Consider the following 72,089-nt stretch of genomic DNA (forward strand, 5'->3'; position numbering starts at 1 on the left):
AGTGAATACAGAAGTACCGGTATTCAGATATTAACTGTGGACTTTTGAAAGTGTCGTGTGCCGCTAGTTGCGAATCTGGACGTAGAGCGAGTGCATATCGGCATTTGCGAACTATTTAGATACCTCCAAGCTAGGAAGCTTTTAAATAGACCATCATCCATCACCATCTTAATCCTTGAATATAGAGTGAAAGTAAAATACAAGAGTGTTGTACTTATTTTATTACCTAGTACTAATCAGTGAAGGTTTTACGGAACTAAAGCTATTCGGCAGTAAGTCAACACCATCTAGCAGAAAGCGTACGCATTAACTAACACGCTAACTCAGGGCCGGCCAGAAATTCTGCACGCGTGCGGTGCTCCTGCACATGTGCAACTTCCGGGTCACAGCGTGCACGCCGCAGCCGTCAGCGTTCATGTAGTGCATGTTTCTACCCACAGATGTCGCTTTATCCATTTGCTGGGATACTCTGTACCGGCGCAATCTAGTCCTCTTTCCACAGCTTGCAATGGGAAGGTATTTCGCGTATTAAACATTTAAAATACTGTCACAGTCTACTTATTGAGACATATACTTTTATGTTAACAGTTTAACCCAGTAAGACATGTAATACAATCAACAACCGTGGGTTTTTATTAAGGAAGCTTGACTGACGGCAGGTAAATACGCGTAATGTTTTTGAGCTAGTATTTAAGAAAGAGGGCAATTAGCGACTTTTAACGAACCTTGTTCATGATTTCAAATAACATTAAACTAATGCAAGGTTTCCTATAACGAATTCTCGGAGCCTTCAGTTACACCCACATAATATCTGTCTCACTGACCTATGAACAGAATGATAACTGCAGACCTCTCGATGATCACCTGTACCATTATTGCTATATCAGTCATCAGTTCCGTCTGAAATCTGCATAATAATCGACAGTTAGATGAATGTTATATTTTATCGACTTCAGCCGAGCGTAGCCCTTCACACATTTAAAAAAAACGTAAATGAAATCGTCGACCTGGAGTACCTAAAAAGGGAACCACAAGAGAGTTGGGGATGCTTCAAGTAACACAGATATAGTGCAGCTACATGCTTCAGTTTACAGGGGCTCGACAAAAGCTACGGAAACACCAAGAACGTAACACATTGCCGTGTCCGACAGGTGTAAGAAAGCCGTTGGCATTCAAAACAACTTCCAGCAGTCTCGGAATTGATGATTGCAGTTACTGTATGGTTTTCCAGTGAATAACATCATTCTTCCTGAAAATAGAGGCAAGATCAGGTAACGATGATAGAGGTGGAAGCGATCACGCAGTTTTCTCTCCACAGTAGACCAGAAAGACTCAATAATATTCGGAACTGGTGTTTGTGCTGGGCAGGGGAAATGAGGCATTTCATTCTACTGCTCTCACAACCTCTTCTGGACGATGCGAGCTGTGAGAGTAGGGGCCGTGTCGTATTGGAACACACCATCACCATTGGGGAACAAACATCGTATCATGGGACTGACCTCGTCAGCCAAAATGGTCACTTATTCCTTGGCAGTAATGCGACCTCGCGAAGTAGCTATGGGACCCATGGATACAACATTGTGGCTGCCCACATCATCAACGAACCACTGCCATGTTTCATTCTTGGAATGTAAAATCGACTAGAAGTTGAACCAGTGTCAAACAAGACTTAACTGACCATAATGACTTTCTGCTATTCCTCCGCAGTACGCGTTTTATGGCTTTTCCTGTTATGAACATTTGCATCACTGATGAGTGGTTTTGGAATTCCAGGAAACACTTCACGGCATTCGCTTCAGAACTGCTACAGATTCGTCAGGCAATAGACCTCGCCGCTCGAACTGTCAACACAACTGGCACTGCTAAGAGTATCCTACGACTTCCACATCGCTGGCAACGGGATACACACAACACTGATGACTACTTTTAAGGTCAGTAAAACTTTGAAATACGTATCTATTTTGTACGATCTGTAAATAAATTGTTGCCACTATTTAAGTTCCAACCCTCGTATTACATAAATGAAATTCGCTTCCGTTCTTTTTTTTTTAAGTAACAGTCCTATGGAGGCATTTGCAATGAGAGCATGTTTGTACAAACTTGTGTCTAAATCCTTCTACCGACTGCAGGAAAATTATATCAATTAAAATGGATTAACCCAATTTGCTACCATATATAGAACACGCACGGGGAAGAAAGATGAAACACTGCTGTCACAAACTGCGAAGTCAGATCAAACAAAATTTCGTTAGAAAGTGCCTCAGTCAGCAAATCCGTTTACTTATTTTCAAGGCGTTCCTTTGCGGCCAGCTCTTTTCACAACTTTTCAAATAAACAAGCCCGAAATGTGTCATCAGTTCAGCAACTGTTTCAAAAGTCTTAATTTAATTTGAGACTGGCATCTCAATTTATTCATAATGACCCAGCTTAGGATCTTCTGATACGTTTGTCGCAGGAGCCAACTCATTAACTTTTTAGGTAATTCGTTTCGACTTCTGTGGCGCACGACACAGACGAGGCCAGTCACCGCCTTTCATGTCAACGTTTGTAATTACCTTAATGGACAGCGCCAAGCACACTTCTTTATTTATTTTCTTGTTACAGTTACATTCAGTCACCCTACTGAAGTTGGGATTAAGTGGTGCTGCTTATTATTCTCAGAGATCCAAGATATTCCCTGGAAGTTAGAGCTCCTTATAAATTGTAACACAGAGAGCTTCATTGTTTACATTGTCGCTAGTAAAAGGGTTTACGTTATTGGAACGAGTACGTATCATGGTAAATTTAATAAAAGTACGTTCCCTGAGGAATAACGGAGATGGACGCTAATAATTGGGGCAGTGGCTTAGAAAGAAATATTTATAAGATGGATGGGTAGTATTCAGATCCTAGTTATTCCTAAGCAGAATTACTGTGACTCTTGTAGATAGACGGTAGGCCATTTCGTCAACGTTTCAGTATCACTGGGCACCTATGAGACACCATGCCAAAATTAACAACCACTAAAACCATGACATGGAATGAATCCGGAAACTCAGTTCTCAAGATCAACATCAGAGAACTTTGCCTCAGCGGTGTATGGCCGCTGACAGAGTGGAAGCTCTTTCGCGCTTACAGTGTCTTAATCTGGATTCTGGGCCTGGAGAATATCGTGGAAGCTATGGTGGGGATTTACCTGAGCCATGGGAACTTGGAAGAGATAACACTGGTGCTGCCCAACACGTTCACCACTGCCGGCGGCGTCTTCAAAATGGCGTTCTTCCTCAGGGACCCCTACAGTTACAACGCCCTGGTCCGCCTCATGGACGAAGTCCTGTCAGACTCCAGCCAGTTTAGCAGGGACAACCAGCAGATGATGTCCATCGCGAAGGAGGCGCGCCGGACCGCACAACGCCTGTCAGCCTTCATTTATGCTTTCGTCAGTACGCAGATAATCATTTGGTTTCCCATGCCACTGATCGCGTATGCTGGAGAAGGGAAGCTGCCATTCATACAGCACCCGTGGATCAACTCGACGACGTTTCCGGCCTACGACACAATGTACGCACTGCAGTGCCTGTCTTCTGGGTTCCACATCTTCATTAGTCTCGGAATGGACTGCTTCTTCGCCGTGGTGATGATCCATACAACAGCCTGCCTGAGAATACTGTCTTTGCGAATTACTGCCCTGCGGTCCGACATCGTCCCAAGTAGCGAGGGCTCGGCCACGGGCATCTGTTATGGGAGTGGAGAGCCTGTGGCACGTGATGAGATGTACAAGAAATTGCGAGCCTGTATATGCAGCCACCAGAAGATTATTGGGTGAGTGGCGTCTCCTGTGATGTTAACAAACTCGGGTATCTTCAGAAACAATGTTTGTGCTGCGCAAGCGAGAAGACAGTGAGTGGGAGATAACAACCGTTTAATTCCTTACAGTTTCACTTCTAGTGGTTGCCACTAGAGCAGCTTTTAGTGTGTCATCTCTGTAAGCCACCAACCAGATGAATGCGAAAAGAAGTACTAAGTTGTATTGGAACATAGACTGCCGGAATTCAACGAGCAGGAGTTACCCACAATGCATAACACTTTACAAATGTCACTTCCACTCGAGTTGCTTATAGATTTCTAAGACAATTTGCGCTGATTCACTTAATAAATCCGTAACGAATCTGCGGCTTGGTGAGAGCAGATCGAGGAAAACTGTTCAGCAAATGCACAAACAAGAATTTTTTTTCGGGAAACTCTTTCAAGTATTAATTTCGTACACAAACGACTATATTGTTTTTGATCTCCGTTTGCTACTCAAAAGATGTTGTGTACTTTAGTCTGTTTACGACTGTTAAATTTTATGTCACATATGCGGTTTCTTCCGTCACATCGTGTTAGGTTGAAAAACAGTTTAATTGTATTTTTGCCGCCTCCTGGCGGTAATTTCAAGCTCCCCGCCACACTTTGCCTTCCTTGTATTTTTATTGCGTCTTCAGACTTAATCAATGTTTTTCACAATGTCATTCATTCATACGTTTTATTTTCACGTATCTTACTTAGTCATATGCGTTTTTGCCGTGAATATGTCTGTAAGGGAACCAGGTATCATGGCAGCCGCGGGGTGAGTACCAAGCTTGCAGGAGAGGCGAATCGGGTTCTCACATTACTTCCACAGCCCACATCCTGCGCTTTGTACAGACTGCTTGCTGTGCTCTAAATGCATGCTTATCTTATATTACAGATTTTTTCTTGGGAATTTCTCTATGACTTCTTTGAAATCTCAGCATTCAACCAGCTCATGTTTAGTTAACACCGTTGCCAGCCCGCACAGTCGCACTTGGCGGATTGTTGGCCTCAGGGACGTTTTAAACACTTTCAGCTTCGAAAAACTACTTTCTCCACTTGCCACTGTCCCCGGTTGTACTAGCAGAATTGTTAAGGCTACATTTGCCTCGAACACAAAATCATACCCTTGTGTGAGTTTCAGAGTTTTAGTTGGGATGCTACCAGGCTTTACCAGCGTTGAGACCAATCTAATTTCTTCATTAAAATGGAAATCTTTGGTGTCCTTAACCTGTCCATGCCTAACACTGTCACGCAGTTTGGGAAACTTGTCACTGAGAACGTCAGGGGACCAGTCTTTAATTTGACCAATGTCGTTCAAAAAATGATGACTTTTCAATTGTTGACATGTCTGCCTGAGAGCACATAGTATAACTTCCGTTACTTTAAAGAAAAAATCTATTTTTACTGCGTTTCCGTATCTTCAATTTTGCGCCCCCCTACTGGAATAATTTCTTCTTTCGTCTCTTTGTACCTGTATTATAACACTTATGATCAGGTTTCTATATCGTTTTGGGTTGGCAGCTATATTCGAATTTGAGTCCTTCCTGAAGTTTGTGAAATACTCTGTTGTCTTTTCGAGTAAGTCGAAAGCGTTCGATATATCTTTGGCAATAATTCGAGGTATTTTGCCGACAACCTTAGTATAGAGTAATATATCACACTATACCGCAACTGTGTAAACGGACGTAAAATCAGACATATGAATTGCCAAATGGCAAGCCCCATATTCAACAATTTTGTCTGTATTTTTGCCACCGCTTATTTCAAAAATCGCTCAAATGGCTCTGAGCACTATGGGACTTAACATCTAAGGTCATCAGTCCCCTAGATGTAGAACTACTTACATCTAACCAACCTAAGGACATCACACACATACAAGCCTGCGGCAGGATTCGAACCTGCGACCGCAGCAGCTACGTGTTTCCGGGTGTGCCAGGTGCTCGGTTACGGACTGCAGCGCCTAGAAACGCTCGGTCACAGGGACCGGCTTTACTTCTTTCAACTAGTGCATCATAGACCTCTCTACGTCATACTTAACAGGAGCAATTCCATCGGCCTGCAAGGGTGGCCGAGCTGTTCTAGACGCTACAGTCTGGAACCGCGCGACCGCTATGGTGGCAGGTTCGATCCTGCCTCTGGCATGGATGTGTGTGATGTCCTTACGTTAGTGAGGTTTAAGTAAATCTAAGTTCTAGGGGACTGATGACCTCAGAAGTTAAGTCCCATAGTGCTCAGAGCCATTTGAACCAATTCCGTCAGTTGTACTCTTCCATCTTGTTGTACTCACTGGCTTCAGTGGGTTAGGACAAATACAGGACCATTAAAGATCGCCTAGCGTCGCGAAGACACAGAGCATAAATCATAATTTTTTCACAACAGACAAAAGTTAGCAAGTGATTATTCTGATGCAATTGGAGGATCATTTACAAGCAGATTTAGCGAGTAACTACGACAAGGATATAAAATACAGAAAAAGAGGATAAGCACCATGAATGAATTATCCGAATCGAAAATCCGTAAATATGATGTACACGTGTCTACAAATGATTACAGTTTCAGAAAAACTGGATGATAACACTTTGGCCCACCTCAGGCCCTTATTCAACCAGTTATTCGGCTTGGAAGTGATTGATGGAGCTTTTGTATGTCCTTCTGAGGGATATCGTGCTAAATTATGTCCAAATGGCACCTTAGATCGTCAGTCTCACAAGCTGGTTGGAGGGCCCTACCTGTAATGCCCCAAAAGCTATCGTCTGGGAGAGATCCGGCGGCCTTGGTTGTCAAGATAGGATTAGGCAGACGAGAGGACAAGCAGTAAAAACTCTCGCAATGTGTGGATGGAGATTATGTTGCTGAAATGTAAGCCCAGGATCGCTTGCCGTGAAGGGCAACAAAAATCGAGGAGCAGAATATCATCGACGTAGCGGTATGCTGTAAGGGTGCAGTAGATGATATCCAAAGAGGTCCTGCTATCAAACGAAAATATAGCACCCCAGAGTCAGTTTGCCGTCTGGGCTTCTCCAGCAGGCTTCTTTGCAGGTCATTGGGGTTTATTTCGAGGCGGAACTTACCACTGTACACAATTCTACTACGTTCAAAGAGATTCCAGGCCAAATGTGCCCGACACCACTGCAAATGAGTTTGTTGATGTCGGAGGTCAATGGCAGTAGGCGGAAGAGGCGCTGTGAGGTCACGGCCGTTTCTATGAGCCGCCTGTTAATAGCCCTCGTGATTAACGAAGCACCAGTTGCCCCGGTTTGGACGACGATGATGATGAATCAGGGATTCCGGGTGCCTCTCTGATGATTTCTCGGTCCTCATGTTCTGTCGTCTCTTGACGCTGTTTTCGGCGATGGTTCAGCCACTCCTTCCAACTTCGTCGAATAGTGGCATTGCTCCTATCCAGATGTCGAGCTATTCGCCGATTACTCCAATCTGCTTCTTTGAGCCCAAATACACTACCTCTCTCAAGTGCTGACACCCACGTATGTTATTGATGACCCTGCTGTCTGCGAGGCTTTGTTACTACCCATTTCACGAAGATTATATATGCTGGTATCGACATGTCCTTTGTTTAATATTCTTGATAGCTGCATGGTGAAACTGCACTGCATCGTGATACATTCCTCCATCGGCAGCCAAAGTTTACAGTTTTGCATATTCCATCGATATCTTTATGAATATCAATTTGCAACCAATTTGATAAACTCCTTCATGACGCGTTTTCTTTCTGTCTTAGAGTGCTTTTTTGTATTGAAAAATGCGCTTCTGAACTCCCATGCTCTTGTTTTCCACATTAGAACCGTTATCACAGTCTTGCTCCGTCATGTCGTCTAAAATTATTTTCATTTCCTCTGTAAGTCCCAAACCACATTATCTGTTACAGCCACAAAATCAGTAAAAAAGAAGTGTATAAATCACCAGTGCCTGTTTAGTGTATTTGTAGCACATAAAGGAAAAGTGATATCTTTTGATATCGAGAATATGTGCTTTCCGACATACCGCGATCAACAGTGATGGTTCGAAAATTAGCACTTTTGAAAGTACTTTCATTTACGGTAGCGAAAAGGTATAGTTAAATACTCAGTAAGGGAAAACTAAAAACAAAAACTTGAGACATAGCCAAGAAAAATAATTTAGTAGAGCGTGACTAGAAGAAGGGTAGTGTAAGTGACATGAATGGCAGAACCAAAGGGGAGGGAGTAGTGGATGCACGCATCTTACCACTTGTAAACGCTGCATAATCAGTGTTTGGATTCAGAAGACCATTGCATGTGACGGGAAGCTCACATTTCACTTACTCTTTGTTTATTATTACGAAATGTTTTTCTCAGTGACAGTGCTATATAAGCTGAAGATTCCCCTTGAGCGACCGTTAGGCCTTCATATGCTGACATTTATTTTTATTTCTCCTTTATAAAGTTTTTCGTTTCTGTCGAGGCACAGGTATCTTTCAAGTTAGTGTCGGCGCTGTAATTAAATGGAGTTGGCAACACTGCCACCATCACGCTTTTCTATTTTTAAAGACGCAAGCCAGGTCACCAAGTCCAGCGCTTCATTTCTCATCTGCTTCAATATACCGTAGATAATTTCCAGTAAGATACCATATCTTATGACTGCTTTGCATTTCTTTCTAACACTTCTTCGTTTATACACAACTTTCATTGCCTTGTTTGATTCGTCCTTTTGCAATTATCTTAAAATTTGACATTTTGCCACCCCCAAAACCCTGCTGCCCTATCCTGTGGCACGGCTCATCCCCCTATGCTCTGCCCTGTTTATTCCACTAATACTTGTTTATTTTAAACCGGTTTTGGGCTTATTGAGTCACTGGCAGGAAAACAATTGTCTAGCATCAATAAGGGACACTGTTGTTGTTGTGGTCTTCAGCTTCAGTCCTGAGTCTGGTTTGATGCAGCTCTCCATGCTACTCTCTCCAGTACAAGCCTCTTCATCTCCCAGTACCTATCGCAACCTACATCCTTCTGAAAAGGGACACTAGTGTGTAGGAAATCGAACATTTAAAACACACAGTCATTCGTCGTGACATTAGGTCAGAAATATCAAATCGAAAGCTCTGCACTCACCTCAAGCAACAAGCAGGTTAAATTCCAGCGTTAAATTACACTTTACATTATCGACAGTATCGAACACAGTAACTAAATACATCACACGACATTGAAGTATACAAGTTGTGTCATTATAACACCAAAGATTGTGAGGAGAAACAAAAAATAAGATGTATGACAATTGTATTGTGCTACAACTATATGAAGATGAATGTGATAATTAGGACTGAGGTTTAGTCATGGGGATCGAGGTTGGTCGTTTTGGGCTAAATACTGATTTACTTCTAGAGATTGTAATAGATTAAGGTTTTTCCCTGTGATGCCTTTGAATCAGCGAACTTCCTTATGCACATGTTCAGTATAAATGAAATGTAATTTATGTTATCTTCAGCTATGTTCATAGCTGTCACTCTAACTACTCTAGCCCCTCCTGTTTGATCGGTATGTAGTTTGTTGCACTCAGTATCAGAGACTTCTTCAAAAGCTTTATTACTTAAAAAATTTATCTTATCCTCACTGTTGTGTAAGATATAATTTGTGATGCGCCCTTACATTAATGAAATTTTACAGCTGCAAAATGTGAGAGTCTTGGCTACTTTTCTAAATATGGGATACTATACTAGTGGATTTTAGTTATGATTGTTGCTGTAGAGGGGACATAAATATACGGCAAGGTCTTCATTTCTCTACTTTGACAACCAGCTGACATTGTTTTCAACAAGTGTTGAGCACTGGGTAAAAACGTTTTGAGTACTTCACAACCTATTAGATAAGGGTGTCACTTCTGCAATAGGCGTCAGACGGCTTCAGATATTGTCTGTCAGATCATTTACACAAGGGATTATTTTTCTTCAACCTAAGATCGGTCGCAAAATTGAAGCCAAAGCGAAAATCCAGTGAAGCTGTGGTACACAGTGTTTCTAGTGTCCCCATCTATCACGTCATGTGGCACTTTCCGCTTCTGAGCGCGCAGTCAGCACGGACAGGTACCTGGAAAATAGGATCTCCCGCCAAATGCGAAGCCTTGCCCGCTGGTTTCTCCTGCTTTCATTCAGCCCACATAATGTAACTGCTTTGCGTTCCTTTCTTCACGACAATACTCCACCGCACACCGCAGGTGCAACGAAGACGCTCCTGCAGCGTTTTCAATGGAATGTGTTTAATTACACACCGCTCAGCGCGGACTTGGCTCTCTTCGCTCACACGAACCGTTGGTTGTTAGGACATCATTTTGGCTCATAAAAATGGAGACCAGCTTTGGAAACAGGACCCAGTCACACCCTCTATGATGATAGTATTAGAAATTTGGTACCACGCTATGACAAATGTCAAAGTCAAAGTGGCGATTATGTAGTGAAGTAAATGGAAATTATAGCTAATTGTTGCAATCTTTTTTTTTTTTTTTACTTTGGTGTCTACTTCCCGACAGAATGGTTGTTGAAAAGAGAGAAACAACCCTGGTATATACCGTGGAAACTAACGCTATTATCATACTTATGTGAGGTGTACTGTTTACTACATTTACCTTTAATGATATCTCCACGATAAAAAACGACACAATGGATTCTGTTTATTAGTAAGTGTGCAATCCAATCGCAATTCCATTCTGATACTCCGTGAGATGTGGCGGCTCGTGTTTGATCTATAGAAAATACCGCGTATAATACAGCGTGAATTCATTGTCCCAGGAAGGGGAAACTTTATTGACACATTCCTGGGGTCAGATATGTCACATGATCACACTGACAGAACCACAAGCACATAGACACAGGCAACAGAGCATGCACAATGTCGGCACTAGTACAGTGTATATCCACCTTTCGCAGCAATGCAGGCTGCTATTCTCTCATGGAGACGATCGTAGAGATGCTGCATGTAGTCCTGTGGAACGGCTTGCCATGCCATTTCCACCTGGCTCCTCAGTTGGACCAGCGTTCGTGCTTGACGTGCAGACCGCGTGAAACGACGCTTCATCCAGTCCCAAACATGCTCAATGGGGGACAGACCCGGAGATCTTGCTGGCCAGGGTAGTTGACTTACACCTTCTAGAGCATGTTGGGTGGCACGGGATACATGCGGACGTGCATTGTCCTGTTGGAACACCAAGTTCCCTTGCCGGTCTAGGAATGGTAGAACGATGGGTTCGATGACGCTTTGGATGTACCATGCACTATTCAGTGTCCCCTCAACGATCACCAGAGGTGTACGGCCAGTGTAGGAGATCGCTCCCCACACCATGATGCCGGGTGTTGGCCCTGTGTGCCTCGGTCGAATGCAGTCCTGCACGGCGCCAAACACGCATACGACCATCATTGGCACCAAGGCAGAAGCGACTCTCATCGCTGAAGACGACACGTCTCCATTCGTCCCTCCATTCACGCCTGTCGCGACACCACTGGAGGCGGGCTGCACGATGTTGGGGAGTGAGCGGAAGACGGCCTACCGGTGTGCGTGACCGTAGCCCAGCTTCATGGAGACGGTTGCGAATGGTCCTCGCCGATACCCCAGGAGCAACAGTGTCCCTAATTTGCTGGGAAGTGGCGGTGCGGTCCCCTACGGCACTGCGTAGGATCCTACGGTCTTGGCGTGCATCCGTGCGTCGCTGCGGTCCAGTCCCAGGTCGACGGGCACGTGCACCTTCCGCCGACCACTGGCGACAACATCGATGTACTGTGGAGACCTCACACCCCATGTGTTGAGCAATTCGGCGGTACGTCCACCCAGCCTCCCGCATGCCCACTATACGCCCTCGCTCAAAGTCCGTCAACTGCACATACGGTTCACGTCCATGCTGTCGCGGCATGCTACCAGTGTTAAAGACTGCGATGGAGCTCCGTATGCCACGGCAAACTGGCTGACACTGACGGCGGCGGTGCACAAATGCTGCGCAGCTAGCGCCATTCGACGGCCAACACCGCGGTTCCTGGTGTGTCCGCTGTGCCGTGCGTGTGATTATTGCTTGTACAGCCCTCTCGCAGTGTCCGGAGCAAGTATGGTGGGTCTGACACACCGGTGTCAATGTGTTCTATTTTCCATTTCCAGGAGTGTATTATCGCTGTATCGCGGAGGAAAGAGGGAAGTGGCGCCCCCTCGTGGGGGAAGTCGGCGAGGCACCTGTGAAAGTCGAGTAGTTGGATTTTGGAGGGCGAGCAGAAACAGTGAAGCCGTGTCTGCCGACGCCGTGTGTGGTGGCAAGAGGAAAGTTTGGCATGTTACCTGATTGTGTTTGGGCGTTTGCGGCGGGTGTGGTGGGTAGAGGCGCCGATGATGTCAGGAACATGCTGCTTCCTTGTTCCTGATGGATCTACTGTTTGCTTCTAGTGACTACATTCTCGTCTCTATGGCTCTGTGACTGATGTGATGCCATTGCGAGCACAGTTGGTTTGGATATAAGCAGCATTTTGTTCTCAGTGTCCATCGTTCTGGCGATTACTGAGTGTGCTTGCCGTTGTGGTGTATTTATTGAGCAGTGTTTATCCTGTGAGGACTTGTGTTCTGCATTTAAAAACTTAGTTGTTGTCAGTCGCTGAATTGCTCAAATGCATTCATACTTCTCTGCTGAAGTGTTATTGTTTTACGCACCTCTTTAATGGGAAAATCATATAGGGCCTTACTATTACTGACCTTCTTGTGTGCCACTGTCTTTTGTTCTTCAGCCACGTAATTTGTGCGTTTATTGTAACGAACCGATGTCTGTTTCTGATTAATGTTTCCCTGTGACATTGAGTGTTAATCTTGTAACGAACACTGTTTTAGATATTTTAATCAGTGTGTTGTAGGACATATCCTACTTGTGCCTCGCAAGTGGAGAGCGGAGGCGGTTTATTGGCCATGATGATGTGTTGGTAGTTCCATATCACGAGTCGAGGCCAGTCATCCGGAGATTTAGAAGTTGCATGTTGTATTAATACTCCTTATTTTAAGCGTAGTGCGCTCATGCTGACAGTTTATGTGGTTTTGCGTAGATTGCGCGGTATGTTTAGGTGACTCTGAACTCACTGGTGTCCTCTGACGTGCTGGAAGTAGTGGATAGACAGCTGTTTTGCACACGTATATGGAAATAATTTATGTCCTTATGACGTTGGTGAGTTGCGTGCCCTTCGTGTCGCAGGTGGTGCTAATTTCATTAATTTCGCCACTGGTTTTCGCAGAGGCTGTGGGAGGAACCGACTCACTGTGACAAGCAGTTACGTAGTCGCGCCTGTCCACTGTAGCGGGCGTTGTTTACTAGCCCGACGCCTTTCTGTACTTGGTGGCGGGAGCGTGGTGACAGGTTTCTTACGGCTTGCACTCGGGGAAACCGTGCCTTTGGTGTACACATGGAAGACTTATGTTTTGCTTCCAGTACCTCGGAGTGGCTCTATGTGGGTAATGAGAACGACTTACGTTGTTGGTGGCTCAGGTCGAAAGTGGTTCATTTGCCAAACAGAAGGTGTATTCCATTTCTATCCCATAATTCTGTAAACATGTTTAGGTGGTTGTGTTCTTTTTTAAGTCAATTGAATTGTTGTTCAGAGGTTACTATGTATGGCCATTAACTTATGCAGACATTTAATAGCAAGGAAGTGTATTGAAGTCTGGTTTCGAGTTGTGTTGATTATGTGGGTAATTGCCTTGAACAGACGTTTAATCAATTAGTAAACAACTGAGTGCTATTTATGAGTTGAACTTTATTGTGTTCCTAAACATATTAACGATTATTTTTAGTAGTTTACTTATGCAGTTAGGCGATTTACAAGGCCTGTTGTGTTGTTTCCTTTTAAAAGTATTATCAATGTTATTAATAAAGAAATGTGTTGTAAGAAAAATAAACAGTGAATGAAGTGCCCCTAATCCCTTTGGTCCATACCTTCTGTCATTCACCCTTGGGTGGTATTAACAAACCGTGAAAGCCCATTTCACTCCGTAAGTATGCTGCCGAAACAAATCCGCATCGCAGGCTTCGTTGAAGCCAAGACATTGCACCAACTGGTACATTATTGATTTCTTAAGGTTATGAAACTTATAAAATCGCTCTCGGGCGACCGCCTTTTCCTACGACAGGGAAACCATCTGTTGTTTCTTTCATTTTATCCTGTAGTAGAGCTTACTCATAGGACATAGCAGGAAATTTAGGTAGTACCGTCATTGATATTAGTACCTTCCATTCAATGCTAATTGCCTAGGGATATTTATGAGAGACATACGGAATAGATGAGGGTAGTGATGTGGAACACACTGGTCCTGGCACCACACATTAAAGCAAGTTCTGCCCTCGTATTCTGGCTGAAGAACGTCTAAAATAGTGTGAGCTAGACAAAAAAGGCAAAGTATTTGGTCACATAAATTACAGCCTAAATGTTTATTGTGAAAGTTCCTGTGTCGCCGCAGTGCTGCAGCAGGGCGAAACAGCAATTTCCAAGTGTGGCAGTCACTAGGATGAAATCGTTTTCCCTAATGAGTTAAGAGTATTTTCATTTAACTAATTATGTGCTGCATAAATTAAACTCACGATAAACATCTTGATGAAGGTCGTCTCAACAGAATGAAATTGAATACTCTTTTAAAACAGTATAAGCATGCTGATCCCTTATAAAGAATTCTTCTTCGGTATGCAAGGAGGTATCACGGGGGAACAAATTTAATGGGCATTGCAAAATACTTCATCGGTATGACAGATATTGTATTTCCAAGGTTGGATCATCGAAGGGATCTGTAACACGGTACTCACTCACTTCTCTTCTAATATACGACTATTTGAAACTTATAGGAGATTATTTCTTCCTAGTGCAGTATTTATGAATATCTCTGATGTTTTCAAAGTCTCGCTGAGTCTTGTCCAAAAATTGCATCGCTGACGCTGTGGTTCACATTTGTTACTGTTTTCATATACGCCCGCTGTGTATCCCTCACATACATCCTATTTATTTTCTTGTGGAATGCATACTTATGCACGAGTGAAGAGCTTCCGCTAAAAGTAATCCTGTTGGACATCAAGGGACGCAACAATAAAAAATATATTTTAGCTCATCGATTTCTTTATCCCAAAATTTGGCCGTAATTATCATAGCAAAACCTCTTAAACTTAAGCATTCGATTTGAGGTATATTATATCTTTTTTGCAGTTTATGTTTTCACCAATATGCACTCCTGAGCATGTGACATGCTCATCCTATGTGGCATTTCTTGTTGGTAATCCACAGTCATTTATTTTCACAATACAGAACTAGATGATCAGTGTTTCTTTTCTATTAAAGCAAGCAGTCTTTTCTCTGTACCAATTATTAGTGAATATGAAGGCAGTTTCTCTTTTTTCTGTTTTGATGCTTATTACCTGGAGAGGATATCTTTTGAATCTTCTGTAGAAAAGACTAAACCTGTACCGTGATTTAAGTATAACACATCAGTTATCTTAAATACGCTTGCAAAATGAATGAACTGTTGCAGAAGTTTTTTGCTGATTCACAATAGGGCTGTTCCCGCTGCCTGAAGAACGCTCAAGTGGTAGAGTTACGAAAGTTCTCCGAAGCGTTCTCAACATGACAAATACCTTTCATGTTAAAGAGAGAAACTATAACAATCTCTAACGCAAAACTTCGTTTGTAATTCTTATTAGATGTTACTAGGCTATGCTCAAAGAATTTAGGAGCATGTATCTATTTATAGGAATAAAATAGTCCGATGTGGGCACAGCCAAGAACGCTATGAAATTCATTAAACCCAAATCTAATTGTGTTAATGGTTATAGAGGATAAATGCATTACTATAACAGTATTCATAGTAAAGAAGAGAAAGTATTTCTATAAATGGGGTACAATTAACTTCTCAAGGAAATTTATTGTCCTGGTGCGAATATTCCAATTAAGGTCGTATATATTTCAGTTTCGGTTGCGTATGCAATGATTAGGTATAAATGTTTCCAGCAATTAAGGAAATATATATGTCGCTATAACATAAAATCAATATTATAATTATTTCTTACAGTCTTTCAGCTCTTTGGTTATCGTAAGTGTTTCTGTTTCAGATTTATCTCCTACTTGGAAACTGTTATGAATCCAATAGCGATGACGCAGTTCGCTTTCAGCGTTTTGGTAGCCTGCGTGGCGCTGTACCAAGCCACATATGTAAGACATAATTTCTTTGATTTGCGTTATCTACTATTAACTTGGATTTCTGTCATGTGCTGATTTTTTATCGTTACGTGTTAACTTCATAACACGTCATCAATTATCTTGCATAGATATGACAGTTTATTTCTTCTCCCGTACTTTTTCCAAACTATAACTTGTTCAGTTACGAAATTAATTACACCGATGTGTATTAGGACATTTCGTCACTCTGTCTCGTCTACTAACATGGACATTTGTCCCCACATATTTTATTATAAATTTTGTTCCTTCATCCGTTAATCGTACGTCTGATTTGTAATATTATTCTCTGACTCTAATTAAAAGGCATGTAAGATAGGGTCACAGTCTTTTGCCCCTATTATTCAATGTCTACATCAACGTTGACGAGGAAAAGACAGGTTCAGGATTGAAATTCATGGTGATTTCAATAATGAGATTTGAGGGAGACATTGATATCCTCAGTGAAAGTGAAAAATAATTACAGGACATGGTGAATGGACTAAACAATCTAATAGGTACAGAATATGGTACAAATAATTACAAGACATGGTGAATGGACTAAACAATCTAATAGGTACAGAATATGGTTCAGGGGTAAATTTGAAAACAATGCAAGTAATAAGGAGTAAGAATTATGAGATTAGCAGTAAATTGAACATCAGAATTGGTGATGACGTTTGAGTAAAAAAATAAGGACTTTATAAAATTTAAAAAATCCTGCTACTAGCAAAGTATCACAAAAGGGACGAAGCAACGAGGACATATAAAGCAGCCTGACACAGGCAACGAGGACACTCCTGTTCAGAAGAGGTCCGTTAGTATCAAACAGAGACCTTAATTTGAGGCAGAAAACACGGAGAATGTATGTTTGGAGCACAACATTGAAGGGCAGTGGAAAACAGGAAAATAATAGAATTGATGTGTTGGAGATGAGGTGCAATAGAAAGATGTTGAAAATAAGGTGGACTGATAAGATAAGAAATGAGATGATCCTTCTCAGAGTTATCGAAGAAAGGAGCATATGGAAAGCATTGAGAAAAAGAAGGGGCACAACGGTAGAACATATTTTAGGACATCAAGGAATAACTTCTGCGGTATTACAGGAGGCTATAGAAGGCGAAAACCTTGGGAGAAACGGGGTTTGGAATAAATGGAACAATTAATTGAGAACGTAGGGTGCAGTGCAACTCTGAGATGAAGAGGTTGGCACAAGAACTGAGTTTTTTGGCGGGCCACTTCAGAAGACTCATGGCTCATGAGGAAAATAACTGGAATCACTGATTTTTAAATGTTTCAGTTTCTGCTTTTCTGTTATCATAATATTTACATGTTACTTTTATACAATACATTTAGTGTGTAGCATCCGCACAGTTAGAAAATCTTCGTCCTCTACCTTATTCCACTGTTTAATGCTGTTTTTTTTCTGAAAAATGTTCCCTTCGTTTGTGCTGGCTTTTTCCTCTTTTTTTGAATATGGTCGAACTCGAGAGAGATGCGTTTCTTCCGTGTCTTTCACAGGATGGAAGCTTAACCGGAAAGAAAGCAAGGTGGAGCCTAACATCTAATTGACGACGATGTCATTACGGACAGATCACAAGCTCGCACAGGACAAGAGTGAGAATAAACCGTATTCTTTTCACAGAAACCATCCTATTATCCATATTAATGGACTAAAAAACCAGGAAAATCATCAATGTGAATGGTTAAACGGGAAAATTAAAACCGTATTTCCATAATGTGGGTTCAGGCCTTAACCAGTGTGCCACCTAACCTAATAGAAGCTTAACATCAGATTTACTTTATCTGCGATATCTCCCTGCGTTTTGCTTATTAGTAAACTAAAATATACTCCGTCCGAACAGTCGCCTGAAGGTCCATCGGTACCGACCGACCACCGTGTCATCCTGAGCGATAGGCATCACTGGATGCGTATATGGAGGGCCACATGGTGAGCAGACCGCTCACCCGGCTGTTGACGGTTTTCGTGACCGAAACCGTTGCTTCTCAAGCAAGTAGCTCCTCCCAACTGAGTGCACCCCGCTTGCCAAGAGTGCTTCGCAGATCTGAACGGTCACCCATCCAGCCCGACAGAGCTTACCTTCGGTAATCTGACGGCAACCTGTGTTACCAGAGCGGCAAGGCCGACATTATGCTTTTACCTATCTCAAATTACGTGAAAATTTGTACCTAAGCTTCGTTTCTTAAACCCGACGAACCTCACCTTACTTTCGTAAGAAGGGAAAGTTCATTTCTATCATGTAATCACCAAACATTTTCATTGCGTGTTTACTGAGAGTCGTAACTAGTGTGTCATCCCTTCATTATCTCCTACATATGTATGTGTTACAGCAGTGATCATAAACGTAAAGCGATTTCTGGTTGGGAAGCACGCCGCGTAGTGTTTCATTTCATCTACATCTAAATTTCCGCAAGCCACTGTATTGCGTGTGGCAGAAATTACCATGCGTGACCCGGTCACTTGGCTCACCCTTCTCTTACAGTCGCGAATGGTCTGCGGGAAGATAGATTGCTGGTAACGCTCTGTGTGAGCTCGAATCTAATTCTACCTCCATGGTGTTTTCGCGAGATATACCTTGGAGGATAAAAAATTTGGTTGTCTCTTCTATGAACTTACGCCCTCATAATTTTACTAGGATACCACACCGTGATGCACGATGTCTCTGTTGTAACTTCTGACATTACAGTTTGCTGTCAATCTCCCTGACACATTCGCACTTATTAAATGAACCTGTAACGAAAGCGCTCCTCCAAGGACCTTCTCTATTTCATCCATCAATCCTATCTGGTAGAATTACAGGTTGATGTTGATGGCTGTGCCGAGGTGGGTACGTCGCTTCTCGATACCATCGGGTGTGGCCAGTACTTGGATGAATGTCCGTCCGGGTGGGCCGGCTGCTGTTGACAGCTTTCCCTTTAAGGCAGAAGGGAAAAGAGAGGTGGTGGCACAAAATCCCCGATCACCTATGTTGGATTGAATTCCAAGTTTCTCCACAGTGCCTCACGAATTGAGCAGATGCAGCACTGCTGATGATGATCCGTCTGTCGGATGTAAACATTTTCGGTGGGCCTCTTGGTGCTCCTAGAGAAGTGGGTTATATGCCGGCACAGAGTCCCAACCTGTCCCTTCTGTCATCTCCAATGCGAACATGGCATTACGTACAACCACATTTATTACAGTCGCGTAAACATGACAGGTACACTACAAAACATAACTCTCCTACTTCGTGACGTAAAGGTGCCTGAGGACGCAAAAGATAGGAAAAGCCTTGCCAATTGTGCGGGAGAACCTGCCTTTCGGAGCAATTCATACAACATGACACCTTACTTTACTCTTACAGAGTGAAGAGGAATATTTAGCTATTGATCGAGGAGGGCTTTGTAAGCTACAGCCTTTGTTTCCAGAATTGAACTTTTACTCTGCAGCGGAGTGTGCTATAATATGAAACTTTCTGGCAGATTAAAACTGTGTGACGGACCGAGACTCGAACTCGGGACCTTCTCTTTTCGATGGGCAAAATATCCTGACGATTATGCCAATGAATCTGTTTGGTACTGTCCGCCCGCGGTAGCTGCGTGGTCAGCGCGACAGACTGCCAATCCTAAGGGCCCGGGATCGATATCCGGCTGGGTCGGAGATTTTCTCCGCTCAGGGACTGGGTGTTGAGTTGTCCTAATCATCATCATTTCATCCCCATCGACGCACAAGTCGCCGAAGTGGCGTTAAATCGAAAGACTTGCACAGGCGGGCGGTCTACCTGACGGGAGGCCCTTGTCACACGCCGTTAACTAAGTTTGGTACTTGCCTTACTTGCAGTTTATTCTATATAATCATTCCACATTAAATCGCTCCGTACACATATCTTAGATATTTTATGGATGTGGCTGTTAGTAGTGATTGTTCTGCAATCGTGCGGCCGCGGTGGTCTCGCGGTTCTAGGCGCGCAGGTTCGAATCCTGCCTCGGACATGGCTGTGTGTGATGTCCTTAGGTTAGTTAGGTTTAAGTAGTTCTAAGTTCTAGGGGACTAATGACCACAGCAGTTGAGTCCCATAGTGTTTAGAGCCATTTGAACCATTTGAACCAATCGTGCGACGTACAAGACTGTGTCCTGCCTATCTACATGATACATCTGTTTCCGCTCATCTTTAATTGCCACTCTCTGTACCAAGCGTCGTTCCTCTGCCGGTTTTCCTCCGTTTCGCCAAATTATCTACCGTTGTAATTTCTGTGTGTACATCAGAAGCAGTGTCATGGAACTAACAGCGTTATCTGCTATGTAACCGCCGGCCGGCAACCACTACGGTCGCAGGTTCGAATCCTGCCTCGGACATGGATGTGTGTGATGTCCTTAGGTTGGTTAGGTTTAAGTAGTTCTAGGGACTGATGACCTCAGCAGCTGTCCCATAGTGCTCAGAGCCATGTGAACCATACTATGTAACCTACATAAATATTGTGTAAAGTAATGATCCTCTAAGGCTACCTTGGGGATATTTTTACGTCTGAAGCTATTTCTCCTTTAAAAAAGACATATTGTTTTCTGTTTGCTAGAAACTCTTCAGTCGAATCACACATCTCGTTTGGATATTCCGTGCGCTAGCATCGCCGTGCGGGGTTGCCGCACGGTCACCGGCACCTCGTCACGGTTCGTGCGGCTCCCCCCTCCCCCCCCCCCCCCCCGTCGGAGGTTCGAGTCCTCCCTAGGGCATGGGTGTGTGTGTGTGTGTGTGTGTGTGTGTGTGTGAGTTGTCTATAGCGTAGGTTATTTTCAGTTGGATTAAGTACTATGCAGGATTAGGGACCGATGAACTCAGCAATTTAGTCCCGTAAGACCTTACCACAAATTTCGAAAAGCATTTGGATCATTAGGTGGACGTATTGAACGCCTTCCGAAAGTCAAGGAGCGTGACATCTGTATTCTGATGTCTGGGTATCCTGGACGAACACAGCGAGTTGGGTTTCCACGATCGTTGTTTGCCGAGTCCATGTTGGTTCCAACCGAGGAGATTTTCAGTCCCAAGAAATATAACACGCGAGTACAATACAAGTTCTAAAATTCTACCACACACTGACGTCAGCCGTATGTAACTATAGTTTTATGCGTCTGTTCGACGACCCTTGTTGAGAACGTGAATGGCAGGTGCTTTTTCCAAATCACTATGAACTTTCGCTCCTCCGTCGACATACAGTTTTATACTATGATGCTATACAGGCCTTGAATCGCATATCGATCCTGTCAGGTCCGGTATACTTTCCTCTGTTGTACGATTTGAATTGAGTTTGTATATTGTGGTCATTTATTTCGATATGTATCATCCTGATGTTCGTGTGGAATTTTTACATGGAACCACAGTACGATATTTCTCGGCGAAATAGTTTCGGAAAAATGTGTTTAGTACTTCGGCCATCTTTCTATTGTCCTCCGTTGCGATGCTATTACTGTCATAGAGTGTATGAAAAGCTAGTTTTGACTGTTTAATAAGATTTGACGTGAGACGAAAACTTCTTAGGATCTTCTATCATATCGGTAGATAAAATTTTACTTTTGAATCCGTTGAACCCTCAATGAAAGGATTTCCTCACATTAATTTTGGTTTCATTCACTTTTTGTTCGTCTATGACGCTTTGACTACGTTAAAACAGCAGTGAACCTGTCTTTCTTTACTTTCGGGGCATCTTTCTAACGTAGCCGTCGAGCCATGGTGGTTCTTTCCCATCCCTCATAACATCGCTCGACACATTTCTGTCTTAAGATGTCTTGTATAGTAGTTGTGAACATTGTAAAATTTGTGGTTCAGTCCTGATGATGAATGTTTCATATTGACCGCTCAAGGAATCCGAACTCTAAACCTATGACGTGTATATACTGATTGAAGCGAGGATTGAAAATTTGTACCAAGCTGGGATTCGAAGACGGATATCCTGCTGTGATGCGCTAACCACAACGCCACCCTGGCACAATAGCTTTGCACAAACGCACAGACTACCCTAGCACACCCATCTCCTGAATCCAAATTCTCACTCACACCTCAGCCCACTAGCTATTCACCCTAAACTCAAACAGCCATTCCAAACGATCTCCAACTGTATTGGAATAGCACATCAGCGTCGAACGAATCGTGACATTATAGCTGAAACCCCGGCATAGGTGCTGTAGTCAAATGAAACTATATGGTTCTAGTGACCTTCTCAATTCTCAAACACTTATGGTGTATGTATCCAGGCTGCAGCGTCGAATGAAACGAGACGTGAATAGGAATTTGAAGATGCAGGGGTCGTAGGGTGGTCCGTGGAGCTGTGCAAATCTACTATGCCAGGGTGGCGTAGTGGTTAGCGAATCTGCCTTAGTGAACAGGAGACTCGGCTTCGAATCCCGCCCTTGGTAAACATGTTCATTACTCGATTCAGTGTGCATAAATAAATCTGAAATCCGTTCCTTATCGCACATTCTAGTCAGAAATCTTTTGTTACCTCACTATTTGGAGCCATGTTTAACGATGCTGTAACACCTTTATGATCACTGTTTCCAAATATAGATTCGAAGAGTTAGGGCCTCTAATGAGGTTCAAATGGCTCTGAGCACTATGAGACTTAACATATTAGGTCATCAGTCCCCTAGAACTTAGAAGTACTTGAACCTAACTAACCTAAGGAGATCATACACATCCATGCTCGAGGCAGGATTCGAACCTGTGACCGTAGCGATCGCGCGATTCCAGACTAGTGCCTAGAAACGCTCTGCCACCCCGGCCGGCCTCTAACGAGGAAATCTAAGATATTTCTGATTAAGTGCTCATGGTAATTTCGGATAATGGGTTTAGAACGATATCAAATTTGTTACTACCTGCCCTAATCGCTACATTTATAATATAAGGAATGTATATGACGTGCTCCTTCCTACTTTGTGTAGTTACATTGAAATTATAGTCCTTTACTAGTGGCCTTCAGTAACCATTGCAACACATTAGGTTTCTGTTAAAAAATTCGCAACTAGTTGTAGAACGCCATGAAATATTCTTTCTTCAACTTTTATACTTTCATAAAGTTCCGGTACATGTAGCCTTCAAAATGGTGTCTGTAACGGAGGTCCGAACCAAGCAAAGAACTGTCATTGATTTTCACGGAAACAAAGAGCACAGCAGATGTTCATAGGCGCTTGCAGAAAATGTACTGAGACCTGGCAGTGAACAAAAACACGGTGAGTCGTTGCGCCCCCCCCCCCCCCCCCCCCCGTCTGTCATAATCGCAACTAAGAAACGCAAACCTATGCGATCTCCCACGTGTCCAGATGTGACTCCTGCACTGTTGGAACGTGCGACACTCTCATTCCGGCTGACAGACGGAACACAATTAAACAACTCGCTTCTCAAATGGACGTCTCTGTTGGTAGTACTGACAGACTCGCTCAGCACTTCGGGTTCTTCGACGCCCAATAGTAGCCCATGAAGAACAACGGCGGAATTGCTTGTGCTTTACGAGACTGATCGTGAAAACATTTTGTTGAACATCATCACAGACGATGAATCATGGCTTCATCTCTTCTAACCGGAAACAAAACGGGAATCCATAGAGTGGCGCCACACTACCTCACCTACCAAGAAAAAAGTTCAAACCGGTGCCCTGAGCCATGGCGACCGTCTTCTGGAACTATGAACGGGTTGAAGTGATGGGGTGCAATGGTGACCTATGAAGTTTATTGTGCCATCCTCAGGAAACTGAAGAAACGGCTCCAGCGCTTTAGTCGCCACAAGAATGCAAAAGAACTCCTTCTTCATGGCAACGCAAGGTCCCGAGAGGAGCTCACAGAATTCAATTGGACGATTCTTGCTCGTACACCCTACAGCTCTGATATCGCACCTTCCAACTTCCACCCGTTTGGTCTGTGAAGCACGCACTCCGTGGGAAGCAGTACGTGGATAATGGATAGGTTATTCATGCAGCAAGGCGTTGACTCCGCCGTCAACAAACGAAGTGATAGCAGGCGGTCATACAGGCCCTCTCAGTAAGATGGGGTAAGTCCATTGTATTGAAAGCAGATTATATTCAAATGATGGACTTTGTAGCCAAAAGAGTGGGGAATAATATAGTGTATTGGGCCAATGGAATAGCTGCGCGGCTTAAGGCGCTTTGCCACGGTTCATGCGGCTCCCATCGTCGGGACTTCGAGTCCTCCCTCGGGCATGAGTGAGTGGGTTCTCCTTAGCGTAAATTAGTGTAAGTTAGATTAAGTAGTGTGCAAGCCTAGGTACCGCTTACCTCAGCAGTTTGACCCCAAGGAACTTACCACAAATTTCCAAAATAGTGTATTAGAATACTGAATAGAACCAACCTGCTTTCAGAAGATATGTGTGTTGCATTACTTACTAATCGCTCCCCGTACATATACAAGCACTACTTCATTTCATGTTAATTTGACGTTTGTTGCATGCCGACTTTGTCGTGTTCAAGTTTTAATGGTCAGTAACATTACATATTCCTTGAAGATTACTAACAATTTGATACCATCAGAGAATAAAATATCTTTTACGTAAGATCTGGCTGCTGTGTACGTGCTGTATCTGATGCCTGCCTCTGTCTTTCGTCACAGAGCGAGGACATCAGCGCCGCCTGCAGATGCGCGATCTTCCTGCCAACGCCGGGGGCGCAGGTGTTCCTCTACTGCTGGGCGGCGCACAACGTTATGGAGCAGGTGAGCCAACGACAATCAAGACAGGCACAGAATACCTCAAGTTTTGCTTCTCTGTTTGTTAGTACACGCTGTATGTAACTAGATGAGAAAGTTAGCGTTCTGACTCATTATTTGCGTAACCATGTACAGTGCTACAAAGTAGGCTTAATGTGGAAGCACAGTTGGTGTTCTGTGCTGTAATGAAGTAGCGTCATATTTATTTCTTCGAAGTATGGGGAACAGTGACAAACGCTGGCAGGCTCTCTATGGCGTAATGAAGTAGCATTATATTTTTTTGAGTTCAGTTTTACAAGTCTACGAATCATGGAGTACGGTGGAGAAGGCCTGCTGGCGGTCTGTGCTGTAATGAAGTAGCAATACATTCCTTCGAATAAAGTCTTACAGTTCAGCGAATCATGGAGTACAGTGGCGGAGATATGTTACTCGTCTGTGCTGTAATGAAGAAGCGTTACATTCCTTCGAGTTAAGTCTTGGAATGTCACGAAGCATGGAGTACAGTGGTGATGGCCAGTTGGCGCTCTGTTCTGTAATGACGTAGAGTCACATTAAATAGTGTTAAGAGCTATTGTTCCACGAAACTGGTTGTGAAGGCCAATTGGTGCTCTGTGCCATAGTAAATCAGCCTTAGATTTGTTAGGGGTTATGTGTTATAATTCCCCTAAACATGGAATGCAGTGGCGAAGGCCAATTGACGCTCTGTGGTCTAAGGAAGCAGCGTTAGATTTCATCGAATTAAGTGTTACCATTCCACAACGTATGGAGTACAGTGGCGACGGCTAGTTGGTGCTCTGTGCTGTAACGAAGTACCATTACATTATTTCGAGTTAAGTGTTACAGTTCCGTGAAGCATGCAATACGGCGGTGAAAGCCAATAGGCGCTCTCTGCTGTAATGAAGGAGCATTACATTTAGTTAGATGTTACAATTCTGCGAGGCATGGAGTACGATGGTGAATCGCCAGCCTTCGGTCGGAGATTTAAAGAAGACCTGTTAGTTCAGACTTCTCAATCGTACGAGGTGAAGCAATGGCTTCCGGGATGTGCCATATCATTTGGAATACTGGTACTCTGGCTGTTTGTCTGACTCCCTATGTAGCTCTCTGGCTTGAGTTGACATTGTGATGGCTGGAGAAAATTTTTCATTTGCCAATGATGTCTTTCTGTGGTGCAACACCTCAGAGCACGAGGACCATCCATACTTTTCGAGTTTTCTTTATTTTTTTCTCCATTGATGTAGTATCATATAGCAGTTGCCACAATGTATAGATTAATATCTCGTAGCTGATGTTCACAGACGCGTAAAATTTTGTAAATAACATCATGGTCACCGTTGAGTGTAAAGTTATTTATTTTTACAACCCACTATTGCAATTTTGATCATGTGGCTATTATCAAGTGATACAACTGCGCTTCAGCACATGTCAAAACCTAAAAATGTTTGACACGATTGCAGATCGTCATAACATCTCTGTCTTGGCTCTTTAATATTACCGTTGTTAATATCTTTTGCATAGATCACAAACTGGTGTGCATTGTTTTGCAAGTTGTATTGTCAATAGACTCCAAGTGCATTTGAAAACGACTTAAACATCACGTTTTAATTTAAGTTGAAAGTGTTCGTTAGGGCACAAAAACTTCAGGTATCTGAAGTCTTAGTGTGATCATTCAATTATACATGTTCCTTAGTTATCCCAAATACAATTAAGTGAATATCATGAGAGATACACCCAATTTCGTTTCGTGGCATTATCAGAAACTGTGCGCCATTTCGTATGACTTCGTTGTAGGCAGGGTGTTCAACCACAGACTTTCTTCAGATATATTCGCTTGTGTCAGTGACATACCATAAACAGTTTTTCTCGTTATATACAGTATGCAATGGGTGTAAGTGCAGATATTTCTGTTGATAACTGAAGACGGTGTACTGAACAACATTACATCAATATTTAGTTCAATTGCAGACTAATAATTATCGCCACTATTGTACCAATTGCAGTCCTGTAAATAAGCTTAGAAACTGACACTGTTTACAACATTGCCTAAAGAAAAAATGAAATCACGATGTAGTGCAACATTAATCTAAAAAATAATCGTAATGGCAGACGTTATTGGTCACGACTGTTATTTTGGATAATTTCCTGTTCCTTCAGAGGTATCCGCATGCCACTCTCATTGACGTGTGTATCTGTCGTTCGTGGGAAGAGAATAGCAAATTGTCTTCCAGTCGCAAGGTATGATGTTTCCCATGGTTTTTCGAAATGAGAGCAGTTCTGGGGTGTTGCCTCTGCAAGTTTTTTCCAGTATAACTAGTGTTAAGCATTTAATTTTATTGACGACGCCAACTCATTGACCTCTAACTGAATGATTTCTTCCGTCTCCTGTTGGAGTTTTCGTGGCGTTGAGCTTAGTCCCACTTGCGGCCGTGGCGACAATCAGTACACTCTTTAGCGATTGCAGGATTGAGTTAAAGTACTTGCTCTTCGTATACCGGATGCCCACAATTAAAGTTTAGCTATTCACGGAGGCCTAGTGTGGGCTGTTATTAGTACTTGAACTTGGAATATATGCTAAAGCATTAATGACGAACTGATTTACACTGGAAAAATAGTTCCAATTTTTGCCACCAGTTGCAAATGTGGCGCTATACAATGTTTATGTGAAGGTATTAAAACCACGCTGTCATTTGACAAAACATAAGACCAGTGAACTGTATAGCAATAGAGAAGGGATATTTTGCATTGTTAGTGAAACTGTTTTATGTGAACTGGAGCGATTAAAATGCTGCATTGTGAGAGTATCGGCGACTGAAAAGTCTGAGGAGAGCTCTAGTGCTATTAAATGGTTTAAACGAGACGATTCGGAAATTTGAAAAACGGGTGAGCTTGGTGTGACCCATGGAAAAGGAAGCCTTCCTATCCCGTTGGAAGTTATTGTCGGAGTTTTGCTTTCTGTTCCTGACAATGCAACACATGCCTCAGATAGTGGCAGTCATGCAGTGTCACGAGAGTTGCCCACCCATGGTCAACATTACGGAAAGTTTTGCGGCTTATTTTATACTGGTATCCATAGAAGACCTGGACCGTGCTGCAAATGGAACCTCGTGATCTGAGGCAATGTTTTGAATTCGTTCTTCAGCTTCTGGCACGGATAGTATTTGATGACATGCTGTCGGGAAATGTTCTATGGATTGCCGCGCTGTATTCTATGGAGTGACGAGGCACATACAGTGATGCATTCGGCAACCATGGGGTCATTTTCCGCGAGAACTGGCTATCCGCAACACCCACCCAGGGTTGTCGCACCAACCCACAGTGTCTCGGAAGTTTTGCAATGTTTCATGATCTCTTAGTTGTGGTGTTGTGGTGTGATGGTGGGGTGAGCAACATGTACTATTTCTGAGCGCACTTAAGGTAAAACATTTTGTTTGAAATTCTAATCACATATTACATTTTATAATATAGGTAATCAAGGAAGCAATTAAATTCATTTATGAAGGTAATTACGTGGATAAATTTGTCTTGCGTTAAGTTTATAGGCTTTCAGCTTAGCTTTTGGAAGGGCGACATGTTTTCATTTTTCAACCAGGCTGGGATTTCTCCATTGCGTTCTAGAGGTTTCCTTGAGCAGAGAGATCTATCACAAGCCAGGTCTGGCGGTAAGAGCTCGCAATTCGTACAGTTATCAGGATTTTCTTTTATTAGTGAAGTTACCTTGCTGAGACTTCCCTTCCAGCTGTAGCGAGTGTTTGATTTGTAATACAATCACAAGAAAAAGTTTGTTCGACCCTTCAGTGAGGCGACCCTTTGCTGACAGAGCTGTGTCCAGAGAGTTTGTTAAGAAATCAACCCTCGTAAGGAACAATAACCTTAAATGATTTTTGATTTGTTAAATGATTATTAATACTCGAGTAGAGAATGCTTCGTCTGAATAAACGTCCTTTTTCACGGAGTGTAGTTCACTGGTCTTTTCACCTATGTGCATTCCACAACTCCTTTCCATATCCTGGAACTAGCAAGATCATCTGTCCTGCTTGCGAAATGTCTTTTTAAATCATTAATGAAATTAATTCCCTGATCAGTCGTGTAGAAGTCGTACAGCCACATTCTGTTGCGCGTTGTAGACAAATCACTGGAAGAAATCTCATTATGTTGTCTTACTGACTTCAGGCTGCATTGCACTCGTCGGAACTTTCCAATAGAGAGACACTGTCTACTCTTGATAACAAGCACACAAACTTCATAAATTTATTAGATATAGCGAAAGATTTGTCTCGTAATTTCAGGGGTTCAGAATGAAACAGGTAGCTTCAATGTGTAAGGCTGATCTGACTAGAAGAACAACGGGCACCATTTTACTTGATAACAGTTCGCCCTATAGATAAAACGCAGCGATCTGCTGAATAAAACTTTCCAAATAGCTAATGGCAAAAAATAATCAAAGTAGTGAAAGAAAGATGTCATTAAGTTCACAGTTGATAGTTATATTTTCATACAGTAAAATATAACACAATAATGGAACCATCATAGTAGCATATACTGACGAAATATAAGGAACGACAAAAAATTTTCCTTTCGAAAGCCGTACAGTCCAGAATTAGTGTGCAAGTCAAGCAAAATCACCGCTAGCATTGAGACAACCATCCCCCCGACTCACCTATTTCACGATACCCGTGTTGTAAAACACCGTGTCCTGCTACTGGAAGAAGTCCTTAACTGCCGGCTGTACATTCTCATCTGTCAGGAATCGTCGACGCTTCAGGACCGTTTTTAAAGGGCCGAATGCTTGATAATCGCATGGGCAGACATCAAGAGCAAATAGCGGGTTCTCGAGTGTGTCCCACCTGAGTTGGCATAACTTCTGTGTTACGATATTTGCGATATGGGGAAGCGCGTTATCATGGAGCAGCTTGAAGCTTGGCGCACCATTCCAGAACGGTGTTTTCCGACAGACATGGAACGCCATACACGTTCTTCATTCTCCGATGGGTATCCACCGGTGTTTTTCCATCAGCGAGCAAGAAAACAATAAGTACACGTTGGTCCTATTTGGACCATTTGACAATAAAAGCCACTCTTCACGTTTCCGCATTTACCGCATGAAGTCGGAAAGTCATGAATGCCACACTAATCTCTTGCCAACACGTCGACACGTCGATGCTTATACGAGAGTTGTCCAGAAAGTAAGTTCCGGTCGGTCGCTAAATGGAAACCACAGTGAAAATCAGAATCATTTTATTTGCAAGAGATAGCTACACTTACCCGATACTTCTTTACATAGTCACCGCTCAGACTTCGACATTTGTTATACCAAATCTCCAACACCATCGTCATAGAAGACCGCCGCCTGTTCTTTAACAACAATTCTCTACACTGGTGTACAGCGCGTAGCCTGCGTCCAAAGTGTTGTCTTCGTATCCAGCGTTTCATGTGTACAGAGATGATACTCAGGACGAGCCAATTAGGGCTGTGTCGTGGATGATCGAACACTTCCCATCAAAAACGCTGCAGGAGCGTCTTCACTGCCCCTACAGAGTGAAGCTGAGAATTGCCATGAAGAAGAAAGTGCGTGGCAGCTGTGTTCAGTGCGCTGCATTCATTAAGTCGAAGCCTCTCAGCTGGCTCTCCTACTTGGCGGGAGACATCGTTGTTCTCGGCACCTTTTCTCGCTAACAGTGCGCTCACAACTGAAAAGAGCATCTTGATGCGATCGACGCTCATACTAGAGACACTACCCGACACATCTCTGCAAAGCTTCATCGGAACTTACTTTCTGGACATACCTCGTATGGAGTCGCTCCATGCAGCATATACGCTGCAGCAACATCCTCACACGAACGATTTATGATCGCCTCTTATAACTTCTCACTAGCCCTTAAACCAGCACAGCCGGCCACATACACAATCCACTTATGAGGATTACTGGAAGACTATCATATCATATGCAAGGTAGATACAGTTCCCTTCCTCCATATGGCGCAAAACACGTTCTGGAGTCCACAACAGGGAAGATGAATGATTCCCTTGTGCAAGTCACAACAATTTTCTTCCTGTCCTTCGCGAAGTTACAAACATTCAAGTATTTAAGCTAAAAGGTTATGCAATATTTTCGAATGGCGACAATGGCTAACGGACTGCACGAGATGCGTGACAAGGATGGGAGAGTTCCTTGAGAGAAATGCCGCTATACCATAACCTTAGATTACATGTCGTTTTACAACGCAGGAATAGCCAGGAAGCGTTCTGCTGCAGGGCCAGGCGGTGTCGGCGGCAGCGTACGACAGCTCGTGGCTGGCAGGGAGCAGCCGCTTCAGGCGCGCCATCCGAATCCTGATGTGCCGCGCCGAGAAGCCGCTGGTCCTCACTGCAGGACACCTGTATCCCATCAACAAGCCTGCCTTCCTCTCGGTGAGCAGCACTCAGCTCTCCACTTTACGCCCAAGTATTCTGCTGGCGACCTCCCCGCTACATCTCTGCTAGACATTGAGGAAACAACAAAACAAAACACGTTGCTATGCCTAATATTTACTTACTTCTTGCTTATTTAGACTGACCTAATTAACGACTTAAGGCTCTCTCTTACTTCTGACCAAGAGCAGCACATACAAAAAACTAACACGTAGCAACAACAATAACAGTAATTAGCATTATTGATAAAAATACTAATTTGCAGTAATAAAATTGTTCAAATGGCTCTGAGCACTATGGGACAGAACATCTGAGGTGATATGTCTCCTAGAACTTAGAACTACTTAAACCTAACTAACCTAAGGACATCACACACATCAGTGCCAGAGGCAGAATTAGAACCTGCGACTGTGGCGGTCACGTGGTTCCAGACTGTAGCGCCTAGAACCGCTTGGCCACCTCGGCCGGCCAGTAATAATAATAGTAACACTAATTCCTTTATTAACAAAAAGTAATTTACAGTAATAATAACACTGATAATAATAACTCAATAATGGAGGAATTAAGAATGATAATGATTAGTTCGGCGCTTTTGAAGCCTTTTTGGTATTAGAAGAAGTGCAAGGGATAGTGAAAGAGGAGAAGATTGAAACGATCGTAACAGTAGCTGCTAGGAAAGAATTTCTGTAGAGAACTCTGTAGAGAAGGGGAGGGAGAAGTGGTGGGCGATGGATGGCTGATGAGAGTAACCTGTAAGAAGAGACAGCAGTTGCGATAGAAGGTGGGTCATTAGCTGTCGTTTGAAGCTAATTTCAGTTTCTGTAATATTCTGAGAAAGATTGCTCCAAAGTCGGGTTCCTGATACATAATATAATTTAGTGAAAGTGGCAGTGTTTTTTAGTGGTACAGACAGGATTTTACGTTTTTGGGAACGAGTATTGCTGCTGTGCTGTTCAGATGGTAGCGTAAGAGTTGAAGATAAACAGGAAGGAGTGGAATGATTGAGAAGACGATGCAGGAAATACAGGGTATGGAAAAGAAAATACCGTGTGGCTAGGGCCTTCCGTCTGGTAGACCGCCTGGTGAAAGTCTTTCGAGCTGAAGCCGCTTCAGCGAGTTGTGTCTCGATGGGAATAAAGTGATGATGATAAGGACAACACAACACCCAGTCCCTGAGCGGAGAAATTCTCCGACCAAGCCGGGAAAAGAACCCGGGCCGTGATTCATGACATTCCGTAGCGTTGACCACTCAGCTACCAGGGACGGCCAATACAAGGTATGATAATCTCTATTCTTGTCGGCACGTAGCCATGATAACTGTCCGTAGGCAAGAGTGATATGGTCGAAATAGTGTACATCACAAATGAATCGCACACATTGCCAATTCTAGGCGAAGTGAGCTCATACGAAAGTCCTTGAGAAATGAGATCACCATAATCAAGGGTGGGCAGTCTTAATAACTCCACAAGTTCTTTTTAAGCTCGAAAGGAAACACTTCTTTTTATATTTCTGTAATCAATAAAGTGACGCTGACGCCTTCGTACAGGCAGCAGTTGTGTGTTCAATCCAGTTTAGGTGATGGTCCACAACTATGCCCATATTCTTTGCAGAAGATGAAAAGATGATTTCTGTGCTGTTTAGGGTTAAGGGCGGATGAAATTCTCTAAATTGAGGAATAATACGTCTTTTGGTGAGTGACTAAAATTGCTTGTGTTTTAGATGGACAAAGTTTCAAACCTTTGTACGTATCCATTCTGATAAAGTGTGTAAGTCAGTATTTACGTTGTTGATGGCTGTGCGCAAATTTGTTGATTTTGCGCTGAAGGTCATCAGCATATAAATGATATTTCCAATGGGAGATAATACTCGACACGTCATTAACATATTATGAGAAAAGATATGCCCCCAACACTGTTCCCTGTGGAACCCCTAATACTTCTACTCCCCTGACTTCTTTGTCCCGCTCATTTCACACTGTTGGCGGCATGTAAGGTGGGAGTGGAACCATTGTACAACACTAGAAGAAAAGTTTTAACTTTTGAGTTTAGCGTGTAGAATATTAAAGTCGGCTTTGCTGAAGGCTTAGCTGAAATTCAGGAAGCACATAACAGTAGCTTCTTGTTCGTCCACAGCTTGTTTCAGTTCGTCAATCACTTTCATAAGAGTAGTCGTCGTCATGCGAATTTTCCGGAAAACAGATTCTTGTTCATCCAGAAGGTTATTTGATTTTAAGTAAGTGGTTAGTTCATCGTGAACTATGTATTATAAAGCCTCAGATAATGCTACTACAATGCAAATGGGCCTGTAATCAGTAAATTCTTTGGTAATTTTCTTTTTTGGGCAGATGTTTTCCGAGTCCGTTTTTACCAATCATTGGGGAGATTCTGGAGGTCATAGAACGGATAAGAATACACGTTATTATTGGTGGTAATGGATCGGCGAGGAAACTGACCATCTGTCTTGAGTAGTGAAACAGAAAACCGACTCGTGGCGATAACATTTCCAAAGCTGTTTCACAGAGGAAGACTGCACTGTAGTTCCTTCTCTAGACTGTCGTACAGATGACAAAATGGTAGATATAGATATAGACGACAGAGCGATAGAGAAAAAATTAAAATCGCTCGAAAGAGGAAAGGCCGCTGGACCTGATGGGATACCAGTTCGATTTTACACAGAGTACGCGAAGGAACTTGCCCCCCTTCTTGCAGCGGTGTACAGTAGGTCTCTAGAAGAGCGTAGCGTTCCAAAGGATTGGAAAAGGGCACAGGTCATCCCCGTTTTCAAGAAGTGCATTCGAACAGATTTGCAGAACTATAGATCTACATCTCTAACGTCTATCAGTTGTAGTATTTTGGAACACGTGTTATGTTCGCGTATAATGACTTTTCTGGAGACTAGAAATCTACTCTGTAGGAATCAGCATGGGTTTCGAAAAAGACGGTCGTGTAAAACCCAGCTCCCGCTATTCTTTCACGAGACTCAGAGGGCCATAGACACGGGTTCACAGGTAGATGCCTTGTTTCTTGACTTCCGCAAGGCGTTCGATACAGTTCCCCACAGTCGTTTAATGAACAAAGTAAGAGCGTATGGACTATCAGACCAATTGTGTGATTGGATTGAAGAGTTCCTAGATAACAGAACGCAGCACGTCATTCTCAATGGAGAGAAGTCTTCCGAAGTGAGAGTGATTTGAGGTGTGCCGCAGGGGAGTGTCATAGGACCGTTGCTATTCACAATATACATAAATGACCTTGTGGATGACATCGGAAGTTCACTGAGGCTTTTTGCAGCTGATGCTGTGGTGTACCGAGAGTTTCTTTTTTTTTTTTGTCATCAGTCTACTGACTGGTTTGATGCGGCCCGCCACGAATTCCTTTCCTGTGCTAATCTCTTTATCTCAGAGTAGCACTTGCAACCTACGTCCTCAAGTATTTGCTTGACGTATTCCAATCTCTGTCTTCCTCTAGAGTTTTTGCCCTCTACAGCTCCCTCTAGTACCATGGAAGTTATTCCCTCATGTCTTAGCAGATGTCCTATCATCCTGTCCCTTCTCCTTATCAGTGTTTTCCACAAATTCCTTTCCTCCCCGATTTTGCGTAAAACCTCCACATTCCTTACCTTATCAGTTCACCTAATTTTCAATAGCACTACATCTCAAATGCTTCGATTCTCTTCTCCAGACGTACATCCTCAGAAATTTCTTCCTCAAATTAAGGCCGGTATTTGATATTAGTAGACTTCTCTTGGCCAGAAATGCCTTTTTTGCCATAGCGAGTCTGCTTTTGATGTCCTCCTTGCTCCGTCCGTCATTGGTTATTTTACTGCCTAGGTAGCAGAATTCCTTAACTTCATTGACTTTGTGACCCTCAATCCTGATGTTAAGTTTCTCGCTGTTCTCATTTCTGCTACTTCTCATTACCTTCGTCTTTCTCCTATTTACTCTCAAACCATACTGTGTACTCATTAGATTGTTCATTCCGTTCAGCAGATCATTTAATTCTTCTTCACTTTCACTCAGGATAGAAATGTCATCAGCGAATCGTATCATTGATATCCTTTCACCTTGTATTTTAATTCCACTCCTGAACCTTTCTTTTATTTTAATCGTTGCTTCCTCGATGTACAGATTGAAGAGTAGGGGCAAAAGGCTACAGCCTTGTCTTACACCCTTCTTAATACGAGCACTTCGTTCTTGATCGTCCACTCTTATTATTCTCCCTTGGTTGTTGTGCATATTGTATATGACCCGTCTCTCCCTATAGCTTACCCCTACTTTTTTCAGAATCGTGAACAGCTTGCACCATTTTATATTGTCGAACGCTTTTCCCAGGTCGACAAATCCTATGAACGTGTCTTTATTTTTCTTTAGCCTTGCTTCCATTATTAGCCGTAACGTCAGAATTGCCTCTCTCGTACCTTTACTTTTTCTAAAGCCAAACTGATCGTTACCTGGCGCATTCTCAATTTTCTTTTCCATTCTTCTGTATATTATTCTTGTAAGCAGGTTCGATGCATGACCTGTTAAGCTGATTGTGCGATAATTCTCGCACTTGTCAGCTCTTGCCGTCTTCGGAATTGTGTGGATGATGCTTTTCCGAAAGTTATATGGTATGTTGCCAGACCCATAAATTCTACACACCAACGTGAATAGTCGTTTTGTTGCCACTTCCCCTAATGATTTTATAAATTCTGATGGAATGTTATCTATCCCTTCTGCCTTACTTGACCGTAAGTCCTCCAAAACTCTTTTAAATTCCGATTCTAATACTGGATCCCCTATCTCTTCTAAATCGACTCCTGTTTCTTCTTGTATCACATCAGACAAATCTTCACCCTAATAGAGGCTTTCAATGTATTCTTTCCACCTATCTGCTCTCTCCTCTGCATTTAACAGTGGAATTCCCGTTGCACTCTTAATTTACCACCTTTGCTTTTAATGTCACCAAAGGTTGTTTTGACTTTCCTGTATGCTGAGTCTGTCCTTCCGACAATCATATCTTTTTCGATGTCTTGACATTTTTCCTGCAGCCATTTCGTCTTAGCTTCCCTGCACTTCCTATTTATTTCTTTCCTCAGCGACTTGTATTTCTGTATTCCTGATAAACTCCAGTGGAAGACTCTGCAGGAGAGACGCTCAGTAGCTCGGTACGGGCTTTTGTTGAAGTTTCGAGAACATACCTTCAACGAGGCGTCAAGCAGTATATTGCTCCCTCCTACGTATATCTCGCGAAGAGACCATGAAGATAAAATCAGAGAGATTAGAGCCCACACAGAAGCATACCGACAATCCTTCTTCCCACGAACAATACGAGACTGGAATAGAAGGGAGAACCGATAGAGGTACTCAGGGTACCCTCCGCCACACAACGACAGGTGGCTTGCGGAGTATGGATGTAGATGTAGATGTAGATGTAGATGTAATATTGTCGTGTCCTACAGCTGCAGAACGAAATCGCGGAGTTCACTTCCTGACTTTGTTAAGACCGGCTGCAGAAAATAATTCTTTTCTGTCGACCGCAGGGGATTTGCGTTCTTGAGCGTTGCTCATGTAGAGATGTAGGTGTGGCGAAGTACTTATTCAGCTCCTCAGTAGGAACGAGAGGTTCAGCTGGAGGTTTGAAGTTTGCTTTTTTCTAGCGCTCGTTTATTTTACCACAAGGCGGAGAGCATGTGAAAGTCGATTGGATTGTGTAAAAATTGGACAGTGTAAAAATTATGACTTTGTGCAGGCACGGATGACCAAGCAGTTGAGCGCCTCACAAACCAATCATCATCATCACCATCATCATAATAATCATTTAATCAGCCTACGCGTTAGACAGTAATTTCCTAGTCCGGAAGCTACTAGTCTCAAAAAAATAGTGTGGGATGACAGATGTTACAGCCCCCATCGCTTTCCTCGTACGGCAAGCGCAAATGTGAACGCATTACGTTGTGTTTGGTGCACAGCACGACAGTCCTTTCTTGTGGTGGTCAGATGCGGACGGCCGGAATCTTGACGACGAGTGTGCTCGCCTTCACATCCCCACGCAATCCGACACCGGGCCAATGTCCCAACCAAGTGCCCAAAAATCTGGGTGTTGCACGCTTCCGCCAACCGGCCAACTACAAAACCAGACCTGAGGACATCTTCAAACACTGTCATGTGTTGATAACGCCGCCTCACCCGATCACGTGGCATCTCAGTGTCCTTCATAGTGATCACACAACATCTGAAGCCATTCACGCCACTTCTATATCCTACGAGACTTGGCCACACCAGTAAACACAAACAACACTGGTGCTCCATGGAGGTCGGTCTACTTGTCAGAGAGAATTGTAATCATTTACACGCCCGCAGATGGTGTGGACGTATACGTCGTTGTACTGACATCCAACTACGTATTCTGGAGATTCACTGTTTTTGTCAGGCAATGTATGACTTCCATCATACCAGCATTTGTGGTATGATAATTAATCAGTGTAGTTGATGATAGTCTCTTTCATTATACATTTCATATTATTCCTTTTTTTGTGACTAAAATCTTACGCACTGGCTGTCAAACTACTTTTATTAACAAGCTACTATCGGTTTCACATCGATGCATCTTCAGGTGACAGGATTTTCTAAACAGTCAGGGGGTCGCAGAGCGATTGCTTAGAGCCAAATCTCATAGTTCATAGTCAGGACAGAAACAAATAGCACGCTAAAAGCGGCAGTCCACGGTGAAATTGACAGTTAACACTGACGCCGTACAGTATTGTGCTGTCCTCGGCACCGTGCGCGGCAGTTCCAATCAGTTTAATCGTGGACTACCGCTTTTAGTGTGCTATCTATGTCGTGACGATGAACAACTGCACTTTGCTCTAACGAATCACTTTGTCGAGCCATGACTGTTTACAAAATATGTAGCCTGAGGATGGTTCTCTGTTGATGCGAAAACCGTAGTGACTTTTTCGTAAAAGTAATTAAACAGCAAGAGCGGAAGATTTTATTCACCATGGTGACTTTCAACTGTGGTAGCCCGGCCTTTCAAATAATACATTATATATTTCATCGTCCTTTTACACAGTATCTAGGTACATTGAATTATGAGGCAAATAGGTCTATCCAGACGTTCATATTATTAAGAATGAGTAACATACAAGAAAAATTTATTTAAGATTGATATAGCTTACTAAACACTCTTCTTCCACTAAACACGTGACTTTTCTCTCACAACGTCCTTCCTTTACATTAAATTACAAGTAACTTAATGAATTGTCTATATAAGTTTCATTTGGTGACCGTATGTGTATTTATGAAATGAAATTAATTTATAGTCCCTTTATCTTTCTTCTTACTGTATAGAGGCAGATGAGGCTATATAGCTTTGCAATCAGTAATATATTGCACCTATAACAGCAAAAACAGAGACACCGTATTCACACAAGTTAAAAAATATATTTTTAATTAAAGTGCAGGCAAATGCCCAAGAATCACATCTGACAAAATGGAGCACACAAACACCAAGAAATAACTTTTACTTTCAGAATACTTAAAACGTGTTAGTTTTGAAGTTATATCTAGAGCGCAAGTACAGAAAGGTGATTACTGAACAACAAGTCTCATATTCTCGTAACCTACTCCCCATTTTCTACATACAGTAGCCAATGCGTCTTTATATAAACACCTTTTTTCGAAATTCCTTTGTGCAGATTCTTTACTGATTAAAGCGTGTTAAAATCTAGTCCATAATGAAGATTCCGATGTACGTATAATTTTTTGTGACCTAATAACTGAGTCTGATATACGCCTGAAATTGATTATGGTATCATTCATGACTTCTGTGAAGTACACTTCAAATAGCATGACATGCGCAGAGAATGCGAGATTATCGATGTAGTGTGTCTGGTTCCTGGTACTCAAAGAGCTTCAGATAGGAACAAAATATCAGTGAAACCAGTATTTTTCAGTAATTGAAGTTATCAATTTGTATAATATTGAAATCTGAGATGTTGCAACGAAAGTGGAATGTTACAGCGCCAGAGAAAAATAAACCATGAAACCGAATACAATACTCTTCATTAGACTAATCACTGAGTATAATTTGGATCGCTCTCGTACTCCTTAAACAAAAGCATTTATTCAATTGTAATTAAAACTATCAACCGATTACTAGAGACATTGATACAAGTGGGAGAAGAAGAATAATCTAAAAAGAGTGATAAATTAAGAAGAAGAAACTAACCAAAGTGATAAAATAAACAAACTCTTAATTTGTTCCGAACTATTTCGAATATAATAAAGTATTACTTACGTTGTGGAAACTATTGCAGTACAGCTTCCTAAATAGAAAGGTCAGATTTAACGATACTAAGAAACCTTAAAAAATTACATACGTCCATCAGTTTGATAATTAAATGTCTTTTGGTGTTGTTGGCTGCGAAATCCTATTGAGGGAGTTCAGCTACCTAGTCGGAAAGGGTGCTTTTCTTCCCCACACATTGAACCCCTTTCTTTGCGGATATGCAAGAGCTGTGTGGTAATGCCTGTATGTGTATTTGCGGAGTGTAGGTGAATGTAACGGATGCTTATATCTCTTGATGTTTGTGTTGTATGATGATGATGATAAGACCGGTATTATTAGAGACCCATGATGAAATTGCGCAACTGGAAGTAAATAATAAATAATTTGTTTTTTTACTTTTTGATGTAAGTAATCAGACTATAAACTTATCAATCTTTAAAAATATCATTTTTAGTATCCTTATCTTCAAAATATTATAGTAATGAGACTCTGTAATCTGTAAACACAAAGAGAGTAAACCGAGTTTAGCTTTATTACAGCGACTATCAGTTATTGTCATCCAACGTTGGATTATCTCAGGATAGTTTTGTTACACCATGGTACTGAACGTACACAGTAAACTAAATGTTTTCACACTCAGTTAAATAGTGAACGACGATGGCATTCCATTGCCGATTTGTGACATCGAGAAACGTATCACAGCCATCACTAGTCAAATCATGCCATTACATTATGTTACGCAATTCATATATTCAGCTCTGTTGCTGCACCTCGTAAAAGAATTTTTCGCTAATCAGTCTTTATGAACAAAATTTAAACGTTTTAAATACTATTAGTTGCGATAATTTCTGGCGGAAAACTATAGACATGAATTGGGACAATGAGTTACATATATTTTATGCCGTCCCCGTCTCTGAATCACTCATCAGGCTAGTCATCAGCTTTCTTTTTCCTGCTGAAATTCGAAACTTGGGTTGCAAGTTCAGATCGTCCTAGGAAAACAGTAGTTTTTTCAACTCTCCCTCTAGAGGAAACTAGACATATTGAATTCCTTGAAACCGAATGCTTCAGAGCTTCGAAACTTACTGCAGCTAAGTAATAGGTACAGGCTACTGAAGCGTAGTCGTGGAGAAGGATATAACAGTAGTCTGTTTAGAAATGATGATCATAAAAGTCTGTTAGACTTAAGAGAGATTTTGAGTTACTCACTATTTCCCTGTTGCTGCTTGTGGGAGTCATACATCACGCCTTTCACACAGTCAGCTTAGGATGACGATTCCTGTCTACAATAGGTGGAGCTATGCACTTGGTTTTGTGTGCAGTTCAGCTCCTAGGATGGAGAAAAACATGAGCCTTCGATGAGTATTGAAACAGAAAAAATGCCGGGCGCTACATTCACGAATCAGTTCTAAGAGGAAAACAATTAAGAATGAAAAGACTAGGGACGAAATAAGAGGAAAAAGCTGTGGGCTAGGTCATATATTGCACAGGGATTGTCGGTAACAAAGAATTATAAAGAAAATGTGGAAAGAATGAGAGGAAGAAGTGAGTAGAGGATTGAAGTGACGGGCGAACGTAGAAATGGATGAACAATCAAACAGTGAAGGAAGACGCTCAAAATAGGACATGATGGAGAGCCTCTAATTGAGACCTGTCATCAGACAGATATGCTAAAGATGAGACAAGAAGACCGTTTTAGAGGTGTCAGCGGCTGTTATAAAATTTTACATTATTACGCTCTGCTTTCATTTAAAATACCTTGCGATAAAGAATTAATGAAGTGTTTACCAAAGGCGGAGAGGTTCATTAAGAGTTGCATCACTGGGAATGCTAGATTTCAATTAACGAAGATCGCCTGTAATGTTATATCCACTGTAAATTACCAGGGGTGTAAGTATGAAACTGGAATTTGGTTGCAATAATTACACGTCCGTATTTTGGAACGGAAAAAAGCTGTTTTATTCAAAATAATCTCCACTACTATTTACACATTTCTCCCATATCTTCGGAAAGCTATGAATGCCACGCAAAAAAAAGTTCTTTTGAAGGAAACTAGTCTTCGTACATTTTCATACGAATTAAATAGTAGTCCAGCGAGAGCATGTCCCAGGGATTCAAATAGATGATAATTGGACGGAACCATGTCTGGAGAATAGGATGCATGCAATAGTATTTCAAAACTGAAGACCCTGAGCGTTTCTCTGACGTGTTTTTCTGTGTGTGATGGGGCACTATCATGGAGCAATATGACTTTGTGTTGCCCTTTTCCATATTCCGGTTATTTCTTCACATAATGCTCGATTTAAATCGATCATTTTCTGTTGGTAACGGTCACTGTCAACGGTTTCACCAGCTTTTAGCTTCTCACAATAGATGACATCCATGTGATCCCACCAGACACAGAGCATTGTCTTCTTTGCAAAGCGACTTGGTCTTGCTGCGGACGTTGATGGTTTGCCTAGATTAGATTAGATTAGTTTTTGGTTCCATAGATCCGTCCTGAGGAGATCCTCGTGGATATGGAACATGTCAATTTTTTTAAATAAAGAGCTGAAATAACAATACTAATAGTATGAATATATACAGTACATCATTTGTTTCTATTAAAAAATTCGTCAATGGAGTAAGTCTTTCAGGCTCCTTTTAAACTGATCTTTATTTGTAACTAAATTTTTTATGTTTGCTGGCAAATTATTGAAGATGAGTGTCCCTGAATAGTGGACCCCTTTTTGAACTTAAGCGAGTGCTTTTAAGTCCTTGTGCAGATCATTTTTGTTCCTGGTATTGTATGTATGTATTGTTTGTTGGAAAAAGAGATATATTATATAGGACAAATTTCATTAAGAAGTAAATATACAGAGGCAGTAGTTAGTATACCCAGTTCTTTGAAGAGGTTTCTACAAGACGTCTGTGAATTTACTCGACAAATAATACGTATTACAGGCTTTTGGACTCTGATAACTTTTGAGTTGAACAGCTACCCAACATATTATAAAAAATGAGATTATGGAATGAAAGTAGGCAAAGTATGCAAGCTTTTTCATTTTTATGTCGCCTATGTCTGCTAACACTCGAATTGCAAATACAGATTTGTGAAGGTGTTTCTGCAGTTCTGTGGTGTGCTCCTCCCAACTGAATTTGTTATCAAGTTGTAGTCCCAGGAATTTAAGACTGTCAACCTCTATCTGCTCTTCTTCATACTTTATGCTTATGCTGAGTGGAAACCTCTAACAGGTTCTGAATTGCATATAGTGAGTCTTTTCGAAGTTTAATGTCAGTGAGTTGGCTTTTATCCATTTATTAATATCCATGAAAATCAGTAGCAGATCTTTCTAGAACTACACTCGACATACTATTTATTGCAATACTTGTCATCTGCAAACAAAACGAACTCTGCTTCTGGCAGTGTAACTGATGAGAGATCATTAACGTACACGAGAAAAGGCAATGGCCCTAAGATGGATCCTTGTGGGACATGTATTCCTGTGGACACACCCATGATTTACGACGCTTAGGATTCTTAACATATATCCATTTATCATCATCTATCATTATTCGATGGAGAAATGACTTTCTTTTGTATCTGGAGAGCAGAATTTCACTAGTGGTCTTTCGATTTCCTTCCTGCCTTTCAATCAGGTCATTTGGAACAATGTTGTCTCCAAGAACTAGACATATTTCTAGACACACGTTTCTCTTGTAATTCTCCTGCGGTAACTGTACCTCAAAACGCTTCGCCAGCTGTAATGTCCCTTGAAGCTTGACGCTACTGTACACATCACAATTTTAGTATTAGTTGGAGTTGCTCATAAAATCGCAATTACCGGCAGTTTTTAATTGACATTCGCTTACTTGAAGCTTCGATTCACGAATTTATAATGAAACTATTTACGTTAACTAAAACTTATTATGCAGGAACTCTAAAATGTATGTTACCAAGAAACGTTAATTATCGTATTTCTGTTGCAGCTGGTGAACGCTTCATACTCATACTACGCACTACTGGGCAGCGTGCAGAGCCGTTGAAGGGAACACATTGGTTATAAACCCACAGGCAATAGTGAAAGCACACAGAATTGGTGAATCCAGTCTATATAGGCAATAGCGGATAAATAAAAATATAGGCAGAAATGAAATATCTTTGACCTCTATTAACAGCCCTGTCACACTCAACACTCATATAAATTAATTGTTAACGTTGTTTACTGCACTCTTTTCCTGTAAGCACGTAATAAAGATCTCATTAAAAAGAAAGCATATGTTTTCAGTTAAGGCTTCGAACAATTTGTTACATGATTCATAAAGTAGCCCAATAACGTATAATTAACGTAAGAAAGGATTCACAATGACAACGCACACATATGGCTGAAAATTGAAGATTTCACCACAGAGCATTATATTTATAAGAGTCTAGAATGTAAAATAAAACTTTTCCCATTGACATACCAGGTTATATATCTGGTAAGACATTTTAAGAATCTCTGAGAGCTGAACAAACATTTATATAATCTTAAAATAAATATGGTCCTGATAATCGATGACCGACTAATAAACGAAATTTTGTTAAATGCCAGAGTCACACGAACGTAAGTTGTAATTGATTTTCTTGTTATCTCGTTGGAAGAAGTAAAAATCAAATTATTCATTGTATGCTAACATCAGCCATGCTGAAATGAAATAACAAAAAAATAGAACGTATTCAAATTATGCAATAACTGACATCTGACATATACGTAGTATAATTATTCATTAATGTAATATTATTAGACGCTTTATCTGGTGCGTAGAAACGAAAATTCTTTGTCCAACTTCGTACCTCTCTTCGAGTGTTAAGCATCTGAGCTAGTTTTCTTTATCGGGGAAACTTTAGGCTTCCGTAAGGTATCTATAATGTGTTGACTAATTGTGGTTATTTCCATGACGGTAGTTGTTATTATTTCCAGATTTTCATTTTTTGTCTGGACTGGCTGCATTTGAATGTGTGCATTTGTTGTTATTGTAAGCATTAAGACATAATTGCGTGTTTTGCTGTGCCATGCAGTTGATATTATTCTGCGCTTGTGGATTAATTTGACTAACCTGCGCTGTTTTGTGTTTCTGACTGAGGCGTCCCGTGCCGTAAACGTTACTCCGAGCACCCCGCGTGTCTTCATTAATGATATCAAGTGAATGTAAGACCGAAAGAAACTGATCTACATCGTGATCTGGTACTTTTCCTTCGTGCTGAATGAAAACAGTGTTTTTAGTACATGGATTACGTCTCGTGAAGACACGGGATCATCCCAGTAATGTGTCATGTTCAAATTCTTTTCATAGTGACGAAGATTACCGTGTCGTGAACTGAACAGTTACGGTTCGAGCACCATATTTCGATGCCTCTCCTGAACCAAAACTGACCAGAATTTGTTCAGAAAAGTTCGCTCGAATTGTTCATAATATGTACAATGACAGGCAATGTTACATGCCCATATGGCTGCTTCACCTTGTATCGATCCGATGACATATCTTTTGCCTGTCTGTCCATGTACCAGGAAAACCATGTCTAAAAGCTTTGCGAAAAACAGCTGGATTCACTGTTTTCTTTTCATGGATGAAGACTTGCAATTGCCTGTATTTTCATGAACTTTCATCCTGTAACATTTCTGATAACGCATTTCCTCCACTTTAATTTAAAATAAGCTCGTTTACACAGGGTCATAGAGCAGATGCGCAAAACTATGGACCTATATCTATGACATCGATCTGTTGTAGAATTTTAGAACATGTTTTTTGCTCAAGTATCATGTCGTTTTTAGAAACCCAGAATCTACTTTATAGGAATCAACATAGATTACGGAAACAGCGATCGTGTGAGACCAAACTCGCTTTATTTGTTCATGAGACCCAGAAAATATTAGATTCAGGCTCCCAGGTAGATGCTATTTTCCTTTACTTCCGGAAGGCGTTCGATACAGTTCCGCACTGTTGCCTGATAAACAAAGTCAGAGGCTACGGAATATCAGACCAGCTGTGTGACTGGATTGAAGAGTTTTTAGCAAACAGCACACAGCATGTTGTTATCAATGGAGAGACGTCTACAGACATTAAAGTAACCTCTGGCGTGCCACAGGGGAGTGTTATGGAACCATTGCTTTTCACAATATATATAAATGACCTGGTAGATAGTGTCGGAAATTCCATGCGGCTTTTCGCGGATGATGCTGTAGTATACAGAGACGTTGCAGCATTAGAAAATTGTAGCGAAATGCAGGAAGATCTGCAGCGGATAGGCACTTGGTGCAGGGAGTGGCAACTGACCCTTAGCATAGACAAATGTAATGTATTGCGAATAAATAGAAAGAATGATCCTTTATTGTATGATTATGTGATATCTGAACAAACACTGGTAGCAGTTACTTCTGTAAAATATCTGGGAGCATGCGAAACGATTTGAAGTGGAATGATCATATAAAATTAATTGTTGGTAAGGCGGGTACCGGGTTGAGATTCATTGGGAGAGTCCTTAGAAAATGTAATCCATCAACAAAGGAGGTGGCGTACAAAACACTCGTTCGACCTATACTTGAGCATTGCTCATCAGTGTGGGATCCGTACCAGATCGGGTTGACCGAGGAGATAGAGAAGATCCAAAGAAGAGCAACGCGTTTCGTCGCGGGATTGTGTGGCAAGCGTGATAGGGTTACGGAGATGTTTAGTATACCAAAGTGGCAGACTCTGCAAGAGAGGCGCTCTGGATCGCGGTGTAGCTTGCTGTCCAGGTTTCGAAAGGATGCGTTTCTGGATGAGGTATCGTATATATTGCTTCCCCTACATAAACCTCCCGAGGAGATCACGAATGTAAAATTAGAGAGATTCGAGCGGAGGCTTTCCGGCAGTCGTTCTTCCCGCGAACCACACGCGACTGGAACAGGAAAGGGAGGTAATGACAGTGGCACGTAAAGTGCCCTCCGCCACGTACCGTTGGGTGGCTTGCGGAGTATAAATGTAGATGTAGATGTAGATACATTGGAGACGGTATGTTATTTGCATGACAGCAGTACATTTTCATACACATGTTGTTGCTGAACGATCTCATACGTATATCTACGATTGGCATTAAAATCATAACTATTCTGTTCATTTGCAGAAGAGTTACTACTATCGTATGTTTTGTGTGCTCATTAGGTATCTAATCATTTGACTGTTAGTGTACGTGTCTGATGGTTGTAAGTAGGCTGTTTAGGTTTTTATGTTGGTAACGCCATGTAGCGCTCTGTATGAAAATCACTGACTGTGCTGTGTGAAGTCTTTGGCTGGTTGGCATTGTTGGAATAGTCGCTATTGTAGTGTTGGGCAGTTGGCTGTTAACAGCAGGTAGCGTTTCGCAGTTAGAGGTGAGACGCCAGCAGTGGTGGATGTGGGGAGAGAGATGGCGGTGTTTTGAGAGCGGATGATGTGGACGTGTGTCAATCAGAGACAGCAAATTTGTAAGACTGGATGTCATGAACTGTTATATATTATGACCTTTGAACACTATTGAGATAAATACATTGTTTGTCATCTATCAAAATCTTTCATTTGCTAACTTTGCCTACCAGTAGTTAGTGCCTTCAGTAGCTCGAATCTTTTATTTAGCTGGCAGTAGTGTCGTTCGCTGTATTGCAGTAGTTCGAGTAACGAAGATTTTTGGTGAGGTAAGTAATTTGTGAAAGGTATAGGTTAATGTTAGTCAGGGTCATTCTTTTGTAGGGCTTTTTGAAAGTCAGATTGCGTTGCGCTAAAAATATTGTGTGTCAGTTTAGTGTTGATCAGAATAAGTAAAGAGCGAAATGTCTGAGTACGTTCAAATAACGTAAGGGGTTAACCAGCATAGTAATTCATAAATTTTTCTAAGGGGTCGTTTCATGGTATGTGATGTAAAATATACATTATGTGTACCATTCTTCAAAATTTCTTTAACCCTATCACTGACAATCATAGATAATTATTTTTGTAAGCAACTTTGAAAATGCTTATCCCTTTCCTCTAGCCAAGCATGAAAATCTTAGTTAACTGGACTAAAGTGATTGTAGGTTTCTAATTGCAACCTGTCTTTCAATGTGTTCGGTGAGTTGTGTACCTTGGTATCTAACTCTTTGATGCGTGTTTTTATAGAAGCATGCGCCTCAGCAGCACTTACAACTAGTGCGCTTAATGTATCATTACAACTTCTCAACATCAAATACAAGTAACTTAAGCTGATCGTCATGGTTCTTATTCTGACTAGACATAGTTTGTTTTTAGCAGTTGATTGATCCTGTTGCTCACTAAGTTTTTTAATCTTTGTGTGTAAACGTGTAACCTGATCAGTGACACGAGTATTTATTTCGTCAACTTTGCTGTTTGGTGAAGTGTTACTGTTTTGCAATGCGACTAATTCAGCTTTTATTTCATCAGGACCCGTTAGTAAAGTAGTAAGATCAGTTTTTATGTTGTTCACTTTAGTTCGGATTGTGTCCTGTTTGCCCAGTATGCTTAATACGATTTGCAGTGGGTCAGTGACATCTGATGATGTTGCAGGCTGTAGCATGGCCGACGCGTCTAATAATAACAGATCCGCCCCCATCAAAGGTTCTGAGGCAGCTTCGTGCATCCTACTAAACATATTTCCTAACAGATTTTCTTTATAGTAAACGTTTTGTGTAGTTACTGTGATATTCTGTAACACTCATTGGTTATTTCCATTATCTACAGCACTATCTGTGTCAGAATCTGCATTTTCAATGTCATGCTCCATATTATTTTCTTAATGGTGACTCCCCATTTTTAGAATGATGTAGCCAAACAAAACCATTTGTTAGAACAATTTTCTACGTCTTATTGTTATAGTCTATTGTAGTTTGAGTGTATGTTATATGAATTTTGAATTGAAAGTTCTGCATCAACTTCAAACTAAACAACATTTTGCAGAATAAAATCTACGACACGGACACGCTTGTGCTAATGTGCTGCCGAAAAGCATTGCTAGACCTTAACTTTTAGTAGTTCTTCTGTCGTAAATTCCCCTTTTCATTTTCTCGTCAGATAAATTTTACTTTTCTGTTCCAATGGTTCTCCCAACATCACATGTACACTACTGGCCATTAAAATTGCTACATCAAGAAGAAATGCAGATGATAACGGGTATTCATTGGACAAATATATTATGCTGGAATTGACATGTGATTACATTTTCACGCAATTTGGGTGCATAAATCCTGAGAAATCAGTACCCAGAACAACCACCTCTGGCCGTAATAACGGCCTTGATACGCCTGGGCATTGAGTTAAACAGAGCTTGGATGGCGTGTACAGGCACAGCTGCCCATGCAGCGTCAACATGATACCACAGTTCATCAAGAGTAGTGACTGGCGTATTGTGAAGAGCCAGTCGCTCGGCCACCATTAACCAGACGTTTTCAATTGATGAGAGATCTGGAGAATGTGCTGGCCAAGGCAGCAGTCGAACATTTTCTGCATCCAGAAAGGCCCGTACAGGACGTGGAACATGCGGTCGTGCATTATCCTGCTAGGGTTTCTCAGGTGTCGAATGAAGGGTAGAGCCACTGGTCGTAACACATATCAGATGTAACGTCCACTGTTCAAAGGGCCGTCAATGCGAACAAGAGGTGACCGAGACGTGTAACCAGTGGCATCCCATACCATCACGCCAGGTGATATGCCAGTATGGCGATGACGAATACACGCTTTCAATGTGCGTTCACCCCGATGTCGCCAAGCACGGATGTGACCATGATGAGGCTGTAAGCAGAACCTGGATTCATCCGAAAAAATGACGTTTTGCTATTCATGCTCCAAGGTTCGTCGTTGAGTACACCACCACAAGCGCTCCTGTCTGTGAAGCAGCGTCAAGGGTAACTGTAGCGATGGTCTCCGAGCTGATAGTCCATGCTGCTGCAAACGTCGTCGAACTGTTCGTACAGATCGTTGTTTTTGAAAATGTCCACACTGTTGACTCAGGGATCGAGACGAGGCTGCACGATCCTTTACAGCCATGCGGATAAGAAGCCTGTCATCTCGTCTGCTAGTGATATGAGGCTGCTGGGATCCAGCACGGCGTTCCGTATTATCCTCAATGATTCCATATTCTGCTAACAGTCATTGGATCTCGACCAACGCGAGCAACAATGTTGTGATACGATTAACCGCATTCGCGATAGGCTACAATCCGACCTTTATCAAAGTCGTAAACGTGATGGTACGCATTTCTCCTTCTTACACGAGGCATCACAACAACGTTTCACCAGGCAACGCCGGTCAACTACTGTTTGTGTATGAGAAATCGGTTGGAAACTTTTCTCATGACAGCACGTTGTAGGTGTTGCCACCGGCGCCAACATTGTGTGAATGCTCTGAAAAGCTAATCATTTGCATATCACAGCATCTTCTCCCTGTAGGTTAAATTTCTCGTCTGTACCACGTCATCTTCGTGGTTTAGCAATTTTAATGGCCAGTAGTGTATATAAATTAATTCTCTGCAGTTACTCGGCATATTTATTCGATACCATTTTTTCCCCTTAAAAGATCTATTGCAGTGTGTAGATTGTAAGAGGCTGGATGCGCACTATGAGAACACGATCCACGCAATTCCACAAGATAGCAAGGGGTGACAAGTGCGAGAATTACAGTACAGTTAACTTGATATCTCATACATGCCCGTTGCCGAGAGCGATAATGTACAGAAGAATGGAAAAGAAAATAGAGCATATGTTAGATGACGACCAGTTTGGCTTCAGGAAAGGTAAAGCCACCAGAGGGACCTCTGACGTTGCTGCTGATAATGGAAGCACGGCCGAAGAACAGTCAAGACAATTTCATAGGGACCTGAAAATAAAAAAAAAGCCTTCGACATCGTTGAACTGAGCATGTGGCAGGTGTGGCGCGATCTCGCGCTGTGGGCAGTCTCGGCCAGTGGCTGAGATGTGTGGGGGCTGAAGCGGCAGGCTTGCACTCCTTGCTGTCAGACGGGCTGCTAAACGGCTCACGTCGACTACTGTCGATGACGAGCGGGCCAGTGCCTCGGAGGTTAGAAGGACTTCAGTTCGTCCAGTGGCACGCCGGGCGGCACCTGCCCTCCATTGACAGGCACTCCTGTCAGGATGAAAGTTCAGCGGCGACCATCTCAAGTTCGAGGCCGAGACTGTGACGGTTACGTCATTGATGATTACATTGTCTGCGTTTATACAAACCGGTTCCCGTGGGATCAACGAAGTTAAGCGCTGTTGGGCGTGGCCGGCACTTGGATGGATGACCATCCAGCCGCCATGCGCTGTTGCCATTTTTCGGGGTACACTCTGCCTCGTGATGCCAATAGAGGAGCTATTCTACCGAACAGTAGCGGCTTCGGTCGAGAATACCATCATAACGATCGGGAGAGCGGCGTGCTGATCCCATACCCCTCCTATTTGCATCCTCCTTTGAGGATGACGCGGCGGTCGGATGGTCCCGGTAGGCCACTCGGAGCCTGAAAGACGGAGTGCGTATATACAGTGTCCGTGTCTTCAGAATGAAATTTCCTTCAGGCACACATGCAACATATCCGCCAGGACAGTGCAGCGACATTTGACAGTAATAAGCTGAGGCAGCAGACGACCGATGCATGTGCCTTTACTAACATCACGGCGTCGCCTACAGCGCCTCTCCTGGGCTCGTGACCATATCGGTTGGACCGGCTGCTCAGGTGAGTTCCGATTTCAGTTGGTAAGAACTGATGGCAGCGTTCTAGTGTGGCGCAGACGCCACGAATTCATGGACCCAAGTTGTCAAATGTGCAAGCTGGTGGTGGCTCAATATTGGTGTGGGCTATGTTTACATGGAATAGGCCAGGTCCTCTGGTCCAACTGAACCGATCATTCACACGAAATTGTTATGATCAGCTACCGGAGAGACGATTTGCAGCCGCTCATGGACTTCATGTTCCCAAACAAAAAAAGTCATGTCACTGGGCTACAACCGATCACTGACTGGAAATGGTTATATCCTGATATTTGGAGACTATTTGCAGCCATGAATGAGATTCATGTTTCCAATCAAAGATCGAACTTTTATGAATGATAATGCATCATGTGACCGTGCAACAATGGTTCCCGATTGGTCTGAATAACATTCCCGACAGGTCCTAAGGATGGCTTGGCCACCCAGATTGACCAACACGAATCCCATCGAACATTTACGGGGCATAAACGAGAGGACAGTTCGTGCACAAAATCCCAAACCGGCAATACTATCGTAATTGTGGCCGGTTATAGAGACAGTATGGGGACTCTCATCGACTTGGTGAGCGCATGTTACAACGAGTTTGTGCACTATGACCGACAAAAGGAGGACTGACACGATATTAGGAAGTATCCCATGACTTTTGTTTTGTGTCGTTTCTTTGCCACTGCCAAGTCTTGTACAATGGGGAGCAAGGAGACGATTTTGTTGATGTTCAGTATCCTCTGTCTATAACACAACTGAAAAAATGTACCAGCAGAGTTCATTATTCATAAGAACTAGAAAGCTACTTAAGTTCAAGCAAGTTACTGTGGTATAAGCTCTTCCGTAATAATCCACGTTAGCCTCAGTGGTGAAGGACAAATCCTGCTATGTACACCACTCTCTCATAGCTGGTAACATAAACTGACAGACCCCAACTAGAATAGTAACTAAGCTTGTAACTGAGCTGAGTGCGACTGATATTGACTAAGCTGACTAAATGTGACTGACTGGTTTGACTGTCGGTGACTGACTGGCTCTGAGATAGACTGTGACTGACTGTCTGGCCCTCCAGCCTGCAGCGGCGATCTAAATACTTGTGGTCGAGAGGGCGTTGGCAGCACGTTGCTTGCGAGTCTGTCTTTGGCGTCCCTTCTGATAGGTGAGCTTGATTCAGCGCCTATTATAAATCTTCTTGCAACCTCTTTGCCGACAGGTTCACAGATCCCTATTTCTCGAACTTACCACTCTCCAAAAGCGCATGGACAGATGGACTCCTGAATATTTTCTTGTGTGCTTTGATTTATCTTACTTTATGACGACAACCATTTCTCCCTATGTCGCTGGAGTCAACAGAATATTTTGCCATTCCCAGAAGACCGTTGGTGATTGAAATTTGTGACAATACCTCATCACAACTAAAAATACCTTTGTTCTAATAATTTCTACCACACCTTACTTACCATATCCGTGGCAACCTCTCCCCTATTTCACGCTGGTATAAACGAGCTGCCATTCCATGATGTCGTTGTACTCCATCAGTTCTATCTGGAAATTATCAAAAACCTCACAGCAGTATTCTGTAAGACGATGGAAAAGCCTAATGTAGGCATACTGTTTAGTAGATTTCCTGCGTCTTTTAAGTATTCAGCAAATAAAACAGGCCTGGGCATTGAGCCAAACAGAGCTTGGATGGCGTTTACATGTACAGCTGCCCATGCAGCTTCATCACGATACCACAGTTCCTCAAGAGTAGTGACTGGCGTATAGTGAAGAGCCAGTTGCTCGGCCACCATTGACCAGACGTTTTCAATTGATGAGAGATCTGGAGAATATGCTGGCCAGGGCAGTAGTCGAACATTTTCTGTATCCAGAAAGGCCCTTACAGTACCATCAATATGAGGCCATGCATTATCCTACTGAAACGTAGGGTTTTGCAGGGATCGAATGAAGGGCAGAGCCACGGGTCGTAACACATCTGAAATGTAACGTCCACTGTTCATATTGCTCTTAATGCGAACAAGAGGTGACCGAGACGTGTAACCAATGGCAGCCCACACTGCCACGCCGGGTGATACACCAAATGGAGATGACGAATACACGCTTCCAATGTGCGTTCACCGCGATGTCGCCAAACACGGATGCGACCATCATGATGCTGTAAACAAAACCTGGATTCATCCGAAAAAATGACGTTTTGCCATTTGTGCACCCAGGTTCGCCGTTGAGTACACCATCACAGGCGCTCTTCTCTGTGACGCAACGTCAAGGGTAACCGCAGCCAAGGTCTCCGAGCTGATAGTCCATGCTGCTGCAAACGTTGTTGTCTTGCAAACGTCCCCATCTGTTGACTCAGGGATCGAGACGTGGCTGCACGATTCGTTACAGCCATGCAGATAACGTGCCTGTCATCTCGATTGCTTGTGATACGAGGCCGTTGGGATCTAGCACGGCGTTCCGTATTACCCTCCTGAACCCATCCATTCATTATTCTGCTAACAGTCATCGGATCTCGACCAACGCGAGCAGCAATGTCGCGATACCATAAACCGCAATCGCGATAGTCTACAATCCGACCTTTATCAAAGTCGACAACGTGATGGGACGCATTTCTCCTCCTTACACGAGGCATCACAACAACGTTTCACCAGGCAACGCCGGTCAACTGCTGTTTGTGTATGAGACACCAGTTGGAAACTTTCCTCATGTCAGCACGTTGTAGGTGTCGCCACCGGCGCCACCCTTGTGTGAATGCTCTGAAAAGCTAATCATTTGCATATCACAGCATCTTCTTCCTGTCCGTTAAATTTCGCGTCTGTAGCACGTCATCTTCGTGTTGTGTCAATTTTAATTCCAGTAGTCTAGTTTATGATCAAAAGATACTCCGTAAATGTTCCTTATGGAAAGTATGATATCTTTTCCTTTTCATCAGGTATCTTTCTGTCAATAAGTTGCCAATTTATGACAATAAGTCATGAATCCAGTTGCACAACTGGACGATACTCGCTAGGCACAGAATTACTTTAGGAGGCACATGTGAGGAACCGAATCAAAAATCTTTTACAAGCCCAGTAAAATGAAGTCAACTTGATATCTCCTGTCGATAAAAATCATTAATTTGTGTGAATGAAGAGGAAGGTGTATTTAACAAGAACGGTATTTTCTGAATCTGCGCTGGTTTTTGTGTCAATAGATCGTTTTCTTCGACGTATTTCATAAAGTTTGACATGGTATACGTTCGAAAGCCTAACTAAGTGTCTTTTTAATCTGCACTTTCAAGTTATTCAAAATCTTATTCCCTGGTAGTAAATTCTGCCTTTAGCTTTAATTTTATCCCCCACTGGTTAAAACAGGTTCAGTTCAGTCTAGATCTTGTGCAGCGGGCATGGACAAATCTGTTTGTGCAGTAATTATCGAGATTATTTTCGATGTGCATAACTGAATGGTAAATGTACTCACATAGTTTGGCTGAAATCCCAAATGTTTTGCACAGATTATTATTATTTACTTTTTTTTTTTTGCTATTGAGACTGTCTCGAATATCTTGTTAGAAGCGGAAATGAAAGTGCAGAAGCAAGTGAAGGAGACGTAGTGTTGCCGGAGGCTGGATGTGGCAGAAATGCGGCCGCAGGGTGGAGAAAGCAGCGGATAACGTGTAGCCTACGGAGCAGGGTGTACACATTTCCCCCGCGGATTACTGCGACATTTCTCAAGTGGCGCCGGCTGCGGCCGAGTCGTGAAACAAACAGCAGCTGGCTGCACAGTCGGCCAAATAAGGAATGCCTGCGCTTGCCCAGAGGGTCTCGCACCAACGTCTTTTACAGCTACTGCTGCTGTGGTCCCTTCAGTAGAGGCTACTCAAGGATTTCCGATTAAATTTTTCTTTACATTCCGACCACTTCTTGGAGTAACTAAACCATTCAACCGTACCGTCTCTGGCAACGAGGTGTCCATTGGTTTTCTGTGTAATTTGTGGATTCAGATTCCCTTTATGGCGGCTTAAATCATGAGAACGCCGCCACACCAACGTGCACTCCAATGGTGGCATTGGGATGACATAATTGTAGAACAGAACACTTACCATACACCAAGAGCAGTAAGACAATGATCCACCGGTAATGCTGTATTGAAACCTGCCCCCCCTCCCCCCCCTCCAAAAAAAGAACTAAAATATAATGAAGAAAACAAGTATATTTCCATTGTTAAGTCTAAGATTAGGATCTTTTAGAAAGAACCGCACACACACACACACACACACACACACACACACACACACACACACACACACACACACACATATCCATTAACCACCTCTCCTAAGTTTTACATATATAATAATAAAGGCGAGGTGGCCAATGATCTCATCCGTGCAGATGCTCGAACTCTTACGAAATGTCACAAATAATGATCGTAATGGGAAAGGGGTAGCATGCCGATAAGTTGAGAATTTGGGTCTAACGGGAGGTGCGCTAGGGTAGTCCTTGCAGTTGAGATGATCAGTCTGACCTAATGCCACAATGGTTAGCGCATATGCCTAGTGAACAGCAGACAGGTTCGAATCCCAGTCTGGCACAAATATTCAGCTTCCCCTTTTCATTTTAAATCAGTGCCCACTAACAACTAATACCATTAATTCAATTGGATCTTGATAAATTCCTCTGTATCAGAAATGCTTTTCGTTCTGTAACGAGTCTGCATTGTATATATTCTATACTTCTGTCATCATCAGCTCTTTTTCTGTCCAAATATCAGAACACATGTACTACAGTTAGTGTCTCGTATTCTAAACTAAATCGTTTAGCAGTTTAATGTGATTAGCAGTTTAATGTGACTACTTTCTGAATCCTTTGTTTATATTTTTCTTGCTGCTCATGTTAGAATCTCTTTTCAATAAGCTCTGCGTTCCAGTCAACTGCTCTTCCAAGCGCCTGACAGGATTGCTGTACCGTAGGCAAACCTAAAAGTTTTTATTTCTTTTCTCTGGACTTCAATTCCTTCCCCCAAATGTCTCCTTCGTTTCCTCTACTGCTTGCTCACTTTAGAGATTGAATAACACTGGGGATGCGCTACAGTCATGTTTCCCCCTCTTTTCAATCAATGCTTCCCTTCCTTGTCCTTCAACTTTTATTACTGCAGTGTGGTTTCTGTGCAAGTTGTAGATACCCTTTCGCTCCTTGTATTTTACCCCTGATATCTTCAGAATTTGGGAATGTATTCTCCAGTCAACAATGTCAAAAGCTTTTTCTTGAGTTACCGATTTTATAAACGTAGGCTGCCCTTTCTTTAACCTGCCATGTAATTCACATCTGTCAGCATCTGCCTTCTTTGCAATTGGAATTATTACACACTTCTTGAAGTCGGAGGGTATTTCGTTTGTATTACATGTCCTGCACACTGCGTAAAATAGTTTTGTCTTGGGTGACTTTCCATAGGTTGTCAATAATTCTGAGAGAATTACCATCTACCCCTGGTACCTGGTACTCCGGCTTCAGTCAATCACTGCTCTAGCAATTTTTTCTTGCGGTATCATATTTCCTATGTTGCCTTAATCTACTTCCTCTTCCCTAGCAGTACCTTAAAATATACTTTCCACGAGTATCCCTTCTACATATTCCCTTGACCTTTCAGTTTTCACTTATTTCGTACCATGTGAGGTCCTGATACTCTCACAGCTGCTTCTATCTTCTGTAATGGTCTAATTTTACTATATAGGCGGCATCGTGTAGCCATCATCACCACAGTTTAATAACCGCGGCTGGTGTGCTAATAACTTTAAAAATGCTGTACTTGTCTCAAGGTAGTAATTTTGAAATGCATCGCTGATTATATTTTTATTGCTCTGGCCACTGTCCACATCTATATCTGAGTGCCACCTTTCAGATTGGCTGGCTGCATCACAAGATGACCGGCACGGAAAGGATACGGAAGAGAGGGCAGTACCCATCCGTGAATCACGTATGGAGTCCCTCGATATAAAAGGAGCTGTTGTGACCAGTAAGCCTGACTTGCAACGATGGCAATACAGATAGTTCACGGAAAGACTGACAGTTCAATCTCATTGATGCTTCGCACAACAGAGAAAGAAATTTAGAGCAGTTAGGTTTCTGAATACACTGCACACCGCAAAACCTGTGCAACAGTACGCGCTCCACATAAAGTAAGTATGTAGCTAAGAGGATGTACATTGTTCCGGACAGGCCGCTGCTAAGATCTCCCACATAAAGTAATAAACTTTAACTCAGTAGATCCTCAAGAGTTCTCGAGCACTTGCTAAGTCGACGCCATGTCCAGTCACTGCACTCTGCTATTCTGCTGGACCATAATCGAGGTCTTAGGTACACAACAAGTTGTACAGCTTTCGTTAAATGTTTTATTCTTGATAGAATATAAATGAAATTGAATAATCTCACACCAGCCACTGTGGCCGAGCGGTTCTAGGCGCTTCAGTCCGGAAACACGCAGCTGCTGCGGTAGCAGGTTCGAATCCTGTCTCAGGCATGGATGTTTGTGGTGTTCTTAGAGTAGTTGGGTTTAAGTAGTTCTAAGTCTAGGGGCCTGATGACCTCAGATGTTAAGTCCCATAGTGCTCAGAGCCTTTTGAACCATTTGAATAATCACGACAAGTAAAATCTCTGAGCCGAAACGGGACTGGAACTCTCACATATACGCTCCGTGGATAATGCTGTTCCAACTGGACGACGCACGGACCGACTGAAAGCCTTAATTGCTCCTCTTTTTCTTCCACGCCTGTGAACGGCCAGCAGTGAGTACACTAGGCTGCCCTGAGCCTCTCGGCTTACCGCACTCCGCGTTAAGCTCGTGAGAACTGCTTCACCTGAAACTAAGGGCTTCCGCAGCATTACTTCTAACACAGCCTAGCAGAAGGAAGCTGCTACGTGGAGTCCAGGAAGCACTAAGCCAGAGCCAAATGTCCTCCATAACTTTACGAAATGGATCTTTTTTATGAGGCCAATGCAGTCCTCGAGAAGAGGATTGTATACCCATTTTGTCGGTTTCCTCTAACAGCTGTGGCCAACTATCAAGCGGCTAAGTTATCGACACATTACAGTGAATAAAATTGTTTTTACTCAATCTGTTTTTTGTTATTAAGGTTTGCGATTGTCCAGGAGCTAATTAACGGAAATACAAACTTGATTCGTTCATCATAATGTGCAACCCTCTACAAATTACTCACATAAAAACTAGAGCTCATAATCCTCCTCCTTATCAACTATTTGTCATGGAATTTTGATTCAACAGCATTTCAGCTTAATGTCAAATATAGTCGTTAGTCATGCAATAGTTCTTTGCAAGTAATCTCCTGCAAATAGTTATCTAATTATGTGTAGATTTCTCTCAATGTTTAATATTAAATTTTACATATATTACTAATTACACAGTCATTATAATAGTTAAGAAAAGTAATTGATAAAAGATAAAATAGTTTGCAACAATATACTATATTTTGCTTTCTATAGAAGCCATGTGTCATTTTAAAGTTTGTTCCCTTAGGTGAGGTTTTAATAATAGGTTTTAACGGTTAAATACACAGTAATTTTTTCTACCCGTTCACAGCCACCACAAAAAACTCGGAAGAGAAATTGCACTGAATGGATAAAAGCTTCAAAAGAGATTATAAGATGAAAATCAACAAGCATACAATGAGAATAATAAGATTTAGTCGAATAATAGCACTCTGCGACACAATCTGTGATGTTTCCGTAATTTTAGCTTTTCCTGAAATACTGGTTTGCGATGATTTAGAACTGTCATTAGACTTTTCTGTCGTGTACATTTTTCTCACAAATTAAGTAAACTAATTTTTTGATTTAAATCTAAGTCCCAAAAAGGATAATGTTATTGCAAGTAAGGGAAATTTTATTTTAATCAGCTGGTGTAGTTGGCCATATGTGTCACACACATTCGCCTGTTAGGTGGGAAACTAGTTCACTGTCGATATGCTATAGTCTTACGAGGTTATATTTATGCTGCTAAATGTAGTTTCTCAGTTTCTTAGCCATAAGTTCCCGCAGTTGTGTGAATAACCCAAACGCATTGTATTATGTTTGTGCGAACTATGCAATTGCTAAGCAAAGAGGGACCATTAATACATTCGTGAAAATGTCTACTAGCATACTTTGTTATACCGCTTGTTGATCAAGACGAAAACCAAGCGCCACACTAAGTATGTTGTACATGTGTTGAGGGATTTAAACTATAAAGAAAAGGGAGGACGAAATCAATATAGTCTAGGCAGTAAAATTTTTTGTGTTGAAAGGTTTTTTATTTAATGGATCAGAAAGTGCGACACTAAAACTAATAGGTGAATTCTCTTACCTGGGAAGCAAAATAACAGACGATGACCAAGGCAGCAAAGATCTGTAAGGTATACAGACAACAGTAAGGAAAGGATGTGTGAAAAAGTGGAGGTTGCTAACACCGAATGCAAATTGCAACTTTAAGAGATATTTTCTGAAGGAATTTTTTGAATTGTAGCCTTGGACGGAAGTGAAGTGTGGGCAATAAAGATTTGAAATCAGAGGTGACTATAAGCTTTTGAAATGTGATGCTGTACAAGAATGCTAAAGATTGGATGCGTAGATTGGACAGCCAGTGAGGATGTACTGGAGCCGGCCGCGGTGGTCTCGCGGTCTAGGCGCGCAGTCCGGAACCGTGCGACTGCTACGGTCGCAGGTTCGAATCCTGCCTCGGGCATGGATGTGTGTGATGTCCTTAGGTTAGTTAGGTTTAAGTAGTTGTAAGTTCTAGGGGACTGATGACCACGGCAGTTGAGTCCCATAGTGCTCAGAGCCATTTTTGATGTACTGGATCGAACCGGGGAAAAATTATTTTTTTGGTATAAATTGATAAGACAAATGGCACGGTTAATAGCAGTAATGGAACATTCAATTTGAAAATTAAAGAAAGTATAGGGGATAAAAACTGCCAACGGAGACCAAGAAATGAATATAGTAAGCAGGTACATGTGTATGTTGGCTGCCGTAGTTTTGTTGATGTGAAGAGGCTTGCACAGGGTAGACTAGCGTTCAGAGCCGAAACAAACCAGTCTTCGGACTCCAGGCCGCAACAACAGTAACAACAACATGGCATTACACACTATATGAAAGCTGCACAAGTATGAGTAGGAAATTTCTTTGTCATTATACTACGTATCGTCTCATGGCATAAATCGGCACAAGTGTGAAATCTTCAATTTCTGTGTTCATGGACTTCTTAATTGAAATCTTCTAGTGACTTTCGTTTCTGTTACAAAGTTGTTTCTAATTTTATATTCATAGTGTTAAGGAAGAACTTACTGATGAGCCGAAAAAGTATGATCACCTGCTTAATAGCTTGTTTGTCTGTCTTTGAAACGAAATACATCACTGATTCTGCGTATCAGGGCTCCGACACTTTTCTGGTAGGTTTGCGGAGGTATGAGGTATTAGATGTTTACGCACAGGCTGTGTAATTAGCATACACAAAGAGCCGCTCATTTGCGTACTCGGTGATGCCACCCAATAGCGACCCATATGTGTTCCATAAGATTTACATCAGACGAATTTGGTCGCCGAGACATAAACGTAAGTTCACTGTAATGGTTCTCACATTACTGTAGCACGGTTCTGCTCCGAGACACGGATAGTTATAGTGCTGAACGATGGCATCACCGTCGGGGGAGACATCAAGTGTGAAGCGGTGCGGGTGTTTCGCAGCTGTCAGTGCGACTTCGATTATTACCATAGGCCCCATGCAAGTGCAGAAGAATGTCCCCCATATAAAAGTACTGCTCCAAACAGTGTACGTCCGTGGCGTGCTACCCGTTTCGAGCAGCCGTTCAACTCGCTGAAGGCATTTGTGGAGACTGTCATCGACCTAAAGTAACAACATGAGAGTCACCCGAAGAACATACACGTTTCCATTGATCGACTGTCCAATCCCGATGGTCCAATGCCCACCGCAGACGTAAATGACGATGATGTTGGATCAACGTGTGAACACATAGGAATGGTCTGCTGTGGAGCTCCATGTTCAACAATGTAAGATGAATGGTGTGCTCCGAAATACTTGGGTGTGTACCAGAATTGTGTTCTCTCGGTATAGATGCCACAGATCACCATATATCCTACTTTACAGAGTAGATAAGCCCCCCAAGCCCACGTTCTATGAAGAGAAATATACGTGCAACCTTTCCCTAGTGGTAGTTTCACTTTCCTTCTATCTTTCGTTAGATGTTCACAACAGTAGCGCGAGAACATTCGATCAGCTTGGCCATTTTCGAGATACTCGTTGATAGACTCTGTGTAATAATAACGTGACCTTTGTAAATGTCACTTATCGCAATGGATTTCCCCATTTTCAGTTCATATATTCACTAGGGTCCGTGCGTGCCTCGCTTACATCCTTTCGTTGCACCATCACGTGCCCAGAACGCCACAAGGTGGCATCCTACGTCGTGGTGGGGAATGCTCGTAATGTTTTGGTTCATCAGTGTGTATTTCATGACTCCAACGTGACAGAACACAAAATGTAGTGAAATAAGACATTTTTTGTTCACTAAAATATATAATACTTTCAATGTAGCCGCTATCTACTCCGATATGCTTTTAACGCGATCTTGTATCATATATTCTTGTATCGAAGAAAAATCCTGATGCCAGTATCCCTTGCAACAAGATTCAAAAAGGAGTGGAAACCCGATGAGGCGAGCTCGGAGTTACGGGAGAATGAGTAAATGTTACCCATCTGCAGTCTGTAATGCGTCATTCCGATGCAATCACGGTACGACGTTGAGCATTATCGTTAATAAAAACAGCGCCTTGTCGTTACATACCATGTATCTTGTTTTGAATTATGTTGTAGAACTGTACTCCAGAACGCCCATGAGCAGTATGTGTAGAGTATCCTGAACCAGTCTGCACAGGAGATTACGGGTTGATGTGAGTTTGGTTTTCCGTGCTGAGGAGGTGTGATTGTACTTCGGGATAGGTCGCTTTCTAACCCTAATCTAAATTATTATCTCGTTTCAGACAAACTACGATGCGAAACTCCAGTACTTCCTTCATGTTCTTTTTCTTTGTTGTTGTTGGAGATTCATCAGTCTTTCAATTTGTTTCTTGTGGTACATAAGGTTTACCATCCTAGAACAAATTTCTTTATCTAAGAACAGTATCCACACCTAAAATCCTCAATCATTTGATATTGACATTGCAGTATATTCCCTTTAATTCTTCCTCTGGTACCTTTGACGTTATTTCCTTATGTCTCAACTCAAGTCTTATCTTCCTATCCCTTTTTCTAGTCTTTGATTTGCACGTATTCCTTTCTTTGCTGATTCTGTGGAGATCTTCCTCTTCTGAATGCTTACTTTTAGCATCTGTCTGTAACAGTATATCATAAACACTTCCATCTCTTTACTTCCGATTTTATCGCAGTCTATGATTCACCTCTATACAATACTGTGCCTCGTACATAAATTATCACACATTTTTTCTCCAAGTTACGGCATTTGTTTGATATTAGTCTTGACATTGCTCTGTTTGATTGTGTTACTCTACCGGTTACAAGCCTTAGATTCTCCCCACTTCGTCCATCAAAATACATTTTGCTACAAGGAAGCAAAATTCCTTGGTTTTGTCGAATATGTCATTCCCAGTTTTTTTTTGTTAAGATTCTCGCTATTCTCGGCTACACTTTCTTTGATTTACTATCAGTCTGTATACTGTGATTAACTGAGAGTTCATTCCATTCATGCTCTGTAATTATTACTAATTTTCACACAGGATATCAACATCATCAGAGAAACTTGTCACCGATATCCTTTCTATTGGAATATTCATCTCATTTTTGAAGATTTATTTTACTTACTTCACTGCTTCCTGATACTTCACTGCTTCTTAATATAGAGGTTGAACAGTGGGAGACAAAAGTTCATCCACGCCTTACACCCTTTGTAATTGGCGGCTTCCTTTCTTTTCCTTCAGTTATTATTATTTTCTGTCGGTTCTTTCACATTTTGGGTATTACCCATAATTTACTATAGCATACCTATTTCTGAGGATTTCAAGCATTGTGCACCAACTGATGTTTTCGAACGATTTTGTTAGATCTGATTGCTTCCATGATCAATTGTGACGTCAGAAGTGCCTCTTTGGTATCGTTACCGTCTCTAAAGCCGAACCGAATGTCATCTAACATAAATTTTATTTTCCGTTATCATGTTCAGAGAGATGGATGCATGAATTGATAAACTGATAATGGGATATTTCTCGCTTGTGTGGATGATGTCATTCTGGAAGTGTGATGGTCCTGGGAAATACGAAAAGGGCTTCATTCTCAAATGGTTCAGGTCGAACATAGGAGGAACGTAGATCTAGGAACCATCGGCATAATAGTTATAAATTGTCGTAGATGTGTTGGAAAGGTACCAGCACTGCAACTGCTAACAGAAAGCACTGATGTTCAAATCGTTATAGGCACAGAAAGCTGGCTAATGCCAGAGTTACGTTCAGCAGAAATTTTCGCGAAACACCTAACGGCGTTCAGAAAGAATGGGCTAAATACAGTTGGCGGGTGGTTGTTTATTACTGTTAAAAGTAGATTATCTTGCAGTGAAACTGAAGAAGATGTTTCCTGTGAGTTAGTCTGCGTAGAAATGATTCATGGCAACCAGAAAAAATATTTTACCCACCTCACAATTCAGATAATGCAATTGTTGAAAGTTCAAACAAAACTATGGTACGGATAAAACATCATCCGAAATTTTGCAGAAAGTATTATCTGAAAATTATTTCGAACAGTTAGTTCATGAGCCCACTCGAAGTGGCTGTGAAAATTCACTTGACTTGTTAGCAAAAATATAAAAAATCCGCAGCTAGTAACAAGTATCTAAATGGATACAGAGATTAGTGAATACAGGGTTGTCGTTGCGAGGCTGAATAAGTAGCTACTAAATTCTCCACAAATCAACGAAAAATATACCTATTCAAAAAAGCAAATAAAATTTGGTTGATGCCTCCCTGAGAGACTATCTACACTTCTTACAAACTAACAATGTAAGTATGGATCAGATGTGGCTTGAATTCAAAGACATGGTATCGACAGCAATTGAGAGATTTATACCAAATAAATTAACAAACGACGGAGAAGATTCCTCGGGGTACACAAAACAGATCACAGCACTCTTGCAGAAACAACGAAAAAAGTATGCCAAATTTAAACGAAAGCAAAATCTCCATGATTAACTATCTTGCGCAGAAGCTCGAGATTTAGCGCGGACTTCAATGTGAGATGCTTATAACAGTTTCCAACAACGAAACTTCGTCTCGAAATCTGACAGAAAATCCAAAGAGATTCTTCTCGAATGTAAAGTATGTTAGCGGCAAGACACAATAAATACCTGCACTTCACAACAGTAATGGAAATACTATCGGTGACTGTGCTGCTAAAGCAGAGTTACTAAACACAGAGTTTCGAAATTCCTTCACCAAAGAAGACGAAGTAAATATTACAGAATCGAAACAAGAACACCTGGCAACATGAATAACTTAGAAGTACATATGTTCGGAATAGTGAAGAAACGTAAATCGCTTAATAAAATCAAGTCCAGACTAAATACCATTTAGGTTCATTTCAGAGTATACTGATGCAAGCGCTCCACACTTAACAATCATATACCACCGCTCGCTTGGTGATAGATCCGTGTTCATTGAGACCGGAAAGCTACACAGTTCACACTAATACAGTATTTATGAAAGGCAGCAGGAGTAATCCACTAAATTACATGTCCATATCATTAGCGTCGATATACAGCAGAATTTGAATCATATGTGTTCGAACACTATGAATTACCTCCAATAGAACCGCCTGATGACACGTAGTTAACACGGAATTAGGGAATATCGTTCTTGTGAAACACAAGTCGCTCTTTACCCACACGAAGAGCTGAGTGCTGTTGACAAGGGACTTCAAATTGATTTCGGGTTTCCGGATTTCGAGAAGGCTTTTGGACACTGTACTGCACAAGTGGCTTGTAGTGAAATTGCGCACCTATGGAATGTCGTCTCAGTGATGCGACTGGGTTGGAGGTTTCCTGTCAGGGAGGTTAGAGTTTGTATGAACTGCCGGAACGTCATCGACTTAAACAAAAGTGATCTCTGGCGTTCGCCAAAGTAGTGCTATAGGCACTCTACTGTTCCTTACCTATATAAACGATTTATGAGACATTCCTGAGCAGCCGTCTTAGGTTGTTTGCAGAAGATGCTGTCGATTATCGCCCAGTAGAGTCGTCAGAAGATCAAAATATTTTGCAAAATGTTTAGAAAAGCTATCTGTATGGTGTGAAAATTTGTAATTGGTCCTAAGTAATGGGACATGTGGGATCATCAACACAAACACTAAAAGGAATCGGTTAAACTTCGGTTACACAATAAATCAATCAAATTTAAAGACCGTAAATTGAACTAATTATCCAAGAACTACAGTTACGAACAACTTAAATTGGAAAGGTTGTGGGAAGGGGGAACCAAAGGCGTCGTCGTTTTGGCACAGCACTCAGAAATTGCAACAGATCTACTAAGGAGACTCCCTACACTACGTTCTTTGTAGTACTGCTGCGCAGTGTGTGCTCGTTACCAGATAGGAGTAACGAAGTGTATCGAGAAAGTTCTAAGAGGGGCAGCAGCGCGTATTGTACTATCGAGAAGTAGGGGAAAGGTGTCACGGACATGATACAGGACTTGGGGATGAACAATATTAAAAACAAAAGTGTTTCTCGTTGCGGCGTTATTTACACACGGAACTTCAACCACCAACTTTCTCCTCCGAATGCGAGAATATTTTGTTGACGCCGACCTACATAAGGAGAAACAATCACCATCATAAAATAAGGGAAATCAGAGCTCGATGACCTTCCGTAAACTAATATTAAGTGTGATATCGCTGACAGAAAATCACGAACTCAGTACCATAACTGAGACAATATTCCGTAGGTACGCAATTTGAAGACAAGCCGCTGTGGGGTACAGTGTCAAAAGCCTTCTGGAATAATACAGAATTACTGTGAAGGTGGTTCGATGAAGCCTGAGCTAGGCAAAAAAATGGTTCAAATGGCTCTGAGCACTATGGGACTTAACTGCTGTGGTCATCAGTCCCCTAGAACTTGGAACTACTTAAACCTAACTAACCTAAGGACATCACACACACCCATGCCCGAGGCTGGATTCGAACCTGCGACCGTAGTATCCGCGTGGTTCCGGACTGAAGCGCGTCGAACCGCTCAACCACAGCGGCCGGCTCATTATGCGTATTCCAGTTCAGGGTGAAACGTCCCCTTTGGAACAATTTATACACGACTGTGCTTAAACTGACACACAAGAGTTTTTAGCGCAACGCAATCTGACTTTCAATAATCCCTATAAGAGAATGGCCCCGACTAACATTAACCTATATGTTTCACAAATCACTTACCTCACAAAAATCTTCATTACTCGAACTACTGCAATACAGTGAGTGCCACTACTGCCAGCTAACTAAAAGATTCAAACTACTGAAGGCACTAACTACTGACAGGCATAGTTAGCAAATGAAAGATTTTAATAGAGAACAAACAATGTATTTACCTCTATAGTCATAATATATATATCAGTTCATGACACCAATTCTTACAAATTTCAAAACTCCGCCATCTCTCTCCCCACGTCCACCACTGCTGGCGGCTCACCTCCAACTGCGCAACGCTACGGGCTGTTAGCATCCAGCTGCCGCTGCCCGACACTACAATGGCAGACAACAATGCAAACTAGCTACGGACTGCGCACAGCACAGCCAGTCATTTTTCATACACAGCGCTATGTGGCGTTACCAATAAGAAAACCTAAACAGCCTACTTAGAAGGGGAGACATGTTTCTTCCAAGTCGCTTGTTCAGTGCCGGCGGGCAAATACGATATTGTTCGAAGAAACTTGACATTATAATTCGGAATAACAGAGGCACTGCAGTATCTTACATATGTACATGGTGCGAAAAGTTGCAATTGACTCTTGACGACAGAAAGTGTAAGGCTATCCATGTCAGTACTAAAATGAATCTGTTACGCTTCGGTTACGTCATAAATTCAACTAAACGTCTAGCGATTACAATTACGAACAACTTAAATTGGAACGAACACATAGAAACCGTTGCGGGGAAGGCGAACTGAAGACTGCGTTTTATTGCCAGACAATTTAGAAGATTCAACACCGTACACATGTCCGTTCTCTTGTGGAGTAGTGCTGTGCGGTATAGGGTCCTTAACAGATTTGACTGACGTAGGACATCGCAAAAGTTCAAAGACTGACAGCTCGTTTTGTATTATCGCGAAATAGAGGCGACAGTGTCACACATATGATGAAACGTCCCCTTAGAAAAATTGTACACGATTGTGCTTAAACTGACACACAATATTTTTACCGCAACGCAATCTGACTTCCAAAAATCCCTACAAGAGAATGGCCCTGACTAACATTAGTCTATATGTTTCACAAATCACCTACCTCACAAAAATCTTCGTTACTCGAACTACTGCAATACAGCGAGCGCCACTACTGCCAGCTAACTAAAAGATTCAAACTACGGAAATCACTAACTACTGATAGGCACAGTTAGCAAATGAAAGATTTTAATAGAGAACAAACAATGTATTTACCTTTATAGTCATAATATATATATCAGTACATGACACCAATTCTTACAAATTTCAAAACTCCGCCATCTCTCTCCCCACGTCCACCACCGCTGGTGGCTCACCTCTAACTGCGCAACGCTACGCACCGCTAACAGCCAACTGCCCAACGCTATAATGGCAGACAACAATGCAAACCAGCCACAGACTGCACACGGCACAGCCAGTGATTTTCATACAGAGCGCTACGTGGCGGCGGCGTTACCAATAAAAAAACTAAACAGCCTACTTACAATGATAAGGGAGTTTCGATGTCAATCGTTAAAATAAAGGCGTTTTTCGTTAATGCGAGATGTTTCCACAAAACTTCAATCACGAACTTTCTCGTCCGAATGCAAAAATAATTTTATATTTTGTCGAAACCCATCTACATTCGGAGAAATGACCGTGGTAATAAAATAAGAGAAATAAGAGCTCGGAGAAAAAAAACTGTTCTTGTTTTCCCGCCTGTTGTTTGAGACTGGGACGGTAGGCAATGATTATTATTCGGCGGTGAGCAAGAATATGAAAAACGCGGAAAATGTTCAGCGGTGTGTGATATCATACGGGACTTAACTGCGAAGGTCATCAGTCCCTAGCCTTACACACTAGTTAACCTAAATTAAATTATCCTAAGGACAAACACATACACACCCATGCTACAGGGAGGACGCCGCAGAGTCCATGACTGCAGCGCCATAGACCGCTAGGCTAGTCGAGCGGAAAAGAGAGAGAGAGAGAGAGAGAGAGAGAGAGAGAGAGAGAGAGAAACCACGGCGACGGAATTGCGTCGAAGTGATTGATTCTTCTCGATCTTCAGTTATACGGCATGGAGCAGTTAGTCTGTCATCAATGACGCCCACAAAAAAATGGTTCAAATGGCTCTGAGCACTATGGGACTTAACTTCTGAGGTCATCAGTCCCCTAGAACTTAGAACTACTTAAACCTAACTAACCTAAGGACATCACACACAGCCATGCCCGAGGCAGGATTCGAACTTGCGACCGTAGCAGTCGCGCGGTTCCTGACTGAAGCGCCTAGAACTGCTTGGCCACAGCTGCCGGCAACGACGCCCACAAATCGTGTTACTATTCGCGAGACTCGTCCCGCTCTTCGTTGAGATGACAGCCCCATGTCCGTATCACTGATGTCCTCGTAGCCTGTTCACCATACACTTTACAAGTTTGTCGGTGAATGACAATGGAGCAGCTGACGTATTCCATGCATCCATAAACGGCTTGACGGAGCACCTTGCACGTCCGGCGGGCATGTCGGTTTTGTTGAACGTGACCAAGGCCAACTAACAGTTGTAAGCGTTGGCGACAGAAAAGATGAAAACACATTTTCAGCTGTGTGGCTTGGAAATTATTACGCAGTACCCTACATCCTGCCTCGACTGTACCTAAAGCACACAATTCATTTCTCACTACTGGTGTGATCCGACCGTTTCCTCAAGCTCACGGTGGAGTAAATCATGGCTGATGATGAATTTAACATGGAAGGGGATAGCACAATTTCACTGAAATAAGGGCCGACCACAGACTCAATAAAGTAGTTTGGTAAAGGTCCATAAATAATAATGAAACTCACACGACCGCACAAGGTGAGAAAGCACTGACATAGGTGGAAAAAATACTTAGATGTAAGATAGTTATTACCGGAATGGGAAACAATGCGTGTGGAAAACGTGTGTGCTCTCCATATCTCCTCTTAAACTACTGGACCGATTTCAACGATACGTGGTACCCAAATCCCTTACTGTCACGCAGTAGTCGCTGTATGGGTAAGAACCACTGAAATACGTGAAAAATGCTGCACCGTGCATTGAGTTTTAATACATTTATTCTTTACTAATCAGACGCTCCTGTAGTCGAGTCAACTGAGAGAATTCCCTGACTTACTGCAGCGCTTTTAACAACTTTCAAATGTGAAGGGCAAACGGCTATAGGCTAAAACGATAGTCGTCTGTAGAGCTATGATGAGGTGTTACTATAGAAACGATTACAAAATCGCGTTATAGAAGCGCGAAACATATATGTTCAACGTTCAGAAATTGTCCTGAATCATGTTTCTTAATCTGAACACTGCATTCATACATTTATTCATTATGCATATTTCTTTGTACGACTGTTTCATTATTTTCACGAGCACCTGGAAATGAAATTTCATTTTTTTTTTAGTTTCTAATAGAAAACTGGCAAAGTGAATAGCCAGGCAATGCCAAGTTCATTAGCTATTGGAGAAATAAACCACGTAATTGAGGGTGACTGAAAGAGCTATTATCTAGTGATGGCAGTAGAACATGGAAGATTATCTTACTCGTCCGTGATCCGGATGCGATTCTAATTACGAGTTGCCATCGTAAATCCAGATAATCGGATTGTTGCCACTAGGGGGCAACAAGATCACTGTTTTTCTGACTAACCGCTAGTCTTTTATCGGCTTTCTGGTACCTGTAGCACTCAGTTAAACTGTCTCAGGATGGTGCATAAACTTTAATACTAAGTGGTTCGGGTACCGAATGTAACAGCCACCGAAACGCGTCTTGACGGAAGAACAAATCGTGCCTCAGTAAGGCAACGCTGCGCGGAATGGCCGCGCGTTTAGGAGCGCCATATCACGGATTGCGTGGCCACTTCCCGCGGAGGTTCGAGTCCTCGGGCATGGGTGTGTGCGTTGCTCTTAGTACAAGTTAGTTTTAGTAGTGTGTAAGTCTAGGGCCCGATGACCTCAGCAGTTTGGTCCCTTAGGAATTCACACACATTTGAACATTCAGGAAGGCAGAACTCTTGCTGCTGGGTCTCTGTATCCATTGTGATTCAAAAAAGGTCAGCTGCGCCATAGGCTCTACTTTCTATAGCTAACCTGTGTGTGATTAGATGTACAGTTTTTGGCAGACTGTTCGGTTATGCTACGTTGTCAGATACTGGATTGTTCTAACGATGAGGACCACTCCTCTGACCCCTCTCAGGATAATCATACAAGCACAAGAATAGGCTCTCTTACTAGAAGAAAAGCCATCTTAGTTGAAATTGACAACTTCTGAATGAATTTCACTAGCGACCGGGAAAAATCATTGACAATGCCTTTATACGGGTGCTTTATACTACGGACATCGCTCATCCGACGTCGCAGCACATGCAAAATCACGAATCAGATTATATTCGAAATTATCTACACTGCTGGCCATTAAAATTACTACACCACTAAGATGACGTGCTACAGACGCTAAATTTAACCGACAGGAAGAAGATGCTGTGATATGCAAGGGAAAATCTTTTCAGAGCATTCACACCAGGTTGGCGCCGGTGGCGACACCTACAACGTGCTGACATGAGGAAAGTTTCCAACCGATTTCTCATACACAAACAGAGGTTGATCGGCCTAGCCTGGTAAAACGTTGTTGTGATGCCTAGTGTAAGGACGAGAAATGCGTATCATGACGTTTCCGATTTTGATAAAGGGCAGATCGTAGCTTATCGCGATTTCGGTTTATCGTATCGCGACATTGCTACTGGCGTTGGTCGAGATCCAATGACTGTTAGCAGAATATGGACTCTGTGCGTTCAGGCGCGTAACACGGAACGCCGTGTTGTTTTCCAACGGACTCGAATCACTAGCAGTCTAGATGACAGACATCTTATCCGTATGGCTGTAGCGGATCGTGCAGCCACGTCTCTATCCATGAGTCAACAGATGGGGACGTTTGCAAGACAACAACCATCTGCACGAACAGTTCGTCGACGTTTGCAGCAACATTGATTATCAGCTAAGAGACCATGGCTGCGGTTACCTTTGACGCTGCATTACGATGGTGTACTGAACGACAAACCTGGGTGTACGAATGACAAACCTTATTTTTTCGAATGAATCCAGGTTCTGTTTACAGCATCATGATGGTCACATTCGTGTTTGGCGACATCGCAGTGAACGCACATGGGAAGCGTGTGTTCGTCATCGCCATACTGGTGTATCACCTGGCGTGATGGTATGGGGTGCCACTGGTTAGACGTGTCGGTCAACTCTTATTCGCATTGACGGCAGTTTGAACAGTGGACGTTACATTTCAGATGTGTTACGACCCGTGGCTCTACCCTTCATTCGATCCCTGCGAAACGCTACATTTCAGCAGGATAATGCACGACCGCATGTTGCTGGTCCTGTCGGACCTTTCTAGATACAGAAAATGTTTGACTGCTGCCCTGGCCAGCACATTCTCCAGATCTCTCACCAACTGAAAACGTCTGGTCAATGGTGGCCGAGCAATACACAGTCAGTACTCTTGATGAACTGTGGTATCGTGT

General features: G+C 42.3%; 1 protein-coding gene across 1 annotated transcript; it reads left to right on the top strand.

Annotated features, from left to right (window-relative positions):
- Positions 1-3,010: 3,010 nt before the first annotated feature.
- LOC126285216 (odorant receptor Or2-like) lies at positions 3,011-43,548 on the top strand. The gene is made up of 5 exons (XM_049984519.1): positions 3,011-3,801; positions 15,886-15,985; positions 24,597-24,698; positions 30,945-31,100; positions 43,340-43,548. Exons 1-5 carry the CDS (start codon positions 3,011-3,013, stop codon positions 43,394-43,396), a joined length of 1,206 nt encoding a protein of 401 aa, XP_049840476.1. The 3' UTR covers positions 43,397-43,548.
- Positions 43,549-72,089: the final 28,541 nt, after the last annotated feature.

This window comes from Schistocerca gregaria, chromosome 8 (assembly GCF_023897955.1).
Source record: "Schistocerca gregaria isolate iqSchGreg1 chromosome 8, iqSchGreg1.2, whole genome shotgun sequence".
NCBI lineage: Eukaryota > Metazoa > Arthropoda > Insecta > Orthoptera > Acrididae > Schistocerca > Schistocerca gregaria.

Excerpts from the sequence above, each read along its gene's own strand:
- LOC126285216 (XM_049984519.1), top strand. The coding sequence starts at position 3,011 with ATGACATGGAATGAATCCGGAAACTCAGTTCTCAAGATCAACATCAGA. Across the intron at positions 24,699-30,944 it reads CGCACAACGTTATGGAGCAG|GGCCAGGCGGTGTCGGCGGC; the intron begins GTGAGCCAACGA and ends GTTCTGCTGCAG. Across the intron at positions 31,101-43,339 it reads ACAAGCCTGCCTTCCTCTCG|CTGGTGAACGCTTCATACTC; the intron begins GTGAGCAGCACT and ends TTTCTGTTGCAG.